Here is a 61,468-nt window from a genome sequence, read left to right as displayed (position 1 = left end):
ATATTAAAATATTATAGTATATCATTTATATAGTATGTTGTAGTTTATGTAATTATACATTCTATAATTACATATGATATATTATAATTACATAATACAGTATATATAACTTTGCATAAAGGAATACTGATGCCCAAAGAGACTAAATAACATGTATAGATCACACGGCATCAATGTGTGAGATGTGAAATCTGCATTTCTAGAAAGTCTTACTCTTCAGAAAATCACCAGGACATATACTAAAGGAGTTTATGTACATAATTGTATTTACTGATAAATCACTGAAGTGCAAGTAATTGTCCATAAGCATAGGAATCAAAATACGTTATGGTCTTTACATCATAAAGAGTAAACTTTAATGTATACAGTTTTTCAAAAATTAGGATTCTGAAGCATCCTAGCATGGTATGCAGAATGTGACAAAACAATTTAACTCTAAAGTTATATCACAAATGTATAAAACAACCTCACTGAATGGATGAGGGGAAAAGACACTAATCTAATCTGGGTAACTTTGGAAATGTGTGGAGTCTGTAAATTTAAAGGCAGAAGAAATTATACAGAAGTGTTATACTCCAGATAACATTATTTCCCATTTGGGTATGAGTTAACATCTCTGACACCATTATACATATATATTTGAATAACTAAATAATGGCTGGCAGATGGTGGGGGCCAGGTTTCTCACTGTTGGAGAGGGAGGTTATAGGTGATCAAGCAGAAAAGACTAGAATGATCTATGTTGTAAGGGATTAGAGTCAGAGACATCAGTATAAATTTGTGTTTTGCTTAATATAGATACAGATGGTTAGACATAGTAATATTTATAGCTCTGTATATATGCACAGGTAAATACACACAAACATGCATTTCTTCATTCTGGCAGCTTAGCATGCCTAGGAGCCAGAGTGTCCCAGTAGCAAGAAGTACATCTAGAATCCAGATTTTAGTTTCCACTGCTATTCTCTATTCTGGGGACAATTTTTCTTGGGGAAATGTTTGATTCTCCAAAGGCAGGAAATATACAAGATGGGGCTGGAATGGTAGCGACAAAAATTGAACACACACACACACACACACACACACACACACACACACACACACACACACTGATCAAGGATGGGAACATGGATAGGGACCCAAGAATCCAGTGAAACAACTCCTGTTGAACTAACATGGAACAATTTGAAGAACAAAATACATAAAGTCATAGTGGATTATAACTTAGAGTATAAAATAAATATCCATGAGTCTAAACTGCTATAAATAAGTGATAAATAAATGGGGGAGAAGAGACAAATCCTCTATAGAGAATTCAAAACATTTCATGTATTCAGCCCACCCTCCAGAAGGTGGAGTATAACTCTCCATTCCTTCAGTGTGGGCCCTCTACAGTGACTTCTGTTTAAAAAGAGGACAGTGTGGGAACAGGCAGGGAAGAGTAACTTTGCATTGGAGAAAACTGACAGATATTACTTAAGGCAGGTGATCAAGGTCTATAGATACAGTGATAAGTCATTTGATATTGTAGTCCACGGGGCTGCAAAGAGTCAGACATGACTGAGCGACTGAACACACACACCCCTTTGATAGGACATACTGAAAGTTTCTCTTTGATCTTGTGCCCTTTACTCAAAACTCATTAACCCAGTGATTTCTCTGGTGGTCTAGTGGGTAAGACTCCACCCTCCCCATGCAGGGGGTCAAGGTTCAATCCCTGGTCAAGGAATAAGATCTTGCATGGGGCAATGAAGACTGAAGATCCCACCTAATGCAACTAAGGCCAGGCATAGCCAAATAAACAAATATTTTTAAAAAATCATTAGCCCAATCTAATCATGAGGAAAAAAATCAGACAAAACTGAGGAGCATTTTACAAAATACCTGACTAGTATTCTTCTAAATTATTAGGATCATCAAAAACAAGGAACATTTTAGAAAGGGTCAAAACCAAGAGCAGCCAAAGGAGACATGACTCTTAAAGGTAACATGTTATTGTGGATGGGCTCCAAGAACAGAAAAAAGCATACGAGGACAAAACCAAGTAAACTCAAATGGTAAAGAGTCTGCCCGCCATGCGGGAGACCTGGGTTCTATCTCTGGGTCAGGAAGATCCCCTGGAGAAGGAAATGGCAACCCACTCCGTTGTTCTTGCTTGGAAACCCCCCTGGATGGAGGATCCTGATGGGCTACAGTCCATGGGGTTGCAAAGAGTTGGACACAACTAAGCAACTAACACTTTCACGTTTCACTTTCCCATGGATAGCTCCAAAAGAAAGCCAAAGGTCTCTGTCCCATGGTGCAATGTTCTAGTTAGATTCTTTTGGTTTTATCTCCTACAGCCTTTAAACCCAAAGGTTTGAGTCTCTAAAGTAAGCAGGTGTTGGGGAATGAATTGTGTGATCAATCTTAGAAGACAACAGGAGCTGAAGCCGTTTGATTGATTCAGATACAATGAAACAGACTTCCCTGGTGGTCCAGTGGTAAAGACTTCATCTTCCAATGCAGATGCAATAAAACATGTAAGCATCTCATAAACCAAATCTCTGGTGATAACAGATCAGCCCCAAATTCCTCAGTAGTCTGAACAAGAAGCCACATTAGATCCAAGAGTGTGCTTAGCATGGAGCTAAAGCAAGGAAGCATAAATTGATTCATTTGAACTGGAATTAAACTCACTCACTCTGACTATTGTAAGTAGTACTGCAATGAACTTTGGGGTGTATATGTCTCTTTGAATTATGATTTTCTCAGGGTATATGCCTAGTAGTAGGATTGTTGGTTCATATGTTAGTTCTATTTTTAGTTTTTTAAGGAACCTCCATAGTGACTGTATAAGTTTATATTCCCATCAATAGTGCCAGAGGGTTCCCTTTTCTCCACACCCTCTCCTAGACATACATCCCAATGTTCTTCACAGCACTATGTATAATAGCCAGGACATGGAACCAACCTAAATGTCCACTGACAGATGAAAGGATAAAGATGCGGTTCATATATACAGTGGTATATTACTCAGCCATAAAAGGGAATGAAATTGGGTCATAAGCAGAGATGTGGATGGGCCTAGAGTCTGTTATATAGAGTGAAGTAAGACAGAAAGAGAAAGAGAAGAAAGTAAGTCAGAAAAAGAAAAACAAATCTTGCAGGGCATTCTCTATGCAGACATAGAGAATGGATGTGTGGACCTTCGAGGCAGGGTTGAAGTGGGAGACTGGGATTGACATATATAATCACCATGTGTAAAATAGACAGTCAGTGGAAACATGTTATATAGTACAGGGAATTCAGCTTGATGCTCTGTGGTGACCTAGATGGGTGGGATAGGGGCAGAGAGATCCGGGAAGCAGGGGATATATGTATATGTATACTTATAGCTGATTTACTTTGTTGTACAGCAGAAGCTAACACAACATTGTCAAGCAACTATAGCCCAATGAATTAAAAAAAAAAAAAGTTTACATGCTCTTAGTCTATTTTGCTACAAGAAAGGGCTTTCTCTGCTAATACTAGCAGTCCATCACATTCTGCCTTCTTAGTTTTTCTGTTCCCGGTTTTGTCAGCCTGGTTGACACTAGAATAACTTGGGGAACTTTGAAAACCACTGATACTGGATTCCCATCCCAGGGTGTCTGTGGAGGTGGGATTTAAACTTTGCCACCTTGGCACTAGGAAATAGCTCCACAGATTCATCTGATCACAGATCAATATCTTCTATTCCCCTTGTGAATATCCTCATACAACTTATGAAAGTCAAATTATTTTGCTCTGGAACTTTTATTTCAAAGAATTGTAAAAGCTAGAATGATAATGGGAACTTCATATTTTAACAGACAAGTGCTATCAGTATAACAACACAAGCTGTATGCTGATGAATTGCAATGTTCAATTCCAATAAAATATATCTTTATTCATATACACTTTTATATCACCCTGTATAAGAAAAGGAATCACATTTCTGCCAGACATTTTCTTAACTTAGAGGAACTCCTGCCAGTCTCTCCCGGTTCTTTTGTAAGGGCGGCCCATGTCATGGTCCTCATCACTGGGGAAATATGACAGAGAGACAGTGAGAAGTAGGTTTAGTATTTATTAGTTTGTAAAATGTCACATTATTATTTTGTACCATGTTATTTCTGGTTTGGTATGGTTCTAAATGGTCAATTTTCTATGCTGTTCCTTCCCTCCAACTCCCAGCACTAGAAGTGGGGTTTGGAGGTGGCAGGAGACATTGGCTATGACTCATTCATGGGCTTATTCATATAAATTACCTTCTCCTCTTCCTCCCTGCATTACTTATGGTATGTGAAAAATTTATCAGATCTTCACTTCTGCAAAGAGAGAACAAAGACACAGACTAGAATGAAAACACGGCCCCAACAGGTTTTTATTTCTCTTGTTTTTCTTGTTCATAATGTTTTCTTGTTCAATATGAGGATAGATAGGTATCGTGTTTGAAAATTAAAGTTTTAGTTTTGTCAGTACTTATAAAATGTTATTTCTTAAAAGAAAATAATAAATTAAGCTAAACAAAGGAATTAAACACTTACAACTAATATTAGTAGAGAAGCACAGAAGAGACATCCAAGGCATTACAATAAAAAGGCAGTGGGCAGTACTCTCAATCAGCTACTGCTCGTCTCTGTAAGTGGTTTTGTACGTTTCTCTTTTATCCGCTACTTGCAGATTCTAAGGTTTAATACTGAAAAGACAGCTGAGCTTCCCCCATGTCTAAATGTTGGTGTCACCGTGGTCACTACCAGCATTTATATGTATATTTATTTTCACCTTTCATTTCTTCCTTTCAAGTGCCAGGAAGACACATATGCATCTGACTTCTCTTATACATCTGGCTTCATCCAACACATCTGGCATCCTTCAATACATCTGTCTATACTAAATGTATCTGCTTGAATCAAATGCATGTAGCATTTTCCTCAAACACAGATTTCCATTTTGAACCCAATTTTATAATGTTTTAGAAATAAGATGTAGATTCTGATTTTGCTCTACCTTATTTCCTTGTCATCTGATGACAATGAAAGCAACTTAAATAGTGGACTGGCAGTTGTGGTTCTCTCTTTTCCAAAATTCACTGGGAGTAACTTTCATTGCAGACCTGATGCCAGAATTTAGCTCTGAAGTTCCCAGAAACTGAGCCTCAGCTCTATTTTGGGGCTGGGAAAAGCAAAGAAAGTGAGCCTGCAGTATTCCCGCTCCTGGCTTGCTTTGTTTGTGTAGTGGTGTTCCATGAGCTAGGAAAACATCAAAGGAAAACAACCAAGATACCCTGTAATTATCTGTAAACTCAACCTGCTTTAAAGATAAATGAAAAGGGCAAATTTAGGCCTTGACTTGTTCCAGTCGACAACCATTAAGGGACCTTTAGCAATGCTTAGCCTAACCCCAATCACATCTGGCACCCTTCACTTTTCTTATACATTTCACTCCAGTGCACAGTTCAGAGAATTATACTCAGAGCAAGCAAACTGTGACTACAAAGGACCACTAATATGGATTCAGAATGTGTCTGTATGCATGTGTCTTTAGCTAATTCTTCTCCCCTTCTCCTTCACACATGCTTCTCCACCCACCACCTCCACCACTGCTCCATTCCCATTAGGTTGATGTATTTAATAGAATTAGCAAGACTTTCTGAAAACATGGCTAAAATAACTGGAAAAGCTTGAACAACACTGGGACTTGAATATGAAATAATTTAAAACCCAATAATTAACTGCTTTGACCAAACTCTCAAAGAGGCCTCTAGAAGTGTAAAGCCACAGTGGTTGCAACAGAGTTATCCAGTGGGGTATCTAGGAACAATGGATTCACTGTACGTGCTTCCTCACTTCTGTCTCTCCTAATTCTCTATGCAGTACCCTAAGTTTCAAAGTTGTAGGATAGTGAGTGAATGAAATTTGCTCAGTCATGTCCGACTATTTGCCACCCCGTGGACTATACAGTCCATAGAATTCTCTAGGCCAGAATACTGCAGTGGGTAGCTTTCCTTTCTCCAGGGGATCTTCCCAACTCAGGTATCGAACCCAGGTCTCCCACATTGCAGGAGGATTCTTTACCAGCTGAGCCACAAGGGAAGCAAGCGTACCTCAGATACTATTGTACTTATACCTGCTATCTATCAGTTCAACCAAAGATCACTCCAGGTGAACCCTTTCTATTCCTCATAACACTGGAAATGCAAAAATGAAATTAATTAGGAAATTAAGCTCTGCCCTCCAGGTATTTCTAGTACAATAGAGAAAGACATGCATGCATGCTAAGTCACTTCTGTTGTGTCCAACTCTTTGTGACCCAGGGGACTGTAGCCCTCTAGGCTTCTCTGTCCATGGGATTTCCAGACAGGAATACTAGAGTGGGTTGCCATGCCCTCCTCCAGGGGGTCTTCCCAACCCAGGGATCAAACCCAGGTCTCCCTCATTGCAAGTGGATTCTTTACTGTCTGAGCCACCAGGGAAGACCTAGAGAGGCTTGAAAGGGCTTAGAACTTAAAGTGATCTTCAGTTTCAAAAGATGTAGGTGAGGATGTCATTGAGAGGATCTGTAATAAAAAAGGAACCATTACACTGGTAATATGGAGGTTACTAATGACTTCTGCTAGAATGCAGATGGTGACTGCAGCCATGAAATTAAAAACTCTTTGGAAGAAAAGCTATGACAAACCTAGATAGCATATTAAAAAGTAGAGACATTTTTTTGCCAATAAAGGTCCGTATAGTCAAAGCTATGGTTTTTCCAATAGCCACGTATGGATGTGAGAGTTGGCCCATAAGGAAAGCTGAGTGCTGAAGAACTGATGCTTTTGAACTGTGGTATTGGAGAAGACTCTTGAGAGTCCCTTGGACAGCAAGGAGATCAAACCGGTCCATCCTAAAGGAAATCAGTCCTGAATGTTCATTGGAAGGACTGATGCTAAAGCTGAAGCACCAATACTTTGGCCACTTGATGTGAAGAGCTGACTCATTAGAAAAGACCCTGATGCTGGGAAAAATTGAAGGCAGGAGGAGAAGGGAATGATAGAAGATGAGATGGCTGGATGGCATCACTGACTCCATGGACATGAGTTTGAGCAAGTTCCTGGTGTGCTGCAGTCCATGGGATCGCAAAGCGTCAGACACGACTGAGCGACTAAACAACAAGAATAAATCAGGAAGGAAAGGAAGACAAGTTAGGTTGCAATTGAATGCTTTATCAATTATCTACTGCTACATAAAAATTACCACAAACTTAGCAGTGTAAAAGAACACACGTGCATTATCTGACAGTTTCTGTGCAAGTTTGATAACGGCTTAGTGGAGTCTTCTACTTGACAGTCTCAAAAGAGTATGTTCAAGGTATGTCAGGTGGGCTGCATTCTTATCTGGAGACTCAAATGAAAAGAATCCATTTCCAAACTCATTCAGGTTGTGCTCAGAATTTGTTTCTTTGAGATCTTTAGACTGGGGGCTCCAGCTTCTTGCTGACTGTGGGCTGGATGAGCCCTCAACAACTAAGGGTTTCCCAGAGTTCTTTGTCATGACGGCTTCTCCAGCATGGCCACTTACTTCAGCAAGTCAGCAAGAAGAGCTTCAAGAATGAGCATCCCTGTAAGATGAAATCTTTTATAACATAATAGGATCATAAAAGTGACATGCCATCTCCTTTGCCACCTTCCACTGGGTAGAGGAAAGTCAAAGTCTCTGCTCACACTTAAGGGTATGAAGTTCCACAAGGACACTCACATCAGCAGATGTAGACTGTGGGGGCACCTTAGAATATGTCTGCCACAGATATCACACCTTAAATGTTTTCTGTGCCCAGGCTTTAATTTTTAAGGTGATTCAGTGATGACATGGAGAGGTCAATTCATTAAAAGACTTAATGTTACTCCAAGTTCCTCTAGTGAGGCCTGACTCACTGCAGAGCTATACAAATAACATTAGGTTTCAGGGCTTCCCTTGTGGCTCAACCAATAAAGAATCTGCCTGCAATGCGGGAGACCTGGGTTTGATCCATGTGTTGGGAAGATCCCCTGGAAACGGGAAAGGCTACCCACACCAGTATTCTGGCCTGGAGAATTCCATGGACTACAGTCCATGGGGTCGCAAAGAGTCGGACACAACTGAGTGACTTTCACTTTCCAGGAAGCAAAAGCAGGAGCAGGGGATAGATTCAAGCCTTTATGAGGCTTTCCACAGGAAAGACAAGTCAGAGCTGGGTAAAGAGTTTAGGATTGAATAGATTAAAGAGTTTTGACTGCTTTAGAGCTAGAGGGGCGATCTCTAGTTGCCTGATACTTAGCCTTGGGATGATTAAGGCAGAGGTATATTTCCTCCTGGGGTGTAGCAACCAGATAGAGGAGGTTTGGCTCTGGATTGGTGAGCCTGCATATAAAAATCAGATCCAGGCTGGGCTCTTCGCTACCTCTAAGAATTGGCTAGCTCTCAAAGTGTTGTCTTCTCCCAGCCACAAAATTATTTCAAGACATTAGAACATCATCAGGCACAGAAAACTTAAAATATGATTCAAATTAGATATCTGTATGTTTTCCATACCATACTTGGTACCAGGATAGAGGAGGAGGAAAAAACAAAAGAGAAACGGAAAAGTAACTAAAATTAAAGTATGGGACTGTACCTCAAGAAATCCATTGGTGGACTGACCTTAACATCACCCATCTAAGCCTAAAATACAATAGCTTGGACTTCACTTAGACTCCAAGACTAAATGAGGCTGGAAGGAAAACTATCAGAAAGACCTGTATTTAGTAGAGAAAATAGAATCCATGAGTACAAATGAATAACATCTTCCTTTTCCATAGAATTCTTTGGATTCTCTGTGCCAATATAGACATTAAACTTTTGCCAAATAGTCTTTGAGAAGTAAGAAACATAAAGGCTAATAAGCTGTCTCAAATACTCCTAGTGTGGAGATATTCTCCAGTCTTTCTCTTTTCTAACCGTGCTTCTCCCAATTTCCTTCTCTCTCTTATTGCTTCTCTCTTTAAGATAATACACCTCACTCCAGAATCAGATAAATCTAGTTCAATCATTAACCCACCCATTTACTAGCTATTGTTTTTCAAAATTCTTGGAAATAGGGATCCAAATAACACTTACCTCAGGAGGTTATTGTGAAATCTCAAGAACATAACTCACTGAGCACAGTGACTGACATATAGAGAGCATATTGTGAATGGTATCAAGAATAATGATAATATTGATGATGTGATAATAATAATGACAGGAACAAATACAGATGTGATAATGGTAACTTACTTGCATGGATTTGCAATGCAGCTGCCTGTGAATTAACTATTTCAGCAAAGGAAGCTATCAATAATATCTCGCACATGATGTCCTAAACCCTTCCCTAACCCTGATTAAAGGGAAAGTTTCAGGACAAATGATGACTGGCAAAATCAATAACTCATAGTGTGTGGGACTGAAATTGTTGCCCAATGAAAGGAGTCAAATAAGGTTCAAAGTAGAGTCAGCCAAGGTGTGTTAGCTATGGATTCTTGTTCATGTTTTAAAGGAACATCAATTGATAGATTAGTCAGAAACACTTAGTGACACACACAGAAGGGAGTCCCAAAGGCAGTGAAAGAAGATGCCTGGAATATCCTGGGTTTAGGTACTTTTGACCTAACCATTTGAGAGCACTGGGTCATTCTAAATTCACACAAATGATGGAGATTACAAATGTGACCAATATTATCATTCTCAGGGAGTGCTAAGAAGGCAAGTCTGATTTGGAGGCATGAACAAAAGAAATTACTGTGTGACCACATGAGGGAGAGAAACCAGGAGGGACTCATGTAGAAAGACTAAATGAGCCATTAAAATGATGTTTTGGAAAGTTTTAATGGAGTGAAACAAAGCTTATAGTACAATTTTAAGTAAAAAAAAAAAAGAGCAGTATTCAAAATTGTATATACAGTAAATAATTTGAAAAATAGGAAATCTAGCTTATTTCTTCATTACTTCCTCATCCCCCACCATATACACAACCATGATTAGAAGAAAATGTGCCATCATGTTCATGGATCCTATTTGAATGATAAGAACCTAAGAGGTTTTTTTCCTGTTTTATTGTTTTCTGTTTTCCAAAAATTTCATGGTTTGTGTGTATTAACTATCCAATTGACAAAAATAAGAGCAAAAACCTGTTTTTTTGGTTTGGTAGACTCGCCTACATCCTCTCACTGACTCCTGCTTAATCTCCCTGCTCATCTAACTCTTACTTTATGGAGGAAGACCCCCCCACCCGCATCCCAGCAAGGAAGTGGGGGGAGCCTTGCCACTGTCCCTAGAGCGCTAGCGTTCACCCATCACTCATTCTATGCACTGTAATTCATTTTCTATTTCTCTACTAACTAGTGAGCCCTGAAAACAGAATCCATGTATGTATCATCACTATTGTATTCCAGTGCCTATATTAATAATACCTGATCCATAAGAAGGGTAGAAAAAAATAAAACAATTGATGCAAAATTGCACCTACAAAATGAGGACATAAGAAAGGTTTATCTTTGGTGGTGAGGAGAATCAGAAAGGCCACCTAAGCCAAGACATGTCTCAGAAACAGAAGGCAGGAGAACCAGGGCAAGGAAGAGAATGATTAGCTTGAAACAAGCATAGCCAGGTGAGGGGAAAGGAAGGTGGAGAAAGGCAGCTTGAGCTTATTGCATGACCACTTAAGTCCAGGAATAAAGTCTTCAGCTGAAAACAGGAATGAGGAGACACCGCCTAGGGTTTGGAGGAGAGAATTGGCAAGGCTGAGAAGAAATAAGGAAGAGAGGTTTTAAATCTGGGACTGGACAGCGTTATCAGTGGCAACACATAGGGCATGATTTCGGCTCTAAACAGAAAGCAGAGACTCTTGGTTTTCTGGAGTCCTGAAAATGCTGTATCATCCTCCTGCTGTCACATTTTCAGGAGACCTGGCAGCAGCTCCTGCTTTCCTCACCCTGGGTAAGCCAGGAGGGCAGGAAGGAGGGAGGGAAAGGAGGAGGGAGGGAAGGAGGGACAGGGGCTAACAGTCTACACAGGAGGAAATAAGCACAAGTTCTCCTGGCCCCATAACAACCAGAAGCCTCCTTTCCCACTGCTTGTTTTGAAGGAACAGTGGCTGTGTTTGTATTCTTTTGAAGAAATCTATTTGCAAGTCAATTGTGTTACCCTGGTTAACCAGCTAGCTGAGCAAATAGAATCAAATCTATCAAAATATCTCTTTAGGACAGAACTCAAAGCCAATTACATCAGCTTCCTGTTTTAAAAGCTGCTTTGGTTTCTAGACCCTCGAAGAGAACTCCTGATTCATTGAATTAAAGCTGCTTGAAGGAGCTGAGTGTCTATTGCTGCTGCTGCTGCTGCTAAGTCGCTTCAGTTGTGTCCGACTTTGTGCAACCCCATAGACAGCAGCACACCAGGTTCCCCTGTCCCTGGGAGTGTCTATTGAGGTGAAAGTTATTGTGTAAAAGACTACAGGAAACAGGCTTGGGTCTTCTGCTTGGCCCTGCTGTCATGAGAGTTATGAAAATCCAATGAATCACTCCAGGAAGATTTTAATTACAAAGGAATTGGAACATTAGCAGGTTATCTTCAGAACGCTGAGATTAGCTTAAAGTGGCCAAAGTCTATGTCTTTCACAGCAAAAGGTCTTGAAGAACAGCCAGCAAAACAACCAAAAAAAAACAAAACAAAACAAAAAACTAAGAGCATAAGATAATCAAGAACCCTGCAATGTACTGCAGCTGTCTGCTTCAAATTGGAAAATGACATTTTGATTTCTCTGAGTCCACTGGTTCATGGCTAATCTGAGAATTAGTTCTCAGTTTATATGGAAGTCTAAAATGTATCTGGGACATTAGAACACTTTTAAAGCTTTAAACTGATGTATCATGGCTTTTGATGTTTTCACTAGGTCCTTCTGGATGAAATGTTATGTTATGGCAGTTAGCCTCTACTTTTAATTTTATTTGGATACTGAAATGTTTTCTTGCTAACTTTTATGGAACTGAAGGCAAATAATTGCTGGTACTCACTATGTAGAATGATTGTCATTGTATGTATTAGTCAGCATTCTGGATTCAAAGCAATGGAACCCAATTCTAGATCAATGCAATGGAAGGGAATTTACTGAAATGATAAGAAGGAAGTCACAGAACTGATGGAAGGCTGGAGAACTAGGCTTACAAATGAGCAGGCCTCAATCGAGCTCCAAAGTACTGTTAATAGGAGAAAACATGGCATGATTCCGTAGCAGGAAATGTCTGGCCAAGTGGAAATCAAATACTAATACTGTGTTCCAGAGCTACTAGGTCAAAATATAAAGCCTCAGCATATCGGTACCCTAGAAGAGGAGAAAGAGTGGAAAAGCAGCCTTACCTTACACCCGACTACATACAATGAGGGTTTGCCCCAAAGGGACATCAGGGTGATCTTAGGAAGGAAGAATTGGAGGTGGTTAGCCAAAGATGTTAACTAGTCCTTCAGGCCTGATTATCATAGGAAATAGATACAGAAAGCTCCTTCAGAGCTCAGTTTGCATAACCCACAAGCTGAACCTAACCAGGTTCTCTGATTTCAGGAGAAAGCACTAGTCAGAATATCATATTAGTGCACCAAATGCTTTCACCTGGTTTTTAAAAACACATTTTAACCTTTTAAAAAATTTGGTTTTAAATTAAAAAAAAAAAAAAGAGGTCATTGTGGTAAATCTACAAAATGCACAGAAACAGAAAAAAGAATGCACATGCTGCTACTCACAATTCCATCATTCCAGTTCCTGAAAAGTTTCCAGTTATTTCCTTCTGTTTTCTTTGTATGTGTATTCCCCAAATATATACACTTGAATATTCTGCTTTTCTTCTTATCTTCATAAAAAGAATTTTCCATATTATTAAATGCATCTTATCAATGCTATTTTAATGGTTGCAAAGCATTCAACTGCTTTGTCTACCATTAAGTCGGCTTCCCGGGTAGTTGAAATGGTGAAGAACCTGCCTGAAGTGCAGGAGACTTGGGTTCAATCCCTAGGTTGGGAAGATCCCCTGGAGAAGGGCATGGCTACCCACTCCTGTACTCTTGCCTGGAGAATTCCATGGACAGAGGAACCTGGTGGGCTACAGTCCATGGGGTGGCAAAGAGTCAGACGTGACTGAGCGACTAACACACACACACACCATTAAGTCACTATCAACTTTGGGAAATATTTACTAAGTTTCATCATTAAAAATAAACATCAATAAACGACTTGGTACATAAAACTTTTCTCTTTTTATCTAATATTTCTACTACAGGTAACCCATATTTCTTTAACAAAGGATCCTTTTCCCCCAAATGTCTCCCATCATCATTTTCCATGCTCAGGATGAGATACACCAATGGTTACAGTGCCATAAGATTAAAAACATCACAAGGGATAGCTATACAAACCAAGTCACCCCATCAGTTATTGCAAACAGTGTCTTAGTCTCCCAGGACTAAGTGCCAATTGAGTCAGGAAGTTTGTTACTATAAACAGGCCAGGAATTTTAACACAAAATCAGGAAAATGCCAGTGAAAGGCTTTGGGGGAGATTCTAGTATGCTTTTTCCCATTCAGTAATTCCTAGAGTTCTTGATTAGGGTGTGATCTAAAATTGATGGAAAGTCTCAGAAGAATCCAGGTGTATTCCTGGTTTTGTGTTGTAGTACAAGTATGTATAGACCCAAAGATTCATTTTCAAAAGATATTAATTACAAACTCACTCACTTTCCCAAGTAAGGGACAACAGGAAAGAGCAGCTAAGGTTTTCTATGATGCTGTGTTTTAAAAATAAATTGTTTGGTGAGCTTCCTTGTAGATGTATTGGTGGATCCATCTAAAACATGGTTCACTGTTGTGAATCCTATTAGACAGATGTATTTCTTACGGAAATCACGTGTTCTAAAACAGAATGCTCACACTCAGTTGCTTCCATTGTGTCTCTTTGCAATGCTATGGACTGTAGCCCACTAGGCTCCTCTGTCCATGGGATTTTCCTAGCAAGAATACTGGAGTGAGTTGTCATGACCTCCTCCAGGGGTTCTTCTTGACCCAGGAATCGAACCTGAGTTTCCTGGGTCTCCTGCATTGTAGGCAGATTCTCTATCATTGAGCCACTGGGAAAGACCCAGGTAATAAAATACTAATTTATATTGAAGGCAAGCCTTGTTAAAGAGTTCTATATTCTTTGCCATCTTTTTTTTTCTTCATGCTAGTCTAAGGAGCTATGGATGGCAAGATCAGGTGGTTAACAACAAAAGTTCTGGAGTCAGACTGCCTTGGTTCAAATCAAATGCCTCCATACACAAGCAATGTTTTGGAGATGATGTTAAATATACAGAATCATAGTTTTCTTCTCTGTAAAATGAGAAAAGTAATAGATTTACATTGGACTTGTCATGTGTATCATATAATTTGTGTAAACCAATTACCGGAATTCCTGGAACATATTAAATGCTCAATTAGTATTTAATGATATTTAAGAATTAGAACTTTAGGGGCTTCCCTGGTGGCTCAGTGGTGAAGAATCCACCTGCCAAGGAGGGAATCATAGGTTTGATCCCTGATACAAGAGGATCCCACATGAGACAGAGCAACTAAGCCCATGCTGGACAACTCCTCAGATTGTGCATTAGAGCTCAGGAGTCACAATCACTGAGTCCAAGTGCTGTAACTGCTGATTCCTAAGAGCCCTAGAGCCTGAGGTCTGCAAAAAGAGAAGCTACCTCCATGATAAGCGTGAACACCACAACTAGAGAATAGCCCCCACTTGCCACGACTGGAGAAGAAGCCCGAGTGTCAACAGACACAGCCAAAAATAAATAAATAATTTTAAAAAAAAGAATTAGAACTTTAAGAAACTAAGTAGAAAAATAAAAGTTTTTCTTAGGTAAGTGAACTTTGGAAATCATGATTATTTTTGTACTTTTTTGGAGATTCCCAACATAAATTGATTTATTAAAGAAAAGTCCTGCACATGTTTAGCACAATTTTACTAAACTCAATTAACTACACACTCACCTGGGTCTGTTTAATGTGTTATGTCTGTTTAACATCTCTCTTCATCATCCCCTCAAAATTATTAATAATATTTCACTCATTCATGGAGTAATAATTTAAAATCTCCCTTTAAAAGCATAAACCTTAAGACAGCATTACAAATGGTAAATCCCAGTTCTTAGGGAGTGTGAAGGTGGTCTGACTATGATATCTGTTCCCACCCCACCTTCCTCTATTCTGTATTTGGGATAGTCAAATATATGACATTCTCACAAATGGTCTGAGAAAAAATAGCCTTTTTAGATAGAGGAGAAATTTTCTCTAGATATGCTTTATAAGCTTCTGTTTCCTTCTAGAACAGCTATAACATCCAGAGAACTCCAAAAGACCCAGGAAAGATAATTGCCATCAACGGGATTGTGTATGTGTTTTGCAAGTTACTGTTGTTTGAATTACCAACATTTCTGAGTTCTTTGTGCCCCGTATTGCTATGAAGTAATGGTATGGGCCAGTGCCTCTTCTCATTAAATGAAAAGGAACAAATTTTCTTTCTCTTCTTTTCTTGGGGTATAGCAGTGAACTTAACTGAACCAGTTTACAGAAAAATGCCAACACCATTGGTATTGGTGATTCAAGTATATAGAGACTTCTCAAGGCTATTCCCAGGAATGCCAGAGTGCAGACCTGACCCATGGTATTCATACTTCCTGTGCCTGCTTCTGGGTCCAGTGATCCCCTGATAAATTCTTTTTCACTTACAGATGTCAGGTCTTTTCCACTCTCCTTTAGGCTAATCCATAAATATGCAATGTGGTATGAAGGTGGGTGGCATCTTTCTCTTCGACATTTTTGTCTATAGCAAATACCATTTGTTCCAGGCTCACTCCAGACACAATTAGGAAGGCTCAGGAGATCTTGTACTATTTCTCTGCTCCAGTTGTTAGTAAGAAAAAAATAGTATAATTAGCACTCAGTGTAACTCATGGTATGGGTTGCCACACATCTTTTGCAATTGTAAATAAAGAAAAATGATCTAGTAACAAACTTACTAGAAAAACCGTTTGACCTATATACTCTCCTTTGAAGCAAGGGGGTAATCGAATTGGCCTCTTTTGGATCGTGTGGATCCCTAAAGCAATCAGGTTTCCTAGGTAGCGCTTGTGGTAAAGAACCCGCATGCAATGCAGGAGACATAAGAGATGCAGTTTTGATCCCTGGGTCAGGAAGATTCCCTGGAGGAGGGCATGGCAACCCAGTCCAGTATTCATGCCTGGAGAATCCCATGCACAGAGGTGTCTGGCAGGTTAAAATCCATAGGGTTGAAAAGAGTCAGACATGACTGAAGCGACTTAGCATGTATGCACTACAGCCAGTCACTGGAAGCCAGCATATGTGATGAAGCTGAGAGTGTGAGCTGAGTGCCATGAGTGTGGCAGTGCCATGGCAACCATGGAAATTGGGGAAGAGCAGTTCATATAAAGGAAATAACTAGTAGAAATTTCCAGAGGTTCTCTTAGGAGGAGAAACACAGTAAAAACAGAAACTTGGGGACTAGGTTCAGTTCAGTTCAGTTCAGTTCGGTCGCTCAGTTGTGTCCGACTCTTTGCGACCCCATGAACCACAGCATGCCAGGCCTCCCTGTCCATCACCAACTCCCAGAGTTTACCCAAACCCATGTCCATCGAGTCAGTGATGCCATCCAACCATCTCATCCTCTGTCGTCCCCTTCTCCTCCTGCCCCCAATCCTTCCCAGCATTAGGGTCTTTTCCAATGAGTCAGCTCTTCACATCAGGTGGCCAAAGTATTGGAGTTTCAGCTTCAGCATCAGTCCTTCCAATGAATATTCAGGACTGATTTCCTTTAGGATGGACTGGTTGGATCTTCTTGCAGTCCAAGGGACTCTCAAGAGTCTTCTCCAACACCACAGTTCAAAAGCATCAATTCTTCAGTGCTCAGCTTTCTTTATAATCCAACTCTCACATCCATACATTACTTCTGGAAAAACCATAGCTTTGACTAGATGGACCTTTGTTGGCAAAGTAATGTCTCCGCTTTTTAATATGCTGTCTAGGTTGGTCATAGCTTTTCTTCCAAGGAGCAAGTGTTTTTTATTTCATGGCTGCAGTCACATTCTGCAGAGATTTTGTAGCCCAAGAAAATAAAGTCTGGCACTATAAAGTCTGAAACATGACACTATACTTTCCACCAAATTGCCACATCCAACCTTCTTTAGGAGATATTTTGAAGTATTATTTCTACCACTTTGCACCCCCATCTTGCTTCCCCCAGATGATTCTTAAAACTTCTTAAGCCTACTGGGGTTACTCTGAGGATTTTCCTTCATAGTCCTTGTGACTACTTGTAATTATACATTTATTTGTGTGATTTTTTTCTCTATTGTGTGTCTCTACCCAGCCACCTTCAGCCCTCTGAAGTCAGGACTCACATTCTGTTTTATTCCTCTAGCTCATCACAGTACCTCAGCACCTTAGATATATGATAAATGATTGTAGAATGGATAGATTAATAAACATGCCTTCTATTTCAATCATTTCCTGAGTACAGAGTGTCCTCTCATGCTCCTGTGGTGCTGTGTATGCTACACATCCCTTCCCAAGTTCTCTTCATGAAACACTTTTGCTCCTGTGTTATAAAAACTCATTTTCTTTCCCTCTTCTACACTGTCCCAGACTTCCCATTCCCTCGCAGAAAAACAAATGCTTCCTGTGTGTGACCCTAATCAGCCGGTGCATACTTCCATAATGGCAAGCTATTGCATTTCATTGTAAATTATGTTTCTATTACCTATGTTCACTGTACAGTGAGTTCCTTAAGAGCAAGTAACTCCGCATCAGCAACAGCTAGCAAAATGCATGCAAAACAGCAGTCATTTCATAAATGTTTCTTAAATTAATGAATGGGGTGAGAAAATAATATTTATTACTGAAAGAGGCTACAGAGAACCCTTTATTTTATAAATGTGAATGTTGCATTACATAGTAATGTTATTTTATCTTCCAAGTCAACCAGAAGATGAATTATGTGTCTCTCTTGCCTATCATTATATCTGAAATGTCTAATGTTTTGCACAATGTATATGTCCAATGAATAATGCTTAAATGTTAAAGTTTAAAAATCTCATAATCCATTCATGATAGTAGCTTTTCTTTTTCTTTCTTTCTTCTTTTTTTTGGCCATATCTCGTGACATGCAGAATCTTAGTTCCCTGACCAGGGATCAAACCTGTGCCCTCTGCATTGAGAGTGTGTAGTCTTAACCACTGGACTGTCAGGGAAGTTCATCAATTAGTGAGAGTACTAGTGTAAGACGTAAGATCTTGAAATACTAAATTCTTCTTCTATTTCTCAATGTGTGCTCTGTTAAAAAGTGCTGACTGCCTTCTTAGTTTTTCAAAGATTCGGAAAGTCACCTATGCATTTCCAATTTAATAAGATAATACTTTCCTGTATTTTCTCCCTTTATTCTCTATGTCAAGGCTGATCTTTCTCCCTTGAAAGACTAGTATAGTCTAAACTCTCCAAAAATTTGCTTCAAATCCAGATCAAATAGTCAACCATGAACACAGGGTAGTTACAGCTGGGGTTCTTGGGAACCAACCAGGTCAGTGCATATTGACACAGCCCCTGTGTTCCCTTGTCCAATTGCAAAATACCCTCCCATCTTTCAAAATCCATCTCTAGCATTCCCTGCAGAAACTGGTTAAAGTTATAGTGATTCTTCCCAATAAGATACTTTGCAGCCATTAGAAATCTTTCAAAGACTCAAAAACTTTTCACTGAATCGGTGGAATGGTCGGTATATAATACTAGGTGATGAATTGGCGAGAAAATTGTATCTATCATTTGATGTCAATTTTGAGATAAATGGATGAGAAAAACACATCAAAATATTAAGAGTGGTTTTCAAGAGGGAAAACTCTTTAGCAAATATCTTCCTTCTATTTTTTGTCTATTTTCCAAATATTTTTCCAACAAGCTTGAAGAAACTCTTGTAATCAGCAAAACATAATGTTATAATAATTCTCATGAAAGGATCTGCAATTAGTCATTTCTACATCAGTGTGGTTTTATTTTATTACTTTATCCCCTCTAGGTGCATTTTCCTTCAAGCTTCTTTTATGATTGTGAAATAAAAGGCTTTATCTCAGTCAAAAATGAGAGGAGTGGTAATAGTAGAGGGGAACAAATTTTCAGGATTGGAGAGAGCATGGAGTTTTGCAGTCAGAAAGATTTAAGTCTTAGGTCTGCCCTTTACCAGGAAAATGATCTTCACTAAGTTGATTGGGCTCCCTGAAATACAGTTTCTTCATTTGAAAACTGGAAATGTTAACGAGAGGAAGAAATGCACACAGGAAAGAGAAATTATCTGTACATTGAAGGTAAGATGGACTGGGTTAGTCAGATAGAGTGGAAGAGAAGAGGAGCAATCATTGCCCCCACACTAGACTCAAGGTGATTAAGAAACTACTTGTACAATGAGGTACCATTTCACACCCGTCAGAATGGCTGCTATCCAAAAGTCTACAAGCAATAAATGCTGGAAAGGGTGTGGAGAAAAGGGAACCCTCTTACACTGTTGGTGGGAATGCAAACTAGTACAGCCACTATGGAGAACAGTGTGCAAATTCCTCAAAAAACTAGAAATAGAACTGCCATATGACACAGCAATCCCACTGCTGGGCATACACACTGAGGAAACCAGAATTGAAAGAGACACGTGTACCCCAATGTTCATCGCAGCACTGTTTATAATAGCTAGGACATGGAAGCAGCCTAGATGCCCATCAGCAGACGAATGGATAAGGAAGCTGTGGTACATATACACAATGGAATATTACTCAGCCATTAAAAAGAATACATTCGAATCAGTTCTAATGAGGTGGATGAAACTGGAGCCTATTATACAGAGTGAAGTAAGCCAGAAAGAAAAACACCAATACAGTATACTAACACATATATATGGTATTTAGTCAATCGGTAAAGGTAACCCTGTATGCGAGACATCAAAAGAGACACAGATAAATAGAACAGTATTATGGACTCTATGGGAGAGGATGAGGGCAGGAGGATATGGGAGAATGGCATTGAAACATGTAAATTATCATATGTGAAATGAATCACCAGTCCAGGTTTGATGCATGATACAGGGTGCTTGGAGCTGGTGCACTGGGATGACCCAGAGGGATGCAATAGGGAGGGAGGTGGAAGGGGGGTTCTGGAAGGGGAAAACATGTACACCTATGATGGATTCATGTCAATGTATGGAAAAACAAATACAATATTGTAAAGTTAAAAAATAGATAAATAAACTAATTAAATAAAATAAAATAAACTGGAAACCAAAAAAAAAAAAAAAGAAACTACTTGTTTACTTGGTGTCTATCATGTCCCAAAGTGTGCTTTTCTTTGAATATAAACTTTACTAGAGTAAACTAGTCCTAAGTGACAACTGTATAAGTCATATGGTTAAAGTGATTGGCTTAGGACAGATAATCCAAAGCTGAAATATAGATATAGATGTCTGGTTTACAGCAGAGGCCTCTTAAGACAGGGCACTTGTTCTGTGCCCTGTCTTAAGAGGCATCTGCTACACTGTATATAAAAATAGTGACCTAAATTAGGACTCAGATGTGTCAATATTTTCTCTACGTTAGTATCATTTGAATACTTTTAAAAAATACAGATGCCTGGTATCCTTCTCAAATCAATGATGGTGAAGAGGTGAGATCAGGCATCCACAAATTCTTTTTTAATTTTAATTAATTTATTTATTTTAATTGAAGGCTTTTAAGGTGATTCTAATGTGTAGACAGGGTTGAGAACCACTGAGTGGGGCTTATCTTCTTTACTATTTTGCTCCTTGTTTGCGTCTCTCTTCTAACTTTCCTTTCACTGTGATTTAAATAATGTTTACAACAAGGAGGTTCTCAACTGGAAGATAGATATCAGGAGTATTATTTCAATAGCAGTGGAACCTACACCATTATATCAAGGAGGCATTAGGGAGTGGTGGGGACTAAAATAAGCTAGAGAGTAAGTGCCCTGTCTTAAGAGGTATCTGCTACTCATTCAGCTCTAGCTAGTTATTGCTAGGTGGAATACCTACCCACTGTTGGAGATTTTCTCAGCTAGGGAACTTGAGATTTTCTGTAATATCTCTTGATTTTTAAATGTTGGCTCATTTTATAAATAACAATATAGGGGACAAACAAACCATAAGTATGGGCTAATCCAACTTTTCAGCAACTGGTTTGTGTACTTGGGGTTAAAATATGGCATAAGCATCTATCCCAGGACTTTTGAAAGGGCTGGAGGAATGGATTATTTCAGTGAAATATACCCGCTATGAAACTGAGTCTGTCTTCAGGCTTTTGAGAAGATGATTCTTATCTCTGCACCAGGGAAGCAGCCCTGTACTGCTGTTGGCAGTGTTTAGTTCTTAAGCCTGCTCACCTGGTTTGGGTCCATGCCCAGAGACCCAAGCCAACCCCTGCAGGGGCCATAATGATAATTCCTAACACACTGGAGGTAACATATGTAAAGTGCGTATCACAGCACCTGCATATAGAAGACATGCAATAAATGTTTGGGTTTCCCAAACGGCTCAGTGGTAAAGAATCCATCTGCCAATGCAGGAAATGTGGGTTCAGTCCCTGGGTAGGAAAGATCCCCTGGAGAAGGAAATGGCAATGCACTCCACAGAGGAGCCTGATGGGCTATAGTCCATGGGATAGCAAAAGAGCCAGACACAACTTAGGAAATAAAACAACAATAATAACTGTTTATTTCCCCATCCTCTCCTAATCAACTTTCCTCTTCTCCCAGACTCCACTTGCCTTGAAATCTAAACATTTGACATATCACCTTCTTCTCTAGTATTAGCCTTGTCAATGCACTATGCTATTATCATCTTTAGAGATTTTGAATATCAGATTTAAACATTTATTGAGCATCCTCTTTCCTACCCAGAGATCAGCAAATGATTCTGACAGAGTAGTTCTAGGGCAAAATTTGTGTAAAAGAGGGACAATTTGGCAATATGATCCCTGGGTCATGAAGATCCCCTAGAGGAGGAAAGAGCAACTCACTCCAGTATTCTTGCCAGGAAAATTCCATGGACGGAGGAGCCTGGCGGGCTACAGTCCACGGGGACACAAAAAGTTCAACATGACTCAGCATGCACTCATGTCATGTCATAGAAATGTAAAATACCCATCCTCTTTGTCACTCAAATTCATCCAGGAGTCTATTCTACAGATAGGCTTATACATTTACTCATAGACAGATGAATTTAGAATGTAAAGTGGAGCAATTTGTGTGATTTTAAAATTTGAAAACAACCTAAGTATTTGTCAAAAAAGGAGTATATGTTAATATAGTAGGGACCCCTAAAGCCAGAGTATATATTTATGCAGTAGGGACCCCTGAAGCCAAGTTTTTCAACCTAGGGCAATTTTGCATTCCAGACAACATTTGGCAGTTTCTGGAGATTAAGTTCAGTTCAGTTCAGTCACTCAGTCTTGTCTGAATCTTTGCAACCCCGTGGATTGCAGCACACCAGCCTTCCCTGTCCATCACCAACTCCTGGAGCTTGCTCAAACTCAAGTCCATCGAGTCAGTGATGCTACTCTGTATCACCTGCATCTGGATCATCTGCAGATGCCATTCTGGAGATAGTTTTGGTTTTTATATCTGGAGAGGGGCTACTGTCACAAGTGTCTATAGGCCAGAGATAGTACTAAACATCCTACAGTCCTCAAAATTCCCTCTACATCAAAGAATTATCTGGCCCCAAGTATCCATGTTGCCTTGATTTAGAAAAGACAGAGGAACCAGAAATCAAATTGCCAACATCCATTGGATCATAGAAAAAGCAAGAGAGTTCCAGAAAAACATCTACTTCTGCTTTATTGACTACGCCAAAGCCTTTGACTGTGTGGATCACAACAAACTGTGGAAAATTCTTCCAGAGATGGGAATAGCAGACCACCTTCCCTGCCTCCTGAGAACATGTATGCAGGTCAAGAAGCAACACTTAGAACCAGACATGGGACAAAAGACTGGTTCCAAATTTAAGGAGTATGTCAAGGCTGTATATTGTCACCCTGCTTATTTAACTTATATTCAGAATACACCATGTGAAACGGCAGGCTGGATGAAGCACAGGCTGGAATCAAGATTGCTGGGAGAAATATCAATAACCTCAGATACGCAGATGACACCACCCTTATGGCAGAAAGCAATGAAGAACTAAAGAGCCTCTTGATGAAAGTGAAAGAGGAGAGTGAAAAAGCTGGGTTAAAACTTAATATTCAAAAAACTAAGATCATAGCATCCAGTCCCATCACTTCATGGCAAATAGATGGGGAAACAATAGAAACAGTGACAGACTTTATTCTCTTGGGCTCCAAAATCACTGCAGAATGTGAAGCAGCCATGAAATTAAAAGATGCTTGCTCCTTGGAAGAAAAGTTATGACCAACCTGCTGCTGTTGCTGCTGCTGCTAAGTCACTTCAGTCATGTCCGACTCTGTGCAACCCCATAGACAGCAGCCCACCAGGCTCTGCCATCCCTGGGATTCTCCATGGAAGAACACTGGAGTGGGTTGCCATTTCCTTCTCCAATGCATGAAAGTGAAAACTGAAAGTGAAGTCGCTCAGTTGTGTCCGACTCTTAGCGACCCCATGGACTGCAGGCTACCAGGCTCCTCCGTCCATGGGATTTTCCAGGTAAGAGTATTGGAGTGGGGTGCCATTTCCTTCTCCAATGCATGAAAGTGAAAAGTGAAAGTGAAGTCACTCAGTCATGTCTAACTCTTCGTGACCACATGGACTGCAGCCCACCAGGCTCTACCATCCATGGGATCCTTCAGGCAAGACTACCAGAGTGGGTTGCCATTGCTTTCTCCAATGACCAACCTAGACAGCATATTAAAAAGCAGAGACATTACTTTGCCAACAAAGGTCCGTCTAGTCAATACTATGTTTTTTCCAGTAGTCATGTTTGGATGTGAGAGTTGGACCATGAAGAAAGCTGAGCACCAAAGAATTGATGCTTTTGAACTGTGGTTTTGGAGAAGACTCTTGAGAGTCTCTTGGACTGCAAGATCTAACCAGTCCATCCTAAAGGAAATCAGTCCTGAATATTCATGGGAAGGACTGATGCTGAAGCTGAAACTCCGATACTTAGGCCACCTGATGCGAAGAACTGACTTACTGGAAAAAGACCCTGATGCTGGGAAACATTGAAGGCAGAAGGAGAGGGGAAAGACAGAGGATGAGACGGTTGGGTGGCATCACCAACTCGATGGACATGAGTTTGAGCAAGCTCCAGGAGTTGGTGATGGACAGGGAAGCCTTGGGTGCTGCAGTCCATGGGGTCACAAAGAGTTAGACATGACTGAGTGACTGAACTGAACTGATCCACAGTGCCAAGACTGAGAAAGCCTAGCTTTGCAGGTACAAAAGAGAATGGGCTTGTCTGCATGGGCTGATAAGGAGTGATCATGAAGACCCATTATTAGCAGAAGTAAGGTCTCTCTATTTTCATTTAAGTAACTAGAGAGAATAAAGACACACACATAATACACACATAGTATATATGTATGCTAGTATACTATGTATGCAGATATGCTTGTATATTGGAGGAATATTTCTAGGGAAATAAACTTTAACATTTCTAACAATAGTTGCTTCTGGAGAGTGGTCTAAGAAACTGAAGAACAAAAGTAGAGGATAAGTATTGCACTTTATTTTATACACCTTTGTTTTGTTAGAGGTTTTCTGCAAACTAACTTATTTTCAGTTGACATTTAGATTTTATGCTTGTTGTTAAGTATAATGGGTAAAGGTAAAGTGGGACTGTGGCCAGTATGTCTTTTCTTCTATTCTCTTTGCTTCCAAAAAGGCATCCTCCCATTAAGGATATCAGGACTCTTTATCACTCTGGTCTCCCAGAAAATGTTTAGCTATCGGTAATTTTTACTTTAATAAAAATATTATTAAAACACAAACACTGTTAGGAAGATTTATGTTTTCAACCTTGTTTTTTCAAATTCTATTATGAAATAAAAGATCGTGTGTTTTGATGGAATTTTAAGTTTGGACATAATTTGGAAACAGTAAGATATTTTTGGAGCTGCTCCAATGATGCCAACAATGGAAGCATCTGGCACTTAAACCTTGGACCAATTTTCTTTTGGTACTGTATCTCTTTCCTTACATGCTCAGAGCATTCACAAAACTTTATTACCTAATAGAATGTATACTACAATCTCAAGGAAGCTAAACCTTTCTGGTTTGATTTTGGAGGTTCACTTTTGTTTCTAAAAGTTTCCAATTAACCCTAAAATTAAAACCTCTATCCCTAATTTCAAGAATCAATCATGAAATTTTCTAGTTAACTGATGGTTATTCTATGTGACAAGAAACCCTACAAAAGTTAAGTCTAGGTGTAATTGAAAAAGAAAAACCCCAGTAAATAAATAAAGCTTCCTCGAGTATTCAATTTTTATCAACCAACAAGAAAATGATCTAGGACTGGTGTCGTTATGTAGTTTGTATGAAAGAAAATCTGAAAATGTGGAGGTGCAGGATGGGGCTGGCATTGAAAATATTAAATAAGTTGACAGATAAAGAGTTATATGATCCTATCAGTATTTGTTTTGTGCATATTTAGAATTTTTCGAGGCAGCAAATACTTTTCTTTTTTTTTTAATATGCCACCTCTTTACTATGTAAAATAGTCTTTTATAGATTGGCCTCTTGGTTATATCAGCCCTTCCAATCAAACATCCAATTGTAATCCTGGCTCCTTCCCTTGAATCAGTTTTCACTAGTTGTATATTAAATATACAGCCAATACTATGTAGTTATGGTCTCCATCTGCAGACTCCGATATTTTCAATGGCCATAGGAAGATTTCCTTTGGGTACTTTGAACAGAGACAAAATAGGCAATCGACTATCCTGAAGCAATTATAAAGCTGAGTTGTTCAGTTTTCTATGGTGAGAATTCATCTGCCTTCCTCCTAAGCTAACATCACTGCATATAAATGTAATAAAAACTATAGGCTCACACTCAATTCTGGCATCACATATCAGAACACTGTATCTTATCAAAAACATTTCTTAGGTGAAATAAGCTGCATATAGTTACAGAAATGCTTCAGCCATAAATGTGATTGCCATAAAAAAAAAAATCACATTAGCAACAGGTCTACCACTTACAGTGTCAAAAGAGCCATTGAACATGTTCTCCAAAAAGAAATTCTCAGTTTCTGCTGGTGAATCCCCAAATTAAGATACTTTACAGTGAGCCAAATACTATGGGTAACATAAGTGTAATTACTTAGCTCAGGTGACCACTACAATAGCTTCCTAATTGTTCTCCTTTAGCGGAAAACAGCAAACCTCTCCAAATGAGCCTCCCCAGTTTGCCAGGGTCATCTTTCTAAATAACAGTCTCATATGGTCACTCTCCAGTTTCAAACTATGACTCATCCCTGTGATATTTGGGGTAATGTTTTGGAGATCTTCCTCAGAGGACAAACAAGACCTTTCATCTTCTTACCCCAACCAGTGTTCCTAGCTTCTCTCCCTTCAATTCTCCCATTCTTGCCTTACACTTTAGCAATAACTTAATAATTGCAGTTCCTTGTGTATTTCTGTTACTTAATACTCAGGACTAGGACTGGTTTGAGGAAGGTGAGACCTTTGCCTCAGATTGAAGTTTAAGAAGATGCACAAAAAAAAAAAAAAATCAAGGTAAATAAGGTTTTAAGGTAATATTTTAAAAAATCAAAATAAATGGTAAAGTCCATAATGAATAAAATATTAAAATATTTTGAATATAATACTATAAATATAAAGGTATTATCTGTTGATCATCATCCCTCACTTTGTGTATCCATTCTGTATTTGTTACTATTATTATTTTTTCTTTTTGACCACATCACATGGCATGTGGGATCTCAGTTTCCAGACTTAAGGGTGGAAACCATTAAGGCCCCTGCAGTGAAGTGGAGAGTCTTAACCACTGAGATGAGAGAAGCCCCTATATTTGTTAATCATATTAATCTTACTCATCTTGCAAGAAATAACTCTTCTAAAAAGCTCTCTCTGATTTTTCTCTTTCAGAAAGAATCGGGGGCTCCCTCTTCTAAATTATTGTGGTGCTTTACACATGCTTGTATTTTTGCACTTATCACCCCATATTTAACTATAAGTGTGTGTGTGTGTGTTTATTTATTTACCTCTGTACCAACTTGAGGTTAGAGAACCGTGGATTTCATTCACATGTTTCTTTCAAGTCATGCTTATTGTCCCCAACATCTGCTGAACAGACTAAGGTAAACAGAGTTCAAAGGGCCTCATAATCTCTACCCCCTGTGCTGTCTCTGATTCAGTTACATTATATGGCCAAGGTAATGGGTCTCATTTCCTTGAGTAGGTACATTATAATGCAATTATAGAGGAATTTTGCAGCTGTAATTAAAACCCCAAATCAGTTGAATTTAATCAGAAGGGAGATTATCCTGGACAGCCCTGACTTAGCAAGTAGAAAGCCTATAAAAGAGCACTTAGGCTTTCCCTGAAATCGGAGATGATCTTGTTGGCTTTCAGAAACAAATTGCCATGTGTTCTACAGCTATAGAAGTGGATTTTGCCCCAAAACTGAATCTATTTATGTAAAAGCATGTGATTACCATGTTTTCATTTATGCATATATGCATCGATCTGTGTACATTCATTGAATGTTCTCAGACACATATATAAGTAGTGGCCAATATTATTTATGCTCTGGAAAGCCAAGTTAAAAAAAATATTTTGTAATTTTTTAACCAATCATTAGAGAAATGAACGTCAAAACCATGAGATATGACTTCAAGCCTGTTAGAGTAGCTAGGATCAAAAAGAAGAGGAGATGTTGGTGAAGATGAGGGGAAAAAGGAACCTTTGCTTACTGTTAGTAGGATTGTAAACTGGTACAAACAGTATGGAAAACAATATCTAGAGTCCTCAAAAAATTAAAATAGGGCTACCATAAAATGCAGTGATTTCACTTCTATGGAGTATATCTAAAGGAAATAAAAACACTATGTTGAAAAGATAAAGATCTTCATCCCTATATTCATAAGAGCATAATTTACAACAGCCAGGATATGGAATCAACCTAAGTATCCACCAATGGATGAATGGGTAAAATATTTGTGGAATATTATTCAAACACAAAAAGAAGGAAATCCTGCCATTTGCAACAAAATGGATGGAACTTGACGGCCATTATACTAAGTGAAAAAAGTCAGAAAAAAATAAATACTGTATGATCTCACTTATACGTGAGATCTAAAAAATCAAGCAAATGAATAAATTCAGTCATAGAGAAAGAGATCAGATTTGTGGCTACCAGAAGCAGAGAGTAGGGGAAAAAGGAATTGGATGTAGATGGCAAAAAAGGAACTTACTTACAGTTATAAAATAAATAAGTACTAAGGGCTATAATGTACAACATGATGCTGAATATAGTTAACACTGTAATATGATATATATATATACACCTCATATATATTTTCATATATATCAAACATATGAAAGCTTCGTATTATATAAATATATAAAAGTTGGAAAAAGTAATTCCTGAGAATTCTCATCACAGGAAAACATTTTTTATTTTTATTTTCTTTTTAGTATTTATAGGAGGTGATGAATGTTAACTAAACTAATTGTAATAATTATGTCACCATATATATAAGTCAAACCATTATCTTGTACATCTTAAATTTATATAGTGCTGTGTCAATCATCTCTCAGTAAAACTGGACAAAAATTTTTAAAAATATTTTCATTTTGTAAGTTTTAAAATACTTGATCTGTTCGGTCATTTTACAATGTGCATGTGTTATTCTTAAAAAATTAATAAAACATAAAGGTAGTCTAGTGGCTAACACTCCATCCTTTGAATGCAGGGGGCCCAGGTTCAATCTCTGGTCAGGGAACTAGATCCCACATGACACAAGTAAGAGTTCATAAAACCCAACCCTACATGCAGCAACTAAGACCCAGCGCAGCCAAATAAATAAATATTTAATGAACAAATAACCAAACAGATAGCCTCATGTTACAAAATGAATAAAATATGTATATTTATTATGGGGCTTCCCCAATGGCTCAGCAGTAAATAATCTGCCTGCAGTTCAGGACATGCAGAAGACGAGGATTTGATCCCTGGGTTGGGAAGATCCTCTGGCAGAGAAAACGGCAACCCACTCCAGTTTTCTTGCCAAGAAAATCTCATAGACAGAGGAGCCTGGCAGGCTATAGTCCATAGGGTCACAAAGAGTCAGATATGACTGAAGTGACTGAGCACATACACAAGTACATTTATTATACAGTAAATTAATATACTATATTATATAACTATATAGTTTTATATATTTACTTATAATACTTGTCTGTATATAATATATATGTACCTTCAAAGAAGAAATAAAATCACATGTTCAGTATAATCACATTTCCTCTATTTTGAGGGAAAGGGAGAAAAAACATTCAGACATATAAATCCAAGATAATTGTTATTAACTTCATGTATTTTCATTGTCTTTCCTCATATGCATACTTTTCTCCTGGTTTTTATTGTATTTGACATAGAATTTTGCATAAACTAATTAATTTGTATAAATTAACTAACATAACAAACATTTATTGATATTATTCCATAATCTCCATAAAGCCTAATTTTAATGTCTGGAAAATATATCTTGAAGAATTGTGCCATATTTATTAAATCTATATATCATGAGCTAGCATTTAAGTAGATTTCAATTATTCACCGTTGTAAACAACATTGCAATAAATATTTGTTTTGAAAAAATATCATCCTTATTTAGCATATTTTTATTAAGATAGATACCCACATATAGAACTGTATAAATGTATCAGTTTTCACTCTTACAGATTTTCTTTATCCTATTCCTCACTGTCTAATATAATCTCTCCCTACTAACACATTTTAGCAGGTTGGTCTATTTTGACATACTTATTATTATCTACTCTTGAAAGTGAAAGTCACTCAGTGGTGTCCAACTCTTTGTGACCTCATGGACTATACATTCCATGGAATTCTCCAGGTCAGACTACTGGAGTGGGTAGCCTTTCCCTTCTCCAGGGGTCTTCCCAACCCAGGAATTGAACCCAGGTCTCCTGCATTGCAGGCAGATTCTTTACCAGCTGAGCCACAAGAGAAGCCTAAGAATATTGGAGTGAGTAGCCTATCCCTTCTCCAGTGGATCTTCCTGATCCAGGAACTGAACCCGGGTCTCTTGCATTGCAGGCAGATTCTTTACCAACTGAGCTATGTACCCTTACAGTGTATATATCTATATCTCATTAGTAGCAAATTTCCATATAAAGTGGTTAGTAATCAGTAGATGTTCTAGTCAGGCTATTATGACATGAGGCTAATGGTAAGAGGCTATATACTAGGGATTTCAGTCTGTAGTATTTCTACTTCACGTACCCTGCTGTTATATGAAGACTTTTCGAGAGTTCTGAGTGCCCAAGTTCTTTAGATGCTCTTATATAAAATTAGTCCCATTGAGAGCATTTAAGATATCATATGAATTTTTAAAAAATTTCCCCCTGCTTAAAAAAAAAAAACTCTTTTCTTCTTGTTTAAGATAGGAAGACATATCTCTCACCAACCCTGGAGTCTACCTCTGATAAAATAGCCTAGGGTATATAAACCTCTATGACACCAAACAGAGAAAAATATATTGGTGGAGATACTGAAAAACTGAGTGATTCTAATGACTAGGGGACAATTTTTTTTTTTCCTGAAAGTCATGTGGTTTCTAATTCTTTACTTTCAGCAAAACTGAAGAGGACTTAAGTTGTCAGACAGTAGATTAAAAATAATTTATGATGCTAGATGACTATGTGAATTCTGGCATTTATCTCTGGAGAAGATCAAAGAATTAAGTGACATTGCTCCCTCCATTCCCAACCATTTATTTATGTGACTAGGATGTCTCAGCACGTACATCTAGAAAAACCAAAAATAGGAATGAAATGCTGTAACTATATGATTCTAGCAATAAGTGATATTTATTCATAGATATATGAGTCAATGAAAGGATAAAAAGACATCTATTTCATTAAAAGAAGAATTTCAATAAAATATTACTCTTATACTTAATGATTGTTAATCAAATTTGAAATATAACATATTGTTTTGATCAATGGCATATTTAGGACAATTACTGCAACTTAATGTGGAAGAAAATTTTAACACTTAACAGTCTTATGGTTACAGGGAACATTTAAAAAATTAAATCTCAATTTATATACATGGTTTATTGTAAGGAAGTATGTTCAGGTGATTGATCAAGTCTTTCAAGCATAAAACACATGAAATTAGGATAAAATTATTCAGAGTTAACAGAGTAAAAATTACTAGTTTGAAGAGTAAAAAGACTTTTATTTTATTTAAAGTTGTTCATGTATTTTAAATGAAGAGTGATGAGTATTTTTTACTATTATTATAGTATTTACATATTATTCGAAAACATTTAAAGCATAATCCAAAAGCTTTATTTTAAAATTTTAGTATTTCCACCATGTGGGAAAAGACATTTTTTTAAGTATTTAAATATATGATGACAAATGTCAGCTTCCAAGTGAAAAGAGAAAGAGTAAGTATATAGTTTTACTAAGTTATTTTAGGGATACTCTGTAAGCTACAGTTATTAAACTTTATGCTTTATTATAACTGCTATTATCAAGTAGTATATACAACAGTCAATCTCACTTCATCCTGGGGATTCACTCCATTCACTCCATGCTTGTGATACTATCCATGACTGTGTCTCACCCCGAACCTTACCCCATTCAAGGCTCTGGAACTATTCTTGATCTCTACCAAAATGGCTCAGTTAAATAGCACATATTGAGCAAAATTAATAATCTGCTAAAATTTTCAGTAGACACTGCAAGTTTACTCCTTAGTACAAACGACATCCAAGTGAGTTCCAGTGAGCTCCCAGCAGGCGCCAAGCCAAGCATCTCTTCTGCCAAGAACTGACTCCTCTGTGGTCTAACCATTGAATTCCCCTGTCACTCCTATTGCTCACAGACATAGCTGTGCCAAACACCACATCTCTCAGTTTCCCAGAAATTTTATGTTCAGAGGGAAAAATTATATTCTTGTTGTCTTTACTTTAATATTTCACAAATCAAGCATGTTTGTTACATAAGCTAATTCAGGTGTGATTTTTAAAAGTATCTTTTCACTTTAAAATTTTCCTGAGGACTTATGATTTTTCATGTGTGGGTTATTTAGACTTCTGTTCTAAGGAATTTTCTTTTTCCAGAATCAAAGAATAGATATGATGGGACTGGCACTGACTTGAAAAGGTATGTTTAAAATATAATATGGAAGATTGATACAAGTCTAAGAATGGCAGGCTGTGCCACATGTTTTTTATTCAAGATAAAGACCTATTAAGATGTTCTTTTTAAATTGATCTGTGCCTGTGTGCATGCTAAGTCACTTCAGTGGTGTCCAACTCTTTGCGACCCTATGGACCACCAGGCTCTTCTGTCCATGGGATTCTCTAGGCAAGAATACTGGAGTGAGTTGCCATGCCCTCCTCCAGGGGATCTTCCTGACTCAGGGATTGAACCCCCACCTCTTATGTCTCCTGCATTGGCAGGTGAGTTCTTTACCATTAGTACCACCCGGGAAGCCCATAAATTGATCTACTAAGAATTTAAAGTACTTTTTAATTACAGTATAATTGACTTACAATATTATATTAATTTGAAGTGTACTATATAGTAATTCAATATTTTTATAGATTATACTCTATATAAAGTTGTAATAAAATATTAGCTATACTTCCCATGTGGTATTTTACAACTTTGTGACTTACCTGTTTTATACCTAATAGTTTGTACTTCTTAATCCTCCTGACACATTTTCCCTTTCCCTTGACTGGCAACCACAAGACTATTCTCTATATCTGTGTATTTGTTTCATTTTGTTATGTTTGTTTTACTTTTTAGATTACACATATAACTGAAAAAAAGGTTTGACTCTCTTTATAAAAAGGAGGAAGTGTTATATTCCCTTCATGTAAATGAAAAATGCATCAGAAGTCTCAAAACTGAATAGAAACTTCAACCCAAGTATAACTCGATGGATCCAAGAGTGCTTTATAAACTTCACAGGTTGCAAGAAATTATCTGTAGCACAATCCACCAGATCTTGATTGCTCTACCTCCTTTTCATTTCTCCAAAATATAACCATTAAAATATAGTTAAAACCAGGTAATCTGGTTTCAAATTACAGTCACTTTTTAATGCTAAATTTAAAAGATGCTTAAAATCATATTGTTACCCATTTCCACTTAACACATACATCTAGAACTTGAACTCTTTACTTCACACTATGGACTTAAATTTTTTATAAATCTCTCTTGCATGTAAAATGTGCCCACCAGGGTTCAAGGTATTGGGGATTAAAACCAAATAAACAAAATCCATGCCTTAAAAAGTTCACAGTCTGTAGGGTAGGTAAATTTATATACAATAAATTTATAAGTATAAATTTATAACTGTAGAATGCAAAAAGTAAATTTATAAATTATAGTGTATTAAATATTTTAGTAAAATAAATAATAATTTCCCTTTATTAATTCTGTTCCTCCTACACAGTAATTATTGTACCAAGCATGTGACTGCCTATTTCTCTTCTCCCAACAGTGCCCTAAAATAGATCTTATTATCTACTACAACTAAATTGAGAAAAAATAAATAAGTAGTCAAGCTGACTTACTCAGTATGTGATTATGGTATAAGAAATAATAAATTCATGTAAAATGTATGGTGTAGCTGCTGGTACATTTTAAGTGTTTAATAAATGGCAAACATTAGCAGATGCTCTTGTAATACAATCATAAGGTAATCAAAAATGGTGCATGGGAGTCAAGGAGGATTATAAGGAAAGACATTCTAGAAAAGAGGATACTCACATGAGGAGCTGGATTTTGGATTGAGGGTCACAGGAATGATAAAGATTAAGGAATGTAATACTTTCCTCCTAACTTCCACAAAAACACACGGTTAGTTTTCCTCCTGCATTTTTCTATGTACTTTTTCAAGATTTTTCTTAGAAGGATTTTCCGCTTGTACTCACCCACTAATTGTGAGATTTTTCCAGGGCTTAGTCCTCAATTCTCTTTTTTTTATTCTTATTGTCTCTTCTTAAGTAATCTCCATTCCCATGACTGAGAATGTTATCTTTATGTAGATAACTCTCAAATTTATAGTATCAACAGTACCATCACTCTATGCCCCAGATCCATACATGATTACATATTTTCACTCCCACATGTGTCTGTTCAAAGTTGAACAATTGTTCCCTCCTGAAATCTGGAACTTGGATCCTTTTTCCTCTCATTGTCATTAAAGGGCTCTGACATGTATCAGTTGCTGATGCCAGAGACTGGAAGTCACCTATGATTGCTTCTTTTCCCTATCCAACACTGAATTCATTTAAAGTCTCACAGGTTCTACTTCCAAAAATATATTTTGTATCTGTCCCATCTCTACTATCAGCACCACCATCACCCTTGCCCGAGCCTACAGTAAAAGCTTTCCTCTCAGTATTTCCATGTTTTTCTGCCCTCTTTTCTGCCCTCTTCAGCCTACCTAACCTTCAATCTATCCCCAACACTATAGCCATGATGCTTTTTTTTTAATCCATAATTGTAACCCTATCACTCTTTTGCTTACTACCTCCAAAGCCATCTTATGCTACTTGGAATTAAGTCAAACTCTTTATTATTATCTGAATATGAATGATATGGCCCTTGCCTATTCCTTTAGCTACCTCTTGTGCTATTCTGATGCTCCAGAGATATCAGCCTCCTTTCATTTTCTACCTCATGTTAATTGTTTTCTTCTTCAAGACATTGATACCCATTATTACCTCTGCATTCACCTGTGCTTTGTATGACTGTTCTGTTCTCCATGTTGGTCTACACTTTTGATGCAATCTTCTCAGAGAGGTTTTCCCTGATTATCTTATCTAAGAAGAATTCTTGCTGATTTTTTTTAATATTACATCTAAACCCTTCCTATCTGTTTACTAAATTTGCAAATACACATTTCTTTACTTGCTTATTTCCTGTCTTCCCTACTGAAATGTGAAAACCATAAGGCCTAGAATTATCTATTTCATTCATCAAAATAGATTTAGCACCTGTAATAATATTTGGCACATAGTTAATACAAGTATTTGCTAAGTGAATAAATTAAAAAATGATAATCTTATTGAATACATGAAGGAGGCATGTCTTCTAAATATTTGAGAAGCAGTCAAACAAAACTGTGTCTCTTTAGCTCATTTATAAAATAGGGATAAGAATGACCATCATTCCTAAACTCATAAGGATATACTAAGTATCATGAGAAACTGACGTGAAAGTCTGAAATGTTAAAAGCATTAAATCATTGATTTTTATTATTACTTAAAAGTTATCCTTTTATCACCTTACCATTGTCCTAGATGACATAAATTCTGAGTATTAGTAATTAGATATCACCAAATGTTGATGTCCCTTTTGAAAATCATGTGATGATATTCTAGTCCAAGTGCACACCTAGGGGTTTCCATGTTAATAACAAAACTGATCCAGCATGACTTCATGGACTAGAAAGATAAAAACACTGCCACATCCTGCTTTTTGTTTCTTCTTCTTCAGTCTCTAAGTTGTGTCCAGCTCTTTGCAACCCTGTGTACCACAGCATGCCAGGCTTCTCTGTCCCCTATCTTGCAAAGTTTGCTCAAATTCATGTCCATTGAGTTGATGATGCTATCTAATCATCTCATCCTCAACTGCCCCCTCCTCCTTTTGCCTTCAGTCTTTTCCAGCATCAGGGTCTTTTCCAATGAATTGACTCTTGTATTAGGTGGCCCACGTATTGGAGCTTCAAGTTCAGCATCATCCCTTCCAATGAATATTCAGGACTGATTTCCTTTAGGGTTGACTTGTTTGATCTCCTTGCAGTCCAAGGGACTCTTAAGAGTCTTCTCCAGCACCAAAATTCAAAAGCATCAATTCTTCAGTCCTCAGCCTTCTTTATGGTCCAACTCTCACATCTGTATATGACTACTGGAAAACCCATAGCTTTGATTATATGGACCTTTGTCGGCAAAGTGATGTTTCTGCTTTTTAATACGCTCTCTAGGTTTGTCATAGCTTTCCTTCCAAGGAGAAAGTGCCTTAATTTCATGGCTGCAGTCATGGTTACTTAGACTTAATGTGAAGCTTTAGGGCAATTGTTTAGTCTCTGGAGGCCTCAGTTTCCTCATCCATAAAATGGAGCCAGCCGCTTAGAAAGGGCTCTGAAAAATAACTGATTAACAAGGGCTATTGCTAATTGTTGAGAATGAAATTGGGAATGAGGGGCAATATGAACGTTAAAGGCTATTAATTCTGATAAAACACAAAGGTCACTAACTTACATCTTTTTCCTCTGAGGGACTCAGTCAAATGGATTTAGAGCACTTTTGCAGAAATTCCTATTAGGTCTTTTCATTGAGCTCACAATGTCCCTGAGGGTTGGGAAGAGAAATCAATGGTTCACAATAATAGGTGTCCTACAAGGATAATAATATATTTCAACCTTCTTTATATGAAGCCCTTTGATAATCCACAGAGGATGGTTGGCAAGCAACAGTCAAGATAAAAAGCATCCTATTTCAGTGATTTTGCTTTTGATCATCAAAACTCAACATTATTGTGACAGTGAACCAGTGCTCTTGATATCCTGTTAATCAGCTGGACCCAGGCAACCCTCAGGAGCTACATGCTTTCAGGTAGGTCTTTTCTCTCTGATACCAAATTCATCCTCTGAAAATACTACATTACACAAATCACTCCCCTACTTAGAGGTTTTCAGTGCCAGTTGCTCTTGCAGATTTCTAGGGACATTAAAAGATCAAGCAAACAAATGACTCAGTTGGCACTCAAGGCTCTCCCTGATGTTATTTGGCTTATCTTCCGATACTCTCCTTCAGACGCCCCATGCTACAGCCAAACTGACGTGGAATTGTTTCCTCACTCCTTACTCCATGTTGTTCATGCTGACACTTCTGGGTATTCCATTTTCAGCTAAATAAAACCCTTCCTCTCAAGCCCTCTATATGGCCTGTGCTTACCTCTCTCCTTGCCTGAAATTCTGTTCAGCTATTCATTCAATTCATGTTTACTAAGCACTGATCATGTACCAGGTCTTGGGCACAGAGCCACAGAGAAAATAGGCACATTTCTGAACTCACAAAGCTTAGAGACATTCAGTGAACAAACTAGAGAAGAATACGTCTTGAGTTGGGGTGTGGCAGAGAGAGATGGTTTGTGAAAAGTATGTTATGGATACTTTGGCCACCTGATGCAAAGAGCAGACTCATTGGAAAAGACCCTGATGTTGGGAAAGATTGAAGGCAGGGGGAAAAGGGGACAACAGGAGATGAGATGGTTGGATGGCATCGCTGGTTCAATGGACATGAGTTTGAGCAAACTCCAGGAGATGGTGAAGGACAGGGAAGCCTGGCATGCTGCTGTCCATGGGGTAACAAAGAGTCGCACTTGACTGAGTGACTGGAGAACAATAAATGTCATGGATGGTAGCCATGGAGGTCTTGTCTATAAGAGATGAGAACTAAGAGGAGACTTGAATAAAGTAAAGGGAAAAGTATCTCTGTATATATCATTGCATAGATGTAGGGGCATCTTGGGGAAGGGGTTCCAAGAAAAGGGAAAGGGAAGGGAAAGAATCTGGTTTGAGGAAAAGCCTGAAGTTTCAGAAGCTTGGGGTACTTTAAGATGCATGAACCAGAAAGAAGGAAGTGGGGACAGAGTTAATGGTAGTGAATGAAGTTTTTACTGCCTAACAGAGGTTTCTTTCCTGAGGTGGGGAACCATTAGTGGGTGTTTGGACAGGAGACATAATACCTGTTGACCTAGTATTTTTACAGGTAATCTGCTTTTTTATTCCTCCACTTAGTGAGACTACAGTGCTCTGTTAGCTGGGTGCTAGGTGCTGGCTCCCTGCATTGTAGTCCAACAAGCCCTTCCACATAGAAAGTCCAGGCAATTGTAGAGCTGACATCATTTGTTTGCTACACTGCCTATTTTCCAATACTTCAGATATTTTGGCCTGCTTTTCTTGTTATTTACAACATAAAAGTCAGATTTAGTACTAAACCCCTGTAGAAGGGCATGGCAACCCACTTCAGTGTTCTTGCCTGGAGAATCCCACAGACAGAGAAGCCTGTCAGGCTACAGTCCATGGGGTCACAAAGAGTTGAATACAACTGAGCATCTGAGCACAACCTAAAAAAAAACTATGATCCCTAGAGAAGTCTACAAAAATTGCACATTAAGGCCTCATTTGTCCTTTCTCTCTGTAGTGGAGTGAAGTACATCTGATCACTTACACATTTATATTTGATTTTATTGTGTGTGGCATCTATTCCAGGAAGAGTCTCCCTCAGTCTTCCATGTTTAGAGCTGACACTATGAAGAGTTGTAGATAGCACACTCTCTGGGGATGGGGGTGGGGGTTGGTTTTCTTCTCTTGTTGTGGTCATAATTGTCTTCCTTGTTACTGCTGGTTTTTGCCTCAATAGTGAATCTTGAAATAGATTTTGAATGGAAAGAGATCACAGTCTACTAAATGCTAAATCATGTGTCTCATGCCACCAATTATCTCAACTGTCAGTGTCAACTCATCTGCTAAAAGCACTAACTCAAAATTCCCACTCCTTCTACTCACTTGCACACATATATTCTGTCTTCAAACCATTTGTGTTTATATCTCTTCCCTCAACCTATACTGTTCTTCCTTCAAGGCTCAGTGCATGCCCCAAGTCCATCAAAAAATATTTTCCAATTACTTGTATTTCCTGGTGTATAAACTTACTGGTTGGTTATTATACATATCTGGCCTTTACTCTACTATGAATTGGGATAAGTTATAAAATGAATCAACAGCTGTCCACTAACTTTATGGGCTCCTTGGAATGTTGCATGTTTCGTATCTATCACAAGTCTTAAAGTTAGGATCTTGGTAAATACTTAACCAGTTGATCAATATTGTTATATGTAATTCCATGGATCAATTACTCATCATGAAAATACAGTAATTTTTTTTAAAAAGGAAGATCAGGGACTTCCCTAGTGGTCCAGTGGTTAAGACTGTACTATCACTGCTGAGGGCCAGGGTTCAATACCTGTTTGGGGACTAAGATCCCAGAAACTGTCTAGCATGGCCAAAAAAAATGAAAGAAAATGAATGAAAATTGAGGCAAAGATATGAATCAACTATTCATAGATGATATATAAATGGCCAATAAACTTAAAAAAGCGATTTAGCTTTAATAATAACCAAAGAAATGCAAATCAAAATGGCAATGAACATGTATTTCCAATTTTAAAAGTTGGAGAAGGTATTTTTAAGTAATAATGTTCAATGCTGATAAAACTCTAGTGGAAAAGGGTGATTTTTAACTATTATAAAGAATGTAAATTAGCACCACCTTTCTGAAAGTCAATTAGCAATATGTATAAATTGCTTAAAACAATCCAAATCTTTTTATTGTATTCCTAGGAATCTATCCTATGGGAGTAATCATAGATTTGCCAAAGAAAGGTGTGGTAAAGGATGTTCTTCATAGTGTTACTCATAATAGCTCATAAAAAGCAAATACCAACCAATAGGGGAAAGGATAAATAATAGACATAAAATGAGATTTTTATGTAGCCATTAAAAATGATGTTTCAAAGAATATTTAACAGCATGCAATATAACATGTAGTGAAAAGTCAGGCTGAAAATCACTACAGAAATGTTAACAATTTTATTAAGAGTCTACCCATGCACTCAGAGAAATAAAAAGAAAAAAAGGAATAAAATTAGATGGATTAAATTTTTAAAAAATCAAATGATTCTTTAAAGTCCAAATATGTCGGTAATTACATTAAATGGTAATGGATAAAATGCTTTACACTTTCTGGATAGTAGTCTCTATTGTATTATCTTCTGTCATTCTATTAAGTTGATATTTACTAATTCTTTAAGTGGTTAACCTAGAAGTTACAACTTGCATCCTTGATCTTAATAACTTTTACCATCTCTCAGAAAATGCAAGTATTAACACTTCAACTCCATCTTTTGTGCTACCACTACATTTGGATCTACTTTAGTATGTATCGGTAGATGTTTAGCAGCTGCTTATTCTGGAAGAAAATGTATGCAGAGATACCTTTATGAACTTATTGTACTTTTTCTTGATAGAAAGCATGTATAGCACTAAGTTCTCAAATAAAAATAAAATGGGCAATTTTATCTATTATAAATTCCATGTGACCAACTGATTCTCACAGAATGCTTACATTGAATTTTTTCAAACTCTTATATCCTTATTCAAACTATGGTTGAATTTAATAAATACCTAAAGTTATAACACCACTGGATTCATATCTTGGTTACATCAACAGAAATGATGAAAATTAAATAAAGATAACTGTCAGAACTTGACAAATTGACATGAGCAATTTCTTTGCTCAAATGGTTGATATTCTGTTTTATCAACATCTTTATCAACATTTTTGCCATTTACTAGGCAATCAACAAAAATAATAAATCAAGTACTAATTTATTAGTATATGCCAATTTTATGGTTAAATACTCGCAGGATAACCAACTTTAGTGCTGTGCACTGAATGCATGTTGAAAACATGTGCATTAACACACCATCATGTGGTATTTCTGTCATAGATATATAATAGAAATAATCTCAGAAGCATAGATAAAATGTAATAAGATAATGAATAAGAAATTATGGGGTTTTGGTTATTTATTACATTTGCTATTACTATAAATCATTTAATCATAATATTATACAATTTAATCTTTGATAATGGTTAAAATACTGTGTTCTACAACCAACTTTTAGAATTCCTGAAGATTTAGCAGTAAGCAATTAACAAGCCAGTGCTAGCTGACTCCACCACACCACTGGACTCTCTATATATCTCATTCCTCAAGATACTATTATCATTTTAAGAAGTTATGCTTATCCACATATTTATCTTTTTGATGGTTTTTGTTTCTTCCTGAATTACCATGGTTATTATTAGAATTATTTCCCCTCTTCTTGAAGAACTCCCTTTAGTATTTGTATCAGTGAAGTCCCACTGGAAACAAATTTTTGAACTTTTTCTTTTTCTGTGTGGTAGGCAGAGTGTTTGTGTGTGTGCGCGCGTGCATGCATGAGCGTGCTAAGTTGCTTCAGTCGTGTCTGACTCATTGCAACCCCATGGACTGTAGCCTGCCAGGTTCCTCTGTCCATGGGATTCTCCAGGCAAGAATACTGGAGTGTGTTGCCATGTCCTCATCCAGGTGATATTCCTGACCTAGATATCGAACTTGGGTCCCTTAACATCTCAAGCATTTGCAGGCAGGTTCTTTCCACTAGCGCCACCTGGGAAGCCTGGTAGGCAGAATAATGGCTTCCAAATATGTCCAGACCCTAATGCTCAGACCTGTGAACACATTATAATATGTTACTTTCATGACAAAAAGGACTTTGTAAATGTGATGAAGATTATGCACCTTGAGATGAGAATATTATCCAGAGGTTCAATCTAATCACATGTATCTTTAGAAGTGGAGAACTGTTCCTAACTTCAGGGAACCAAAAAGATGACAGTGTGAGAAAGCCTAGGTCCACTGTTGCTGTATTTGAAGATGAAGCAAGAGTGCCACAGACCAAGAAATGGAGGTGGCCTCTAGAATCTTGAAAAGGCAAGGAAATGAATTCTCCTCTAGAGTTTCCAGAAGGAAATTCAATCCTGTCAACACTTTGTTTTCGGTGAAACTAGTGTTGGACTTTCACTCTATAGAACTACAGATAATACAAGTTTGTACTGTTTATGGGACCAAATTTGTGTTGCTTTGTAGTGGCAGCAATAGAATACTAATACAGTTTGAAATGCCTTTACCTTCATTTTTGAGGCATGATTTTGGTGGCAATTGTATTCTAGGTTGACTATTATTTTATTTCAGTAGTTTAAAAGTAATTCCAATATTTTCCTGATTCATCTTATCTATATACTGCCTCCTTTGAAAACGATATGTCTTTTGCTTGTGGTTTTTAGGTTTTCTGTTTGTTTCTGTTTTGTGACATATTTATTATGTGTCTCCTTTGAAAATAATGTCTTTTGCTTGTGGCTTTTAAGTTTTCTGTTTGTTTCTGTTTTTTGACAATTTTATTATGATATTCTTAGATACAGCTTTATTTTATATTTATTTATCCGGCTTTGGTTGCTCTAAGCTTTTCTAACTTGTGTCTTAATATATCATATTGGTTTTGAAAACTTTTTCTTTCTTTTTTTTTTTTTTTTAGTATCTGTTAAAGATGTTTTTGCTTCATTCTCTCTTTCTTTCCACTATTCCGAGACTTAAGTTACAGATATGTTTGACATATTTGTTGTGTTCTGGGTGGTTGGAAAGAGCCTTTTTGCATTTTGCATTTTTTCCCTCTATGCCACAAAATGAATATTTCCTACTGTTTTATCTTCCCATTCTTTAATCCTATCTTCTATTGTATTTAATCTTCTATCAAAAAAATCTATTGATTTCTTAATAGCTGCTATTTTCTTTTTTATAACTAGAATTTTCACTTGCTTTTTTCTCATATATTTAAGTTTAATTTCAATATTGTCCTTCTATATATATTTTAACATGGTAATCTTAGTTATCTTAAAAGTTCTGTTGGATAATTCTAACAAATATCTCACCCAAGTTTTTTTTTTAATATATTTTTTATTTTCTATCTATTTCTATCTACTTTTCTTCATATATTTTTGGTCAACATTGTACAATATGTAGCATTCAATTAAGTAAATCTCATAAAGTAATCTTTAAGATTCTGATGATGTTATCTTTCAGAGGATTTATTTTTCTTCTGGCAAATAGAATATAATGATATCACCTTGATCAGGGAAGACCAGTTTGGTGTCTTTTGCCCCTCCAGAGTCTCAGGATAATCTGAACTATTTACCTAGGATTCTCTCAAATCCTGATTGACTTGGTTGTTCTCTATATCTTCAAATAACTGTTTTCCCTTTGTATTTTATCCAGATTTTATAGCTGGTTGTGGTGAAAGGTTCAGTCTAGTATCAGCTCTTCTATTAAATCCAAAGCAGAATTGACTAAGGGACTATGCATTATTTCTGTATGTACTACAGATTTAACGTAATGGTGGCAAATGCTAGGTATTCAGTATGAACTAATAGAAACAGAATTAACAGATTAATAAAATTTATTATGTATGAGTTAAAAAATCAGTTCAGTTCAGTTCAGTCACTCAGTCATGTTCGACTCTTTGAGACCCCATGAATCACAGCACGCCAGGCCTCCCTGTCCATCACCAACTCCCGAAGTTTACCCAAACTCATGTCCATCAAGTCGGTGATGCCATCCAACCATCTCATCCTCTGTTGTGCCCTTCTCCTCCTGCCCCTAATCCTTCCCAGCATCAGGGTCTTTTCCAATGAGTCAGCTCTTCGCATCAGATGGCCAAAGTATTGGAGTTTCAGCTTCAACATCAGTCCTTCCAATGAACACCCAGGATTGATCTCCTTTAGGATGGACTGGTTGGATCTCCTTGCAGCCTAAGGGACTCTCAAGAGTCTTCTCCAACACCACAGTTCAAAAGCATCAATTCTTCAGCACTCAGCTTTCTTCACAGTCCAACTCTCACATCCATACATGACTACTGGAAAAACCATGAGTTAAAAAATAACTGGATACTTTTAAAAGTTTACACAATGCTCATTGGATTGCATTCAATAAATTATGCTTTGATTTTATGCCAATTGTTTATCCCATTGAACACTAAAATAAATAGTCCTACAAACATTATGGTGTGTATTATTTGGTATATTATTGAGGAACTTGTTTATTAGTTCTAGTGCTCTAGGAGAGGGAGAAGGCAATGGCACCCCACTCCAGTACTCTTGCCTGGAAAATCCCATGGATGGAGGAGCCTGGTAGGCTGCAGTCTGTGGGGTCGCTAAGAGTTGGACATGACTGAAGCGACTTAGCAGCAGCAGCAGCAGCAGCTCTAGGAAAGAACTTAGAAAACATACTTTTTGGCCATTGTGCCAAGAATAGTTTTTCTTTGCCATACTGATTTATTTTGCTGTATAACTTTCAGGGTTTGGTTTTGTTCTAACTATTTGGTTGAGAGGAAACAGAAGAAAATTTTAGTGTATCCATATTAAATCTACATACTATATGATTTAGGTTTATCCTTCACTACATTTTATGTTCCTGACTTTTTTTTCCCCACTGCACCTATTTTCAATATTTCAGTTTATTTTGTGTATTTTTGATTGCTGCCTCAGTCTGCTTTGGAACTAGATAGAGAAGACAAGTAAATTATTTGAATTCTTTACAAAGAGTTCTCTATAACATGTTTTCTCAGAACAGTGCTTGGTTACATTTACATTGGTAAGAAGGCTTTGATAACTATATGCATATACAGTACATGTAGCCTAAATATATTTGCAAGCTTTGTTAATATCCAAAAGACACTGTTAAGTATTACCTCTGCCACCTCTTTAAAAATAAAGAAACCAAACACAGGATCAATTAGATAGCATGTGAGTAAGTTAGAATATAACCCAAATATCTTGATTTCAATAAAATACAAATAGAAAAAAAAACATAAGTGTTTCCTCTAAAAACCATGCCAATACCTTAGATACTGATTTCCATTGTCTTTCTCCTTTGCTTTTGTGAGTCTTCAATTAATCATTACAAATAATTTCTTAAGTGTGATAATACAATTTTATTTCAGCTTAATACTTATGAACCCTTTCTTTGCTTGTCACTATACTTTCTGTAAAATAAGAGCCCTTTGATTCACCTTTCATACATTTCTGCTTGAAGATATACCTTGAAATGGGATCAAATTTAATTGCATTGTGGCCCTTAGCTAGTTCAAATTCCTCAATCAATTCACCTCAGACTCATCTATTTTCAAGACAAACAATCCCATTTTTCTTAATCTCTTCTTATATTTTCTGTAACTCCTTCCATTCCATTTATCATTTTTGTTGCCCTATGCTCTCTCCAATTTAGCTATAATGTTCTTCAAATAAGAGCCTCTATCAGGTGGGCACATGCTTAAAATCTCCTCTCCTACACTCATCTTAGGCCAACTAAGAAGCTGCCCTGGTAATTTCAGCTTGCACAGCTATTATGAGTCTCAAGCCTGTGGAATGTTAAATACAGCATTCTAAAGAGGTGGAAACAGATGACCTTTCCTTGTGTTAAAGTTTTGAGGCAACATAGCACTCTGCCTAAAAAACAAAAAGTCTCCAAATCCCAACAAAGTAAGTGCTTTGACTGTAATATGAAAGTTTTGATACCCATCTTAAAGAGCTTCTTTGTAATTTCAGGAGATAATGTCATAATTGTAAATAATTATATGTGATTTCCTTTCCCTAAATTCCTAGTGACTCTTTTCAAGAGGTTATCTATCATTATGAAAGCAATGAGCTTGATGTGAATTCAGGGTCTTTGTAATAATGGACCAAATTCATCATAAGATAGTATTGCCTTAAAAAATTAAGGAAAAGCAAATGTTACTTTAAAAAGTTAGTCTACAGTTCTCTGAGGCATCTCAAAAAAGAAAGAAACACTGGTGTAAGAAACATCAATTACAAAAGCCCTTGAGTGATAAACAGCTACTTCCATGCAAGGAGTAATTACTGTCTCCCAGAGATGACCCAAAGAATCTCTGTAGGGAGCAAATGTAATAGTGTAGTTGGAGCCATATGCCATGGGCATCTCTATGCAGTGATGAAGAGGACTCATTTGGGAATGAGTTGGAAGAAGTCATGTGTGTTTATGCAAAACAATCTTGTCAGTCTGTTATAAAGAGCTCAAATGCTATATTCAGATTCTTAAAGTAACGGCAGAGTGGCAAGACCAGAAGTTGGGCAAAGCCCATTTAATGGTTAGATCTCAAGAGCAAGCACTTAACTGAAACAGGCATGGAGAACATATCTCAAAGTCTGGGAGTATTTGTTGCCAATAGTGCTGAGCATTTCAAATGCATTTGGCAGTTCCAAAGCTTGGAAGTCAAGAGAGTAACTATCTTGTATTGTTTAGTGGCAAGTGACATAGTATCAATTTTGCTAGTTTAGGGAAAATGATAATTTGTTGGCCCCGGTAACTGAAAATTTCGGTCCTATTCTGGTTTCAGATACAGATAGATCCACAGGAGGTCAATGATATCCTCAGGACTCAAACTTTATCCATCTCTGAACTATGCTTTCCTCTGTATTGTCCCACTGTCAGGCAGAGCTTATATTCATGACGGCAAGATAGCTGCCAGCAGCTCCATGTCGGTAGAAAGAGTGTATTTATTCCCAATAGCTTTTTTTTTTAAGCCCAGAATGAGTCTTATTGACTCAGATCTGTCTGTCTTGGTTCATAAGTCCATCTCTATAACAATCATCCTGGCCAGAGGAATATGATTCTCTGATCGGTCAGACATGGATCACCTCTAATATCCCACTCAAATTGTCCTCCTTGGAGCTAAGATCAAAGCTATCCTTCTCTTCCAACAATTGTGTACTCTGAGAGGGGCTAACTGGTGTTTCTCCAAAGGAAAATCATGGTGTTGACATCAGAGAGGAAATGATTTTTTAAAAAACATCTAGTGTTTAATTCGCCATAGAACTTAAAGGGAAAGAGCTACTTTGAGAAACTTCATAAAGCTATAAAAAGTGACAGTGGAATTCCTCTCACATTTAAATACTTAAACAAATTTCTGACTATTACAACTGCCTCAGAGATGTTTCTGGAAAGAGGAATGGCAACTCACTCCAGTATTCTTGTCTGGAGAATCCCTATGGACAGAGGAGCCTGGAGAGCTACAGTCTATGGGGTTGCAAGAGTCAGACACAACTGAGTGATTAACACACACACACACACACACAGAAATGTTTAAAACATTTTTGAGGACAGAAATCCCAGTGGAAGCTTTTGATCATGTGAGGTTGGCTTTCTATTTCTCAAAAGACATAGGATCATTTACTCCAATGCTGGAAATGACTCATTTTCTTTATTGTTGTTGCTATTGTTTGTTTGTTGTAAGGAATAAGGACACTCTGCTAAGTGCTTTACAAATATTAACCCATTTAATTATTAAAACAGTCCTAACAAGTAATAGTATTGATAGCTATTTATGCATGAGGAAACTTGGTCTCAGAAGGTTAAATGACTTGTGGTTTCACATCCATTGATGGCAAGACCAGGATTAAGACACAAATTTCTTAGACGTTTTTCCTACGTTATGTTGATTACACCACCATAAGTTAGCAATGCTGCTGCTGCTGCTAAGTCACTTCAGTCGTGTCCGACTCTGTGCAATCCCATAGAGGGCAGCCCACCAGGCTCCCCTGGCCCTGGGATTCTCCAGGCAAGAACACTGAAGTGGGTTGCCATTTCCTTCTCCAATGCAGGAAAGTGAAAAGAGAAAGTGAAGTGGCTCAGCTGTGTCCGACTCTTAGCGATCCCGTGGACTGCAGACTACCAGGCTCCCCTGTTCGTGGGATTTTCCAGGCAAGAGTACTGAAGTGTGTTGCCATTGCCTTCTCCTAAGTTAGCAATACCATTTGAAAAGCAGAGAAAGTAAATTCTAATTTTGTTGTCAAGTAGAAAGCTGTTTTTGTAATCACTGTATGTTAATACAGTGTTTCAGATCCTTGTCTTTCCATAGTTTGTAGGCAAGCACTTCAAGAGAACCAAGAGTCATTCAGAGTTCCATAGATTAAGGTTTTATACAGCCTGGAGGTCATTTCTACAGTGAGGTATGTGATTGTATGTTCACAGCAGTTGGACACTATGGGTTCAAAATCCATTGCTACCACTTTCTCAGTGTGGGAATTCAAAGAGGGATTTTTAAGCTCTTGGCTTTCAATTTACCCAAATATTAAATGCATATGTTATCTGTACCTCCTTCTGATAGCCATTTTGAGGATTAAATGAGTTATATACATGAACATTCTTCAAAACAGTCCCTTGTACACAAAATGCACTCAACACATTTAGTTTTATTATTATTGTTTTTGTTCTTGTTATTGTTGTTGAATGCAACTTCCGTAACATAATTGCCAAGAACCAAACAAATCAGGAAGCAGAGCCTATGTGTTCTGGTTAATAAAAAAACAAATATAAAACAATTATTTTTCTTTGATTTTGAAAGCACTAGTGGAGCTTGAAATATACAAAGCCAAATATATACATGGGGAATTGATGACTACAATTTATTCTCCAGTCATCAGGAATGGACTCTCAGCAGGAAAGAAAGATGAACAACTAAATGAACAAAAGAATCAGTCATTCAAATGGCATCAACTCTGTGAATTTGTGTCCTTAGTTCCTAAAACTGTGGACTCCACATTTGTTCATTTGAGATCACCATATCTATATCAAGTCGATTTGTTGTTGTTTAGTTGCTAAGTCCTGTCTGACTCTTTGCCACTCCATGGACTGCAGCCCACCAGGTTCCTCTGTCCATGGAATTTTCCAGGCAAGAATACTGGAGTGGGTTGCCATTTCCTGCTCCAGGGGGTCTTTCCAACCCAGGGTTTGAACCTGGGTCTCCTGCATTGCAGGTGGATTCTACCTCTGAGCTCCCTGGGAAGCCCCACCCAGTCACTTACAGAGGCTTAAATAAAATACTGTGATAGCTTGTGATACATAGTGGGTACAACAGCACTGTGGAGTAGGATCTTAGATGTGGAATTCATGGATTCTGTCTGACTCTAAGGACCCTAAACTATATCCTTTCCATCAGCACTCTTTCAAACTTGATACAACTACATTCTATAGGTCAGTCAATTAAAATTCAAACAGATTCTAATTTATTTAAAATATTAAAAGAAAAAATTAAGTGACTCTAAGACTGTGTGGATCACAATAAACTGTGGAAAATTCTGAAAGAGATGGGAATACCAGACCACTTGACCTGCCTTTTGAGAAACCTGTATGCAGGTCAGGAAGCAACAGTTAGAACTGGACATGGAACAACAGACTGGTTCCAAAGAGGAAAAGGAGTATGTCAAGGCTCTCTATTGTCACCCTACTTATTTAACTTATTTGCAGAGTACATCATGAGAAACGCTGGGCAGGAAGAAGCACAAGCTGGAATCAAGATTGCCGGGAGAAATATCAATAACCTCAGATATGCAGATGACACGATCCTCAGAAAGTGAAGAGGAACTAAAAGGCCTCCTGATGAAAGTGAAAGAGGAGAGTGAAAAAGTTGGCTTAAAGCTCAACATTCAGAAAACTAAGATCATGGCATGTGGTCCCATCACTTCATGGCAGATAGATGGGGAAACAGTGGAAACAGTGTCAGACTTTATTTTGGAGGGCTCCAAAATCACTGCTGATGGTGATTGCAGCCATGAAATTAAAAGACGCTTACTCTTTGGAAGGAAAGTTATGACCAACCTAGATAGCATATTAAAAGCAGAGACATTACTTTGCCAACAAATGTCCATCTAGTCAAGGCTATGGTTTTTCCAGTGGTCATGTATGGATGTGAAAGTTGGACTGTGAAGAAAGCTGAGCACTGAAGAACTGATGCTTTTGAACTGTGGTGTTGGAGAAGACTCTTGAGAGTCCCTTGGACTGCAAGGAGATCCAACCAGTCCATCCTAAAGGAGATCAGTCCTGGGTGTTCATTGGAAGGACTGATGTTGAAGCTGAAACTCCAATTCTTTGGCCACCTCATGCGAAGAGTTGACTCATTGGAAAAGACCCTATTTCTGGGAAGGATTAGGGGCAGGAGGAGAAGGGGACAACAGAGAATGAGGTGGCTGGATGGCATTACTGACTCGATGGACATGGGTTTGGGTAAACTCCGGGAGTTGGTGATGGGCAGGGAGGCCTGGCGTGCTGTGATTCATGGGGTCGCAAAGAGTCGGACACGACTGAGCAACTGAACTGAACTGAACTGAACTGAAAACGTATCATGATTTCTTTTCTCTACCACTTCTTCTAAAGTTTTCTGCTTCAGCTAGCACTTTTAGCTGGTCTGGGGGCTTATTGAGTCGAACAAGCCAAGTCCTTGTCCCTGAACTTTGCCATAGGCTCCACACGATGTCTTCCATAAACACTAATACTCTTTATTCCATACAGTCATCCAGGTCATGCAATCCTAGCAGCAGAGCCACTTGCAGGGAGCCTGAACCTTCCACAGAGCCGTTTTCTCCTCTGGGCTTCATCAAGTATGTCTGCCTTTTGGGTCATTCAGGGTTATGAATTAGAGCAATATTTCCAAGTTAGTTATTAGCTTTCTCCAGAACCTGAAAACTTCTATGAGACATTATGCTTCCTTCATCACCCAGTGAGGTAGAAAATACAGTCATCTGTCCTTTAGTTTGGAAGGTATGGCACAGCACGTCCCAGACAACTGGATCCTAAATTTTCACTGATGTATCTTCATCACAGTATCTCCTGTTTTCTGGAGGGTATGTGTCTTACTGAACCTACTTACCATGTCTTGCTCACTTGTGCCAATTGTTTAGCATGATGTCATACGTGGTTCAGTGGTAAAGAATCCTCCTGCCAATGCAGGAGACATAAGAGATGTGGATTCGATCAGTGGATTAGGAAGATTCCCTGGGGTAGGAAATGGCAACCCACTCCAGTATACTTGCCTGGAAAATCCTATGGACAGAAGAGACTGGAGGGCTACAGTCTATGGGGTCACAGATTCAGACACAACTGAGCATGCTTGCACAAACACACACACATTATAGAGTCAACAAGTGGGATGCTCTGAGAAATGTCAAGAGAGTCCAGCTTTGTTTAGTTTATATTTTGACAGAACATAGGAGAATTTTCACATAGCTCTGGGGTATGACTGCAAATGAATACTGCTTTTTTTTTTATCTGAATGTAAAATTCTTTTGATACACCCTCTTGATAGGGATGGGAAAGAAATAAAAATTATTCACCAGATCAATAGCCGAATACCAAGTGCTGTGCTGTGCTTAGTCGCTTAGTTGTGTCCGACTCTTTGCAACACAATGGACTGTAGCCCACCAGGCTCCTCTGTCCATGGAGATTCTTCAGGCAAGAATACTGGAGTGGGTTGCTATACCCACCTCCAGGGGATCTTCCCAATCCAGGGATGGAACCCAGATCTCCTGCATTGCAGGCAGACTCTTTACCATCTGAACCACCAGGGAAGTCCCAAAACACTGGAGAGGGTAGCCAATCCCTTCTCGAGGGGAACTTCCCAATCCATGAATTGAACCAGGGTTTCCTGTGTTGCAGGTGGATTCTTTACCAGCTGAGCTACCTGGGAAGCCCAAATGCCAAGTCTTGGGACTATTTTTATCTGTTCTAGCAAATATACCACATTTGGTACTACATCTGCAATTGGGATATTATTCAATCGAGTTGGCAGTAACCTACCATTATCTTTCAGAATTCATCTGACTTTTATAACGTAGAGACTGGTAAATTCAATGGAGATAGGATAGGATACACTATTCTATATTCTTTAGGTCATTAGGTGGCATTAATTTGTATCAGTTTCCTAATTTTTTTTTTTTTGTAGCTGTCTTAGCAAGAGAGAGAGGTCAAATCTCAGAGGTTTCATTTGCCCTTCCTAACTGCAGTAGTTTGAGCATTCTTTGGCATTGCCTTTCTTTGGGATTAGAATGAAAACTGACCTTTTCCAGTCCTGTGGCCACTGCTGAGTTTTCCAGATTTGCTGGCATGTCAAGTGCAGCACTGTCACAGCATCACCTTTGAGGATTTGAAATAGCTCAACTGGAATTCCATCACCTCCACTAGCTTTGTTAGTAGTGGTGCTTTCTAAGTCCCACTTGACCTCATATTCCAGGATGTCTGGCTCTAGGTGACTGATTACACCATTGTGATTATCTGGGTTGTGAAGATCTTTTTTGTACAGTTCTTCTGTGTATTCTTGCCATCTCTTCTTAATATCTTCTGCTTCTGTCAGGTCCATACAATTTCTGTCCTTTATCGAGCCCATCTTTGCATGAAATGTTCCCTTGGTATCTCTAATTTCTTGAAGAGATCTCTAGTCTTTCCCAATCTGTTGTTTTCTTCTATTTTTTTGCACTGATCGCTGAAGAAGGCTTTCTTATCTCTCCTTGCTATTCTTTGGAACTCTGCATTCAGATGGGAATATCTTTCCTTTTCTCCTTTGCTTTTCACTTCTCTTCTTTTCCCAGATATTTGTAAGGCTTTCTCAGGCAGCCATTTTGCTTTTTTGCATTTCTTTTCCATGGGGATGGTCTTGATCCTTGTCTCCTTTACAATGTCACAAACCTCTGTCCATAGTTCATCAGGCACTCTGTCTATCAGATCTAGTCCCTTAAATCTATTTGAAAAACATCTATTTCTGTTTTATTGACCATGCCAAAGCCTTTGACTGTGTGGATCACAATAGATTGTGGAAAATTCTGAAAGAGATGGGAATACCAGACCATCTGACCTGTCTCTTGAGAAACCTGTATGCAGGTCAGGAAGCAACAGTTAGAACTGGACATGGAACAACAGAATGGTTCCAAATAGGAAAAGGAGTACGTCAAGGCTATATATTGTCATCCTGCTTATTTAACTTACATGCAGAATACATCATGAGAAACGCTGGGCTGGAAGAAACACAAGCTGGAATCAAGATTGCTGGGAGAAATATCAATAACCTGAGATATGCAGATGACACCACCCTTATGGCAGAAAGTGAAGAAGAACTAAAGAGCCTCTTGATGAAAGTGAAAGAGGAGAGTGAAAAAGTTGGCTTAAAGCTCAACATTCAGAAAACTAAGATCATGGCATCTGGTCCCATCACTTCTTGGGAAACAGATGGGGAAACAGTGGAAACAGTGTCAGACTTTATTTTATTGGGCTCCAAAATCACAGCTGATGGTGATTGCAGCCATGAGATTAAAAGATGCTTACTCCTTGGAAGGAAGGTTATGACCCACCTAGATAGCATATTTAAAAGCAGAGACATTGCCAACAAAAGTCCGTCTAGTCAAGGCTATGGTTTTTCCAGTGGTCTTGTATGGATGTGAGAGTTGGATGGTGAAGAAAGCTGAGCACAGAAGAATTGATGGTTTTGAACTGTGGTGTTGGAAAAGACTCTTGAGAGTCCCTTGGACTGCAAGGAGATCCAACCAGGCCACCCTAAAGGAGATCAATCCTGGGTGTTCACTGGAAGGACTGATGTTGAAGCTGAAACTCCAATTCTTTGGCCACCTCATGTGAAGAGTTGACTCATTGGAAAAGACCCTAATGCTGGGAAGGATTGGGGGAAGGAGGAGAAGGGGATGACAGAGGATGAGATGGTTGGATGGCATCACTGACTCGATGGACATGGGTTTGGTTAAACTCTGAGAGTTAGTGATGGACAGGGAGGCCTGGCGTGCTGCGATTCATGAGGTCGCAAATAATTGGACATGACTGAGCGACTGAACTGAACTGAACTGCAGTAGCTCTTGTTCCATAATAAAGGAGCCTATATGAGCGACTTCACTTTCACTTTTCACTTTCATGCATTGGAGAAGGAAATGGCAACCCACTCCAGTGTTCTTGCCTGAAGAGTCCCGGGGATGGGGGAGCCTGGTGGGCTGCCGTATATGGGGTCGCAGAGAGTTGGACACGACTGAACCGACTTAGCAGCATATTAAAATAAATACACATTTCAATTATTTATACAGGGACTGGGAAGGAGCCACTGGGTAGGTCCTTGGACCCACTGGACATTGAGAGCCAGACCCAGGCCTGAACATCATTTATCACTTGGCCATATACTTCTACTTTATTTTGCTTCCTACTTTGCTTCCTGCATAGCTCAGTCAGGAAAGCATCTGCCTGCAATGTGGGAGACATGGGTTCAATTCCTGGGTTGGGAATTTCCTCTGTAGAAGGAAATGGCAACCCACTCCAATATTCTTGCCTGGAGAATCCATGGACAGAGGAGCCTGGCAGGCTACAGTTCATGGGATTGCAAGAGTTGGACATGACTTAGCGCTATCTTTCCTTTCCTTTTCTACTTTACTAGAGCAGTCAGGAAACCTGGATATTAACTTGAATCCTCTGTTCTTGAAACATTTGGATATTCTCTCTCCCTGTTATAAATGTCTGAAGATCCCTTTCAGAAGGATTAGGGAAATACTAGTCTATACTTGACCTGATTTTCTAGGATGCTTTCTCCTGAATATCTGACCTCTCCTCCAGTTCATGAATTCCAGGTGTGAAAACTGGCTTCTATTTAGAAGCTAAGCAAGCAATCATGACTTTCACTGGGTGGCTACTCACAGTCTCCTGATCATCCAAACCTGATTTCTTTTGTAAGTAAAGATTGTGCAGTGTACTTTTAGCTATTTTTATATTTACAGTCCTCATAAATGTCTACAGGTTGGCCCTTCGTGACTGCCACTCCACCCTGCTGTTCATTATGATAATCACAACCCCTTGGCTTCTGAGAATTAAGCATTGCCACCCAGCCTCTTTTGTAACATCTCCCAATATCAAGGCATGATACCATCTCAGAGGAAAACCATCACTAAGTTTCTCAGTGATGGTGACACCCTTTTTATCAGTGAGTTCTTCATTAATTTGGCAAGCAAAATGTTATCTGGGCTCTCTGACATAATCAACCACCCATCAGGGTTTTCGGGTTTGCCCCACTCTCACATGCTCACTTCCTGGAGCTTTCCGAGCTCCTCTTCCACATGTACCATGAGTTATAGTATTTATCCTTCACTTAATGTGCACCAAAACTGTCCCCGAGTTCCTAAGAGCCCTCCTAGCTGATAATAGCAGAGCCTCCCACACCCTTATCAGGGTGTTAGATTCTGCCCCCCAGAAGTATTCTCACATAAAATACAATGTTAACAATCAAGTCAGTCTGATTTCAAACTCAGTGTTCTTTGCTTCATCTCTCCTTTGTTAAAACAGTTTGCACTATTCTAATTTAAATGGGCATCCCTGGTAGCTCAGACAATAGAATCTGTCTACAATGCAGAAGACCTGAGTTCGATCCCTGGGTTGGGAAGATCCCCTGGGGAAGGGAATACCCACTCCACTGCTCCTGCCTGTAGAAGTCGATGGACAGAGGAATTTGGCAGGCTGCAGCCCATGGGGCTGCAAAGAGTTGGATGACTGAGTGACTTTCACTTTCATTCTAACTTACATAGATGATAAGCAGTTTATCATCCCTCTCTCAGAATTCACTCATGTGTGTTGTTTTTTTTTTTTACAGAAGGTCCTAAAATACATGCTGGTGCATGCTAAGTCACTTCAGTTGTGTCTAACTCTGTGTGACCCCTTGGACTGTAGCCTGTGGGATCCTCTAGGCAAGAATACTGGAGTGGGTTGTCATGCCCTCCTCCAGGGGATCTTCCCGACCCAGGGATCGAACCCATGTCTCTTATGTTTTCTGCTTTGGCAGGTGGGTAATTTACCGCTAGCACCATCTGGGAAGCCTCCAAAATACATGCTGGTGAATCCTGCCAAATAGTAAAGAAGGACCTATAAGTATGAAAACTCGCTTTCCTAGCTGATTGCTAGAAAATCTAGCTGTGAATTTCCTTCATATACATATAGGAAAATATAATTAAGGAAATTTTTATTACTCTAAGATTCAATAGATTCCTCTTAACAAAATATCTGAAATTAAGTGAACAATAAGTTTAATGGATTAATAAGTGACCAAATAATCACAATTATAAATAATAACTCCAACAATAAATGATTGCATTTGAAATATATTTTGTTGGTTTTGTTCATTGGTCAATACCAAGCATCAAGAGCAGTGAGTGACTGGCATACATTTCTTTCCCAAATATTTGGTAATGAATGACCATTAGGAAATAATGATGTGTGTGAACATAAATAATTTTAATATATCATTTTAGTACAATTAAATATATGTTTATTTTTAAAAGCAATGCATATACCTATAGTACTAATAAAAACTGAAAGTTGTATTTCACCTCCAACTCAATTCAATTCATTCATTTAACAAATAGAGAAAATGCCGGAGATGTAACATTTACCGAAAATACAATGGTCCTCCTCAGAGTAATCACTGTTACCATACTGGTGTTCATCCTTCCAGATATTTTCTTGTCTGTTTTTAAATGCACAAACACCCATATATACACACACATTCAAAAGCCAAACTTTTTTTAAACATAAATGAAATTACCCTCTACATATGATTATGTAGCAAGCATTTCCAGTTAAAGTAAGGTGTCTTAAGTTTCTTTACTTCATGACAAATAGAAAATGAGAACATTTATACACTGTACTAGGATAAACTGTTTATACCTTAACATATAATGGAAAATAACTCTTTGATTACCTAATATAAATCATGAATATTCTTTTAATAAATGACTGGATCTAGTTTGCTAAATTTCAGTCTATATTTACATATTTTATGTGTTTATATTTATATGCAAGAGTGATTGGACAGTAGTATTCTTTTACCTTTTTTAAAATCTGTATTTCTAGAGTTGCTGTAAGGATTATGGTAGCTTTACAGAATGAATTGAGAATCTCTTCATTTTATCCTAAGATCTTGGATCATTTTTACACAAATTAAGGATTTATTTTCCCTTAACATGTTGATGACTCTCTCATATAAAACTGTCTTGGTTTACTGCCTCTGGTAGGGGGTAGGGAGTTAGCAATATCCTTGCCTGGAGAATCCCACAGGCAGAGAAGGCTGGTGGGCTCCAGTCCACAGGGTTGCAAAGCAACTTAACTGAAGCAACTTAACATACACACAGGTATGGGGGATTAGCACGAGAGCTTAACTGTTTTTCCACTTTTTCCCTATGATTTTATGTCTGTGAAGATTAATTCCCTCCATTTGAATCAATTTGGTTATTTCTATTTTTCTAGGAAAATCACTCATTTCATCTCAATTTTAAAATTACATTTGTTAAAATTTTCCTCTGTATCTTATGTCAGCTTTTTAAAACTGAGTTTGTGATTTCCTTCTTTTGTTCTCTTCCCCAAATGAGAGGACAGGCTGGTGTTGGATAGAGTGGACTGGACTATGGACAAGCTGACTTCCCTTACAGTCAGTCAGTGAATCTATCAGAACAGGTGTGTCATCTGCTCCCTCCTCCCTGATTATCAGAAAAAAGGTGCCTTTACCATGGAGAAGAAACTCGTCAATATCTTTCACACTTTGAATAGTGGGTGGAGATTTCTTCCCTTTCTCTATTATTATTTTTATTCTTTCAGATCTACTATAAAGATCTGAAGTCATAGCATCCTCTAATTGGCTTACTCTCATCGAGGTAACCCTCATCAGGAATAATTCAGTCAATCCTAAAGGAAATCAGTCCCGAATATTCATTGGAAGGACTGATGCTGAAGCTGAAACTACAATACTTTGGCCACCTGATACGAAGAACTGACTCATTTGAAAGGACCCCGATGCTGAGAAAGATTGAAGGCAGGCGGAGAAAGGGACAACAGAGGATGAAGTGGTTGGATGGCATCACCAACTCGATGGACATGAGTTTAAGTAAACTCCGGGAGTTGGTGATGGATAGGGAAGCCTGGTGTGCTGCAGTTCATGGGATCACAAAGAGTTGGACATGACTGAGTGACTGAACTGAACTGAAAAAGAAGCATAACTGGACCAACTCTTTCATAATCTAGCTTTAATTCATCCCCACATCATCATTCTACTGACAACTCAGCTCTGTCTGCACCTTAATTCTGAGCTAATCTTTCTCCTGATCCACATTGGCAAGACCACTATACCCCATATTTAACGATTTTTTTGTGTTCTAATGTCTATGTCGGTCTGATTTCATATGCTTTCTGGCTTCCAAAATTTTTCAAAATTTCTATTTCACCGATAGCATTGCTTCCTCTGCTGCGGGCTATTGAATGTGTACAAGTTTTACTGTATTTAGCTCATCCTGGAAAATTGTAATGAATGATAATCTTGCCATTTTGATGGTTTGCAAAAAGCAAATTCTTTGGAAGTTAGAGAGGTGACGTTTGTATCATATTTGGTTACTAAATATATATATTCACATGAGAATTATAAGTAATTTTATAGTTGTACTTATACAGCCATAAAATATAAAAATTAAGAATTACAAAGTAAAGTTGAATATGAAGTGGTCTTTCCTTTCCTTTTGGAAGAGTTATTTTCAAAATCATCTGTGTTCTAGCAAAGTCTGTAACAGCTTGATGTGGACTTGCTTTTGAGATGGTAATTGGAGAGCATTTCCACCAACATGCAGAGTTTCCAATATCTGTCAGCATTGTCTGATTTTCCAGTATGTGCATCTTTCACCACCTAGATTTCTGCTCATGATAAGTGACATGTGGACTTTTAGTGCTTCCTGCACCAGGGACTGTCTTTCCAAGTCATACAGTGAAATCCTTTCAGAATTCGACAGCATTACTCATCTCAATCATGCCACCAGTCTCTTTGGTGGGAGGCTCACCCACTTCCTTTAAGAATAAGGATGCGATTTAAAGTTTAACTTCAAACATTTAGGGCACTTAAGATGCCAGGTCCAATTTATTTACAGCTTCTGATCCATGTCTGCTTTCTGCGTGGAGCATGAACTTCAGATCGGGGTAACTTCCATCAGTTCATTCGCCATTCCTATGCACGTGTGAAGCAAGCACCCTTCTCCATAATCTGGTGCCATGATCATCTTTTGGCATGGGATCTAAGCAAGAGTTTTGACTTTTTGGACTTTTAATAGTCTACCTGGAGAGCCATTTGGAAAGTATATGCAGGAATGGTGTTTAAAATGAACCCCCTTTAGAAAACTGAGTGCTTGTCTGCCAGTATAAAATCCAAACATTTATTAACATTTTAAAACATTTTACTTAATCTGGTTTGGGACTAATGAAATATGTAAGCCAAAATTGTTCACTGGGATGGAAGACTATCTCTCAGTGAATAATATTGCTTATATTTTGTTTATGATTTTGCTTGTTTTATAATGGTTTTATCTTTCTTTTTTAGTTTTTAAATTATGAAAATATGATAACACATTTACAGGAGACTTGGAAAATACAGAACAAAGTTACATATAGTTCCGTTATATGTTACAATTTCCTGTTTTAAGTATATGAATTAAGATTTTTAGTTGGAGCTTCAGATATGTGACATGACTCAGTCTGTCACTATGAATTGTCTGAACTTTGTCATCTCACCTATCTGGGCATGAGTTTCCACAGCTCTGAAACAATCTTTAAGTTTCATCTCATTTCTAAGAATCTATTTCTATGCTACTGATTGTGCTTTTTGTTTTATGATTAGACTCCGAGAAAGTTATGAAAATCTCCATACAAGTAAATAGACAATCATAATAATGACAAAAACAAAAATTAGAACCCTCAACTTCATTTTTTTTCCCTCTAGCAAGTCTGTAGTTATTCCAGTATTGTCTACAGGTATCTGATTTTATGGGAGTGCCATATTTAAACATTCATTATCAACTCATGCAATCAGACTTAAGTGCACCTAAGTACACCATCTGTCTTTTTCTTTCTTATATATTCCTCTGTAGTCACACATGGATATCTGCTATTCTAGTAGTGTCTAGAGTCTATTACAGCTGCACCAGTTACAGTGTAATCAGCAAAGGAGGCATTCCCTTTCCAAGCCCTGATTTTCAGAATTTAACTGCACCAACACTTATAATGGCTCTCTCCTTAATGTTCACGCTTCTCTGCACAGGTGTGTGTGTGTGCGTGTGTGTGTGTGTGTGTGTGTGTTTTCCCAAAGTTCCAGAGGCAAAATCTATCTTTGGGGGAACAGTTCAAGGCATGGATCTCTTTCTTAAAAGGCAAAGCATGACGGAAAATGGTTTGCTCATCTGGGAGGTTTCTGGTCAAGTTGCACTGTCATGCAAACCATTTCAAGATTACAATTCAGGCAGAGAATGCGGGGAGGCTACCGGCTGTTCCATCTCTATAATCCCTGAGGCAAGAGCCTGGTCCTTTTGATTGGATTCTACAGTCACATTATTCGAACAGTGTGCCTTATCTTGGTCCAAAGAGGCATCAGTTCATTCTCTGAAAAGCAAACTGAAACACACCTTTTCAACATATCAGTGATGACTTGATGGCAGTGGGACCCAATAGTGCAGAGCAGGGACTTTCAGTCCTGCATTTTGGCGATATAAGCATCTAAATGAATAGGACACAAGATGAGATCTGAGGCCTCATGTAAACCAAATAAGATTTTGAGGTTGCATTCTGGAGTAATCAACTGCACATCACTGAAATAAAATTCCCCTAAGCATGCTGACTCTTGACACTCAGTTCCCATACTATATATTTATATAGTCTCTTGGGACAGAAATAGTAAAACAGAGGAATTGGTCTTTGAAATCATTCAGCCTTCATTGTAGTTCCCATCCCTGACGCTTATGAATTGTGTGGTTTTAAGCTAGTTGCTTAACCCTCGTTAGCCCTGGTGGTCTCGCATGTGGGATGGGGATTATAATCCCCATGGTTCACAGCTTTTGCCAAGATAAGACAAAGCAGTGTGCCAAAGGTATGATTTTGTTGTTGTTGTTGTTTAGTTACTAAGTCATCTTTGACTCTTTTGTGATCCCATGGACTGTAGCCCTCCAGGCTCCTCTGTCCATGGGATTTTCCAGGCAAGAATACTGGAATGGGTTGACATTTCCTTCTCCAGGGGTTCTTCCTGATCCAGGGATTGAACCTGTGTCTCCCACATTGGCAGGCAGATTCTTTACCTCTGAGCTACCAGAGAAGCCCTAAGGTATGATTAGCACTGCATAAATGAGAGAAAAAAAAAAATCCAATACTATAAGGCACTTACTATGTGCCAGTCTCTATTCAAATAGTTTTCATATATTATCTCAGTTAATTCTCACAGCAGTCAAGAGGTTGATATTATCAGTAGCTCCATGATAGACAAGAGATTTTCAGAGAGGTTAAGTAAGTTGCCTGAGTATATTCAGCTGGTTCATGATGGAATCAATAACTGAACCCAGAAGTCTTATTCCCTGGTCTACACTCTCACCTACTACTCTGTACTTTCTTCAAGAAAACCAAGAAGCTAGCCTGATGACCACCCAGCTTGCCTAGTTCACAAGCACGTTAAAAAATATTGCTTCCTATGCCCACCTGTCCATAGTCCCCAGGGAGTCACATTGCCTCTCCTAGCCACAGCTGGTTGAACCACTGAACAACCTGGCTCAGGAATTGTCCATCCAGGAACAGGCCAACAAGTAATGA

At 38.2% G+C, this 61,468-nt stretch overlaps 1 long non-coding RNA gene across 1 annotated transcript; it reads left to right on the top strand.

The window, feature by feature from the left end:
* Positions 1-30,160: 30,160 nt before the first annotated feature.
* On the top strand, positions 30,161-40,623 carry LOC145527818 (uncharacterized). The gene is made up of 4 exons (XR_014069907.1): positions 30,161-30,315; positions 32,425-32,467; positions 36,762-36,939; positions 38,033-40,623. It is a non-coding gene; the product is annotated as an uncharacterized LOC145527818 (long non-coding RNA).
* The last annotated feature ends 20,845 nt before the right edge of the window (positions 40,624-61,468 follow it).

This window comes from Giraffa tippelskirchi, chromosome 1 (assembly GCF_054371585.1).
Source record: "Giraffa tippelskirchi isolate mGirTip1 chromosome 1, T2T-mGirTip1v1.2.pri, whole genome shotgun sequence".
NCBI classification, from domain to species: Eukaryota; Metazoa; Chordata; class Mammalia; order Artiodactyla; family Giraffidae; genus Giraffa; species Giraffa tippelskirchi.
Note: the sequence above shows the minus strand (reverse complement) of the source record. Positions and strands in the feature narration are given on the sequence as shown.